Genomic DNA, 72,089 nt, shown 5'->3' with positions numbered 1-72,089 from the left:
GTGCCCTGTGGTGTGCGTGGAGGAATATTTAGCACAAAGGGTGGCATCATGGGGGGGGACCTTGTTGAGACACGCTGACGCCACCCCACTGACGAGGTTTCAGTTTCAGCGGGTGCTTGCGATGTCAATTTCGGCCGCGGGCTTGAACCCCGGCGAGTTTGGGACCCATTCCTTTCGGATAGGGGCTGCTACAGAGGCTACAGCCAGGGGTCTGAATGTTGAACAAGTAAAACGTGTGGGGCGTTGGTCCTCGAACTGTTATAAGAGGTATGTGCGGTTGCACATGTTGTGAAGCTGTAATGATGTACTCACGCTTCTTGTTTTTGTTTGGTTTTCAGTTGCGCAAGCCTACGAGGCGGGGCGGACTGTGCAGTCGACCCGACACCGGGGGGCCAGCGGTCAGACATCACCGGCTGTGAAAAAGGAGGTGTGGGTCGTGGGCCACTCATACGTGAGGCGTGCCGCGGATGTATTCAAAGCAGGTGACATGATTCACGTGGCTGGGGAATACGGGTACAGTGTGTCCTTCTACGGAAAGGGCGGGCTCTGTATTGACCAGTTTCGTTCATTTTTTGAGGGTTTGTTAGGGCGGATGAGGTCACCGCCGTCTGTAGTCATAGTACATCTTGGGGGTAATGATTTGGTGACCACTGGTAGATGACTTCTTCTTGAGGCAATGCTTTCCACGGTAAGTTGGTTGGCAAGAAGAGTTCCAGGGTGCACAATTGCATGGTCCCATATGATCCCACGGAAAGTGTGGCGGGGGGCTATTTCGGTTTCTGCTCTGAATCATTCAGTAAGAAAAATTAATAACAAAGTGAGTAGATTGTTCCGTTCAAGTACACTGCATTCTATTTCGCATGGTTGTATTAAAGGGGACAGTAGGTATTTGGGGGATGGTGTTCATTTGTCCCGGATGGGGAACGAATTACTCATAGGAGACCTGATAGCTTGGCTAAAGACTTTATGACATGACCTTTAGGCAGGAGTGTTGTGGGGGGTCCGGATAGCCGGTCAACTATCCGGCCTGTGGCGGTAAGGTCATGATCGGTGAGCAGTAATTGGAAGATCCCTATGGGTGGGCGTCACCCATTACGGATGGGAGCGCTCGAGGGAGGTGGCCATTGGCCCCTCAACGGGGAGGCGGTCCCTTCTAAGGATGGGCCGCCGAAAGGAAAGGAAAGGCGGTCAAGGCCCCTTCCTGGGTAGGAGGGGCTACAGCCCCCTCCTGGGGAATTTCCCGGGGCCTGGACATCTGCGACGGCAGATGTGGTAAGTTGTGTGGGGTTTGGGAGGGGGTCTACGCTACCTTCTAGATACCTCACTCGATTCCTCGGACGACCTTTAAATGGCGTTGAGTTTATTGGGGCCCCCGTCAAGTCAAGGGAAATTGGTAAATGCACTTGAGGTACACCTCTGTGCGGTCGCCCCTCACAAGTGAGGGGGATATGTCTGGTTTAGGGATCTTGACACCGGTTACGACCTTGCCGTTGGCCCTTAAACGTTAGGATGTACAATTTCAAGTTAAACGTTTTGTAGGATGTTAGTTCGGCTAGGAGAACCTTTGTATTAGAGAATATGTTAAGGTTAGCCAAACATCGCAATGTGGAAATGAAATTGTACATTAATATGAAACTGTTATTTTAATGTTTTAATTTTGTTTCATATTTTAATAAATACGGCCGGGAGGGTTACTCCCTCCCGTCTTCCAAAAGTTCAGAACCGTTTCCGGTTTCCCATTCTTGGGGATTGTGTTGAGAGGGGGTGGCGGGTATCTCAGCCATATGGAAAGGGGCGACCATTCGGTCCCCCCGAACGTATGGCGGAGTACCACGATCCCCCCGGGAAGCCATCTTGGGCGGGAGGCGAGTCTCGGCTGGTATGCCCGAAGCGGCGTAGCCGGGGCGCGCTTTTTCCCGCCCTGGAGTGGGCTGGCCTAGACACTGACGCGGCCGGCCACGCCCTTTGGGGCAGGCAGGGGCGGGTTTACGCCCGCCCTGAAGACGGATAAAAGGAGCAACAAGCCAAGAAAGCATCCTCTTGTTCCTGTGCTCTGAAGCTGCACCTCCTCGCTGCACGTGAGCTCGAGACGGAACGAAGAGCCAATTTTGACCCACCCACCAGCCCCTGAGGACAGCAAGTGGTTTTGAATAAAGTTTGATGTGGTAACACTAATTTTTGCAGGTTGTGATGACTATCGTGATAACTTTGAATATGCAATAAAGAATGGTCGTATTGTAATATGTTTTGCAAATAAAGTAATTATGCACTAGTGTTGACCAGTAATCATGCCTTTTAATAAAGTTGTAATTGTTACTGTCTTTTAGTAATTTAGTCATTTAGTAATTTAGTTAGAATTGTCGTATTTATTTTGGTCGGGCGGTAAGGTCATGATCGGTGAGCAGTAATTGGAAGATCCCTATGGGTGGGCGTCACCCATTACGGATGGGAGCGCTCGAGGGAGGTGGCCATTGGCCCCTCAACGGGGAGGCGGTCCCTTCTAAGGATGGGCCGCCGAAAGGAAAGGAAAGGCGGTCAAGGCCCCTTCCTGGGTAGGAGGGGCTAAAGCCCCCTCCTGGGGAATTTCCCGGGGCCTGGACATCTGCGATGGCAGATGTGGTAAGTTGTGTGGGGTTTGGGAGGGGGTCTACGCTACCTTCTAGATACCTCACACGAGTCCTCGGACGACCTTTAAATGGCGTCGAGTTTATTGGGGCCCCCGTCAAGTCAAGGGAAATTGGTAAATGCACTTGAGGTACACCTCTGTGCGGTCGCCCCTCACAAGTGAGGGGGATATGTCTGGTTTAGGGATCTTGACACCGGTTACGACCTTGCCGTTGGCCCTTAAACGTTAGGATGTACAATTTCAAGTTAAACGTTTTGTAGGATGTTAGTTCGGCTAGGAGAACCTTTGTATTAGAGAATATGTTAAGGTTAGCCAAACATCGCAATGTGGAAATGAAATTGTACATTAATATGAAACTGTTATTTTAATGTTTTAATTTTGTTTCATATTTTAATAAATACGGCCGGGAGGGTCACTCCCTCCCGTCTTCCAAAAGTTCAGAACCGTTTCCGGTTTCCCATTCTTGTGTTGAGAGGGGGTGGCGGGTATCTCAGCCATATCCACGTTATAGTTAGTTGGACTCACTATAACTTGCGCGTGTAATGCACTGCTGATGACGTCACATATTACATCACTCATGACATGGTCAGTGACATCACTCATGACATCAATGATGACACCATCCGTGTGACAGAGTGACCCATGAAACACATATTGAAAAATATAAATTAAAACATTTTAAAAAATGGAGATACCCATACCAGTTACAACAACCAATTCAATAATTCCACCATCTATATACACATTCACTCATTCACCAACAGTTCTATATAGTCACTCATACATATATTCACTCATCAGATGTAGTGATACACCTATACATCCTGTTACACACTGACAGTCATCCAAAAGTTACTCACACACATACTCACACATGCAAATAAACTTTTGAACATCCATTTATTTGCATATACAGCTATACACACACAACCACCTTACTTCTAAGGAAACTTACACATACTTACTCTCTTAAACAATCACTTATAGAAACACAAACTTATTAAAACAGGAACTCTTACAATCTCTCACTCTCACATATACTCACTTATATACATCAATACTCACATATGCTAGATTAAAACATATGTAGTTACTGATAAAGACGAGACAGCCATTCACTCACTAACACACATATATACACACACATCCACCCAAACAGTCCTGCACATATGCTGTCTTCAAAAGACATAGAAACAGTGAGTCAATCATTGATGCACCTATGTGTTAAGTAACACCCCCACCAAATCATACAGACACTTATACTGATACTAAAAAAAATCTAATAACCCATATACACACACATGTAGCTACTCACCAACCCATGCAGCCACTTATACACAAAGTGAAACACTGATACAAACATTTAAATATTTAAACAATACTCGCTAATATATGTATTCACTAAGATACACTTAATAAGCCAGTTAACCAATCAATTTTTTTTAAAAAAAACATCCATTAAGACTCTTATTTAAACATGTATTTTTCAATCGACCTTTACATAAACATATATAAAACATATTTATTTTTCAGAAAGACACACATTCACTGGATGGTGTCATCAGTGATGTCATGAGTGATGTCACTGACCATGTCATGAGTGATGTAATATGTGACGTCATCAGCAGTGTATTACACGCGCAAGTTATAGTGAGTCCAACTAACTATAACGTGGAATTTCAATGGTTTTATGTCAGTAAAATTTCCAGCTAACTATAACTATAACTGGTGTGAAACCTATGGTTTTTTCAGTGAATATACACATATATATATATATATTTACAACACACTCCTAGAAATCGGCTCCAGGATAAAAACGGCCAGCACTCCAGTGTCGGTGTTCTTAGTTTATTTTATTTCCAAACCCCCCAGCACCCTCGACAGACGCGTTTCGCACAGGGCTTCGTCAGTGTCATCTGTGTTCAAACCTACTCGCCATATTTAAACCATCCGCCCTTTTGACAGTCATAGACATCAACAATGGTGTTACACATATATTCTTGGCGGCCATCTTATAGTATGTACATATATACATAGTTATTTACATGGTTTACGCTTGGCGGTTAATAAAAAAGTGCTCAGTGCAAATGAATTAAAGTGAAGTTTAACATTTGACAAAAGTATATATTTTCAGAGACTGTCACCTATATGCATAAATTTAACAATTTAGTGCTGAGAGCAGTGTTTCAGCAGCTCTATCGTAGCTGTTCATAAGGGGGTGTATCCCCTGAGGTGTTCTAATAGCATTATGCAGATTGTGATTTCCCATGTGGTGTGTTGTTAAACCCACAGCCCACCTCGCCTACTGATCTTAGGCCCCAGCCACTGGTGCCTGGAACTGTTGCGGACCCTGGGATTGCGCCGGCCTGGCGCCTCACTGGCCGCCCTCCTCTGGAGTGGAGTCTGCTCCTTTTCGCTGATGCATCTTTTACTACCTGGGAGCCTGGGGCGCACCTGCGAGATTTTGAAGTGTCACTACCCCTGGTCAGCACCTCTGCGCACTGTGATCTCACCTCGGCGACTTTTAGCGACAGCACTTGCCTCTCTTCAATCTACGCTCGGCACTCACGCCAGAGACATTTGTGGCACTGAGGAGCTACCCTGCGCCTCTTCCTGAGTTTGCAGCCATTTGCTCACCAAGCCATAATTGGTTCCACAGGGAGGGTTTCACCACGAACTATCACCTTGCTTCATGGTGGTGTTTGGTGTGCATGCTAGCCTCCATCTGCATCCTCCGATCTGGTAAGGTGCTACGCTGTTGGGGCATTCATTGTTTTGGCTGGTGTTCTACCGCCTAAGATATCAGCTGAACTTCTCCGTCACCATTCGTGTGCCCACTGCTTCCAGAGGCTGGCCGTGGCTGCCCTTACCTTTTGAAACTTTGACTTTCTCTTCTGGTCTGGTCCATACCTATTGTGGGGTGGGGGGGGGTGGCACGCCCCATTGCACGCTCTTCTGCAGCTCCTCTTGGTTGCTTCACCTCTCCCCTGCTTCTTGGTGCGGCCTGCTGTCTGGTTTTCTTTACCATGGGAGGACAGATCCCAAGCAGCCCAAAATTGCATTTGACCAATGCAGATCGACTCGCCAAAACTGAGCCAGTTCGGCTGGTGGTCACCCTGTATCCATCATGGATGTGCCTCTTGCTCACAATGATGACCTAAAGGCAATCATGCTAGATGTGACTCAACTGGACCAACTCTCTGCCCGGCTGGACTCGGTAAAGGCCCGGTTTGACTTCCACGACAATAGTCTCCTCCACGTCGAATCCAGGTTCTCGGACGCCAAGGATGCTGCCACACAAGATCACGAGAAACTATTGCAGATGGACAAAATTCTAGCGGTCATTTATGAGAAAAAAGAGGATTTGGAGGCGCACTCTCGTCGGAGCAATCTCCGCATAACTGGTATTCCAGAATCCACCAATATCTCCCGCATGGAGGACTTTGTGGAGCAACTTGTCAAGGAACTTTTCAGTGACGTTCTTTCCTCAGTTTTTATTGTCGAACGCTCACATTGTTCCCTCTGCCTACGGCCTGGTCCTGGATTGCCCCCTCGCCCCATCATTGCAAAAATCCTAAATTTTAGAGAACGGGATGCTATTCTCCGTGCAGCACGCGACATGGGCAAAATCAATCACCAAAGTAACTCACTCTCGTTCTACCTGGATTACACTCTTACAGTCCACGCTGCCCGGCGTGAATTCCTTTCTGCAAAGCAGATTTTTCAAACGCATGAGGTCTCTTATTCACTGGCCTGTCTGGCAAAGTTGAGAGTCAGACAGGGCGCAAAAAAACGCTTGTATTCCCTGATCTCAGAGACACCCTTGGCTTTGCCAAGAAACTTGACAAATCATCACGCTCTTCTCCATCTAGTTCTCAGCTCGCCACCACTGGTCACCTTAGTGATAATGACTGAAATGCTGTGATATATACACTGTTGTCTCTCCTAAACATTGTCTGTTGAAAATTTAGCTTGGCCTCCCTTCTTTACTGCAGGGGTGTACGCTGAGCCCTGCCATGCCCTCACGGGATAATTCCCTCTCTTAATGTTGTTTCCCCTTTTCCCAGTTGCGAGTTCCTGGGGTGGGTTGGGGTGGTATCTCAGCCTGATCTGGTGGGTTGGAGTGGGTGTGGGGTTGGGGGTCCTTATGAGATTGTTTTTGGGCTGCTGGGGTGGGGTGGTTGGGTGGTTGTTGGGTTACTGGAAATGCTCTTCGTTACTATTTGTACGTCCTTGCTTATTCATAAACAGTGTTTCCTATTGCACAAATTGTGGGTAGAGGGGGTGGTTTGGGGTGGGGGTTTCTTTGGATCTGGTTTGGCGGAAGTGTTATTGGAATTCTGCCACCTGCACTCTATTTGTTCATCATTTGGCTGATCCTGGTTTCAAGATTGTTGACTGTTTGGGGGATTGGGTGGGGCCGGGGAGGGGGGCTCTTTGGGCCTGTTTGTTACTTTATGATGCCTTTGGTGTGGTTCTTTTGTCATTGTGCTATCCCTTCAGTAGGTTTACATCATTTTGTTGCTCCCCAGGCTTTTCGCAGCAAAATGGTGCACTAGGTCTTCCTTTTCCCCTAAGGCACTGTCTCCCCGCTATTCTTGTGCTCTATGTACCCTGGCAGCTCCCCTCATGATTTGATTTTTCAGTGCCACAGGCTGCCTTTTAGTTTCACATCCTGTTATTGGCGTTTGCCCCTCTTTCCATTTGGACTGCTCTTGGTCGCCACTGCGCTCCCTAGGACTCACTCCAATGTTAGGCCTCTTGCTCCATGTCCCATATTACCTAATTACAGTGTAACATGACCGACACGGTTTGCTGGACCTGGAATGTCTGTGGTCTCGATGACCACCGTTAGGCCAGGGTCATTCATGCGCACTTGCAACGGCACAAGGTAGACATTTGTCTCCTGCAGGAGACCCACTTGCTGCCTGGGACCTCATCCAGACTCCAATCGCGCCACTGGGGTGAATCGCATTCCTCTGATTATTCTTCTTATTTTAGGGTGGTGTCCATTTTGATATGCAGGGGGCTCCCCTGGCACACTAGTCAGGTACTTATGGATCCTAACAGACGGTATGTAATCTTGCATGGCTCCCTCTTGTCTCAACCCAGGAAAATTGCTCCAGTGTACAGTCCTAACTCTGACAATTCCGATCTCTTCACTCACATTTGGCACTTAATTTCTTCTCTGGACCTGTGCCCTCCTTTGGGGGGGGGGTGATTTTGATGTTACTCTCTCTTCAGCCTTGGACCGTTCTGGCCCCCACTTATTTCACCCTTGTGCCGCTGCCCGTCTTCAGTCCATATTCTCGGACAACTCCCTACATGATGCTTGGCATCACTTGTGCCCCAAGCCCATAAAGACACTTGCGTCACTGGAGCTTCGGGCTGCTGGTCTCGCATTGATTTATGGATCCCCTCGCCGGACGTTCTTACTTGGCTCACATCCACTATGCACATTTTCGGACCATGACCTAGTCCAAATTTGTATCCGCCTTCCTCATTCCCCTCCGCACTTTCACATGGCGGCTTCCTCTGAACGCCCTCCATGATAACATCTTTTGCAATGAGATCCAAACATCGATCACCAACTATTTTGATTTAAATGTCGGTTCTGTGGATTCTGCGTCCACCTTGCGGGAAGGCTTCAAAACAGTAATATGTGGAGAGTGTATCTCCAGTCAAGCAGAGTTCTTAGGTTCATTGCTTCACTTTGGACGGGTTGGAATCAGAAATTAAGTCTTTGGATGCCCCCCAGGCAGTCCACCCGGGCCCAAGACCCTCACGCGTTTATGGGAAAAGCATACGGATTTTGCTGAAAAGGCTAATAGGGAGCTCGCTTTCTTTGGTAGGAAAACCTGAGCCTGCCGTTATTGCAAAGTCTATTGGCCTGGAAAGACCTTGGCCAACCTCCTATGCCCCCCCATGCTGCTTCGTATATGGTAGCTCTTCGGGATGGTGGCCCCACAAGAACCACCTTTCCTGAATATATCAAGTCTCGCTTTATGGACTATTATTCGCAACCTTATACCGCCGGCACTCCGCCCTCGCACGAGACCTTTGAACAATATTTTGACACCCTCGCATTATTATGGTTTGAGGACTATCATCGCAAATACTTGAATGAGCCCTTCACAAAGTAAGATATACTAGCTGCCATAAACAGTTTGCCTAGTGATAATCCCCCCGGTCTCGACGTCATTAAGCCTCTTTTTATAAGACTTTCGCTACTATCCTGGAGCCACACCTGGCAGCCATGTATAATGATTCCTTTGACAACGGCCTCTTCCTGCAGTCACTCCGTGAGTCGATGATAACGTTACTCCTCAAGCCGGACAAACCAGCCGACTGCTGTGATTCTAATAGGCCCTTTTCTCTTATTAACATTGACAACAACCTTTTTGCAAAGTTATTGGCCTCCCGCCTTCTTCCCCTCATGCCCCTTATTGCTCTTTCTGATCATACTGGTTTTGTCCCTGACCGGGCCACCTCGCACAATCTCAGGACTATTTTTTCAGTTCTTCATCAAATCAATCCTAGGGTTCCCGCTGTGGCCGCTCTGTCAGATGCCACCAAGGCATTCGATACACTGGAGTGGCCTTTTTTATTTTTCATTCTGTCACGTCTTGGATTTAGAAATATGTTCATACGCAAGATATCCCTCCTTCACACTCGCCCCTCTGCTCGGTCTGCGTATCAATGGTCAGATATCGGATCCCATTTTGATCGAGTGTGGCACTCTGCAGGGATGCCCGCTATCCCCTATGTTCTTCGCCATCGCTATGGAGCCTCTTGCGGCCAGGGTCTGGCAACACCACACTCAGAAGGACATAGGCTTCTCGGCCTGCTCCCTCCTTGTCTCTATTTATGCCGACGACATCACATTGTATGTCCACCATCCCCAAGACAATCTCAGCCCACTAGTATGAGAGATAATACAATTGGCGTATTGTCTGGCTTACAGGTGAATTGGAGTAAATCAGTGTTGTTCCCTCTAACTGATGCCACCAAACCACTTGTGCCGGATTTTCCTTTTGTTTGGGCCTCTGGCCCCACCCGCTATTTGGGCATTTGGCTAAGCAGGGACTTGAATGACCTTCGGAGGCTCAACTTAGGACATGCAGTGGACTGGCTCTAGTCTAAAATACCCCATTGGAACAGACTCCCATTGTCCCTTGCTGGCCGCATAGCCATTGTCAGGATGGTGGTCCCCCCAAAATTCCTCTATCATTTTTTTTAAATCTCCATTCTTCTCACTGCCCATTTCTGTTGTAGAATTCGTTCCTTGATCCGCTCTCTAGTCTGGGCTGGCAAACAGCCCAGGATTGCATAACATATCCTCACCCTCTTCATGGCGGTGGGCGTTATGGGGGCCCATAATTTCAAGCTTTAAGCTGTAAGTGCCCAGGCCAGCTTTCTACATTTCTGGATTCACCCCTCTCCTAATCAGCCGCATGTGGGGGTTGAGGCCGACATTGCAACTCCCTGGCCGTTGGCCACCCCTCTGTTCACCCTTGCGAGTCGCCCGCGTGCTGCGGTAAACATGTTCCAGACATTGCGCTGGGCCTGGTCCAGGCTGCGCCGTCTCTCCAATGCTCCGATTTTATCAGCTAATACAATGCTGACAACCTGGCCTCCCTCTTTCCCTCCTCTCCAGCCAACCGGCATGTCTAAACAGGCTACCCGCTTGGAGCTAAAGACATTGGTGTATCTTTATTGGGTGACACGTTCTACTCTCTTCTAGATTCCTCTGGTTCTATGGACACTTTGCTCTTTTATCAGCTGCACCCCATTTGCAAGGAGTTGCATTCAAAATTTCTCCAGCCCCCGCCTTCAATGCCTGCCCTCGATTTTATATATACATCCCCCTCTCCTCTTAAATTGGCGACTAAATTATACGCCCTCACAATATCGTCCACCTCCATCTCCACTGACCGAGCATGCTTGGCTTGGGGTAAGGACTTGGGCATGGATATTGCCCAGGAAGACTGGCTCTATTGTTGCAACCAGATGAATAAACGATCACCTAATTATCCTCTTTGTTTTATACTTGCATTGGCTACAAAGCACTCCTGCTCAGCTCCATCAACTGGGACGCATACCTAACGATAGATGCATGCGCTGCGCTGCCCCTGCCGCAGATTTTGCTCATTTGGCATGGTTGTGCCCAAAGGTGTCGACCCCATTTGAGCCGTGCTGCCTCCCCTGCATACCCCGCCGGCACTTCGTCCACAGCGGCCGCCGGTGCTGGTCAGTGACTGCTCCCCCAACGTCCCTACATCCTCCTAAGGCAGTGCCTGCTGCTATCTTGACAGTGGTGTTGTCGTCTCCTTCAGCATTACGATCTTTGTGGTGCCTTTTCCATGCTGCACAGAAATAGGCTTGTGTACAACTGCATTATCGTTCTGTCTATGATATTCTGTCAATGACCTGCTGAGCACAATGTTCTGATTTAATACTGAAGTGCAATTTCTATATGTAAACTTTGTCAATAAAGGTTTTTGAAAATCAAAAACAAAAAATCGATCTATCTGTCTGTCTCTCTGTCTGTCTACTCAATCCTTTTATCACATATCTTTAACCATGCCCTGAAAAATCAATAATGGAGCTTCTCAGAGAGATGAAGCAGTATCTGATTCAGTTTAATTACAATAGCTTATTCACTATTGGAAAACAAACTGAATGATGATGTTTTCATATTTACACACACCTTCTGAAGTATATACACACCTCAACGTTTAGAAAAGAAAAGTTTTGTTTTAATAAATATGTGTGTTGGTTTGAACTAAAATGAGAATAGTATAAGATAAAAAGCAAAATAAATGCAGCAAACATCTGTTGTCAGATTTTTATAAAAACCTCCAAAATGGGCAATTTGGATTTCTCAGCTGTTTCTTTACTTGTAATTTTATGCTTTGAAGCATGGCAAAATGTTCATAAAATACAGTTATTTGTCTTATAACACTTTTGGAACAACCCTAAACATTTTATGATATCCTCTGCTTATTTTTAGATCAGTGGTTCTTAAATGTCATCTTTCTGAAGGATGTTGAATAATACCCTCTGGGCTATGAACATTGGTTTTCCCGAGTACAAAGGTACAACTAACATTTAAAGTTTGTGAATTTATGTAAAACACCAATAACTATTAGAAAACTTGATATTTGGAAGCTGCTCTTTTTCTTAGAATAATAAAATACTATAAAAACTATAGAAAGAGCAATTTCAAATATTTCGCATACCATGCACTCACAATGAAAGTCCAGTGTTTGTAATGAGGAAATACTTTATTTCAAAAACAAAAAATGATCTCAAAATCATTTTATAATGCTACATTCTCTGTGATGGAGTATCTTGATTGTGTTATTGCTCCTGTTTGGTACTCTGCAGTGATGCCAATACCATTCCTGCATTGAATTAAACTTTAGTGCAACAAATAGTCCCGACATTATGCTGAATATAAGCTGCGTCAATAAAACATTTTGTAATGTTTAGTATAGCTGTTTAAGTTATTTCTGTCATTAAAGAACCACCACTTGCCGCTCAGTGGCGTAATGAAACTTGAGGGGGCCCCCCTGCGAAGTACATGGATGGGGTCCCCCTGGCAGCCTGGCCCACAACCTACCACTTTACCCCACTAACAGAAATCTGGTATATTTTGATTTGAAAACTCCAACATTTAATGAAATCCCTCTATATTGTCTTGTTCAAAGTTCTAATGAGAAAGTGGGAAACACTCTTCACATATAAAACTATGCCATTTTTAACATTGTAAAGAGCAGATTATTTACCAGCGACAGTAATCAGAATAATGCCAAAGAGCGGTCCTGTTGTCCCAGGAACTGCCTATCACTGAACAACAAAGAACAACTCTCTGGGGTCTGAACTAGAATTGGTATTGATGAACAATACCTTGAAACTGTTACAGCATCTCTATGGAAATAAAGGTCATCATTAATGCCAACTGCTGAGAAAAATACCTAGAGTGTATTTAAAATTTAAGAAAGCCAGGCAGAGTTGTGTTCCATCATTACCACCCACCTGACCTCTCGTTTCTAAGACACTTCGCTGGGCTAACTTTATTTACATTCTGTTACTCCCTTTATATTTAAAACATGCATTTGAATATAATTTAGGCCTTGTTACGCTGCTTATCTGGTTGTACTATTCTTGATGACATCAAGTGAGAATATTTGCTATTTTGACATTAGGCAGTCTACGAAAGAGAAAGTTATTGTAATCAATAGTGCGTGATACATCTGAATACTACCAATTTCTCTTATATGTTGTAGTAGTGTGGTACATATTAAAATAAATGCCAGACTGCAGACTGCCCACTCCCCATGTCACACACCCACAAACCTCCAGCTCGCATTTGAAAAAGTAAATTCTGAGCATACAATTAATCATCAGCTCCAAGTAATAAATACAAAATGGACAAAAAGGCCCAAAAAGGCAGCAATGGACTGAAATATTATAAAGCAGTTTTTATTTCATTGCTATATCCAAGTGGTTTATCAACACCTGTAAGGATGCCAACATAATTTTTTACCAAAGGATCACAACAGTATAATCAATATATCCATAAATAGATGTGCCCCCAACTTGGGAACGTGCATAGATAGAAGTGATAAAGTTTGATATAAGTGATCAAAAGAAAAAGGAAGAAGAATCAGAGATGGTGACAAAAATAAATACAATATTTTGAGAACATGTGGGCAGTCAATTACAGATCACTATCCAACACTATATATGATCACCCGGCCTAAATGTAGTTCATATATACAGTCTTTGGTTGAATCTAGGTTCCAAAATATTTAAAATATTTACTAAGAGATGTGTGGATGACGTACATCTGTAGATGTAGGGTTCGTTTCTGCATCATGATGCTCTTTCCATAAGGTAATAATTAACATTGAGAGAATGTGATGTGAGCCTCTCTGTCTGTCTACTCGATCCTTTTATCTCATATCTTCACCCATGTCCTGAAAAATCAATACAGGAGCTTCGCAGAGAGATGAAGCAATATCTGATTCCGTTTAAATACAATAGCTTATTCACTATTTGAAAACAAACTGAATGATGATGTTTTCATATTTTACAAAAACCTTCTGGTGTATATACACACACCTCAACGTTTAGAAAAGAAAAGTTTTGTTTTAATAAATATGTGTGTTTGTATGAACTAAGATGAGTATAGTATGAGTTAAAAAGCAAAATAAATGCAGCAAACATCTGTTGTCAGATTCTTATAAAAACCTCCTAAATGGGCAATTTGGATTTTTCAGCTATTTCTTTACTTGTAATGTTATGCTTTGAAGCATGGCAAATCGTACATAAAATGCAGCCTTTACCATCTTGTTAGATTTGGTGAGCTGCACTTTCTTGTTAGATTTGGTGAGCTGCACGTTATGAATTCAGGCCTCATAACACCCAATAACAACAACTAATACACTTTAAAAGCAAACCAGAGAGTTGTATTGAGAAGAATTTACATTTGGTCATTTCGCATTCTTTAACTTGCCTATTCGCTGTTGCATACGTCAGTTTTGCTTATCTTCTACTATGGAAGTGCGCATGGCTGCCAAGGTTTCAGAATGCTATGCGTGATATTTTCTGAATTTCTGTCTAATTATGAGTGACATTCCAACAACTATGAGTGACATTTTCTTGTGTGCAAAATCAATCAATAAAGATGAGGGGATACAAATAAATATCAGAAATAAAACCCATTTGAGCATCCAAAAACTCTAAGATCATCTTAAAACTGCAGCAAAACAACAGAAATGGAAGAGCTTGACATCAGGGTTTTAAGTGGGAAGAAAAAAGTGGGGGTCTCCAGAAAGGGCATGCATGGCCTATGTAATTAGGCGTATGGCCGAAACACAAACTATATTTCTCCACTGGCAGCACTTTGCTGGAAGGATTTCTTTCAAAACGATTTTATTGGCAGCTTATTTCACACTCCACTACTGGGGCAGACATCTGCATGGTGCAGTCACAACAGAATACCCAGGCTTGTTCCTGTAGTAAAATTATTCCCTCTTAACTACTATGACCTGAAACACTTCCTATAAAATGCGAGAATGAATGAACATGTCAAGTTCACTGGGCTTTAAAGACACTCCTATTTGCCATTTAGCTCAGTTAGGACATGTACGGATTCCACCAGCTGGAAAAGATAGTACCTTATCAAATCCCCTTTGACATAAAAGAATAATTTACTACCAAGATCGAAAAATGAGGGTTGGGAATTGATATGGGAAAAACAGACTTTTTTAAACGTACTCCTTGTAAAAGCTAATAGGATTCAGTCAATAAGAGTACTAGCTCAAAACAAATTACCAATCACAGCGATCAATTGGCATTTATTTCACTTGATGGGAGTGTTCCATAACCCACTTATCAACTTAGATCTGGCCTTAGTTGTAGTTTTAAAATATGTGCAAATGTAGAGGTAACAACATCACCTCAAGTAAACCATGAGAGCTGCATCAGAATGCAGTGCATTATGTTATTTGACACCAACATGACCTACATCCAATTAGTAGAAGTGGAATCATGAATTTATTTAGCTTTTAGTGAAATGTAGCGCTAACCGGGTACATCTAGTCATGCAAGATTGGGTCAAAGACAAAAAATATGGCTAACCATGATAGAGAGTGGATTGGGACAGGTCAGTGCTTACATTCAGACTTAGAAGAAATTCTGGGAAAAAGGGCCTGACAAGGTAAAAGTTCAGTGGGTCAAGACTGAAGGAGGTGTTAGAGCAGGAGACATCATGGCAAGATGGCCTTAGGTCAAAGCCACCGTGAGGATTTCTACATTTGGACTTATTTGTCAAAATACAAGTTGATAATCTCCAGTGAGACAAGGCAGAGGGCTGTAACTAAAGACAGTTTCTTGAGGTCGGATACCCCTTTGGCAAAGGATCGCTGAAAAGGATTTGCTGCTGCAGAGAAGAACATATTGGGAGAAGCCACAAAGCAAATCCGACCGGCGATGCACCTCAGGCAGGTAAGGCAGCAGTTTGGTCTTGTTCTCGTCCTGCTTCTCAAAGCAGTTTTTGGCCGAAATGTTAAGTCCCCAGTTTTGGAAATTAGCCATCTGGGCACCTTTAGCAACACAACCAAGGGTCCAGAAATGGTATGACACTTCTTTGGAGTTTAGGACTTAAGTTCAAGATTGTGGGAGACATTTATGTAACTGTAGCTCTGAACAGAAAGACAACAACTTGCTCTTAAAGTCACTTCTGGTGGCCATGTGTGCAGGTGAAGATGCAAGGCACAACTGCATGGTAAACTCCAGGCAGCGAAGCAGTCCTTCCATGTATAGCAGCAGTCTGCCAGACTACACAGTAGGTCAGAGCAACAGGCAGTCCTCTGAGAGTCCTTTGGCTGGTCTAGTAGTCAACTCAAGAGTTGGTGTATAAAGTCCTCTTTTTATAACCTAGTACCCTGGTTCTGGAGGTGAGAGGAAGCTTCTAGACAGTGGCTTTGAATTCCATGGAATATCCTGACTCCCCTGTCTTGGCTCTAAACTGGCTAAAGTGAAAATACAGGGTTGTTAGGCCCTTTGTGTAAAGGCAGGGGACAAGCTATAATTTATTAGTGGGGCTGTGCTCAGCTCGGCCCCCATTCTTCCAGCAGATATTCTCTTCAGGCAAACCTTTTCCCTCTTTTGAATGACTGTCTGGGAGAAATTCACAAAGATTAACTGTCAGTTACACCCAGTTATGTGAACCAGGCACAAAAGGAATAGGGAGAAAAAAATGCAAACTTTCTAAAACTGGCATTTTTATAATTGTGATGAAAAACCTGACTTTACCATTAAATAGGGCTCTTTACCAAAATTCCAAAGACACCAACCATGAAATATCTATCAGCTCCCAATTGGAAATGACAGGTTATTAAATGTAATAATGATTCCCCAATGATATCCTATATTATTATAGGTATTTATGAGTTTTTCACTACGAGGGCATGTAGAACTTAAAAGTACATGTCCAACCGTTTACTTACACAGCACTCTGATCCATGAGCTGGTTAGGGCCTACTTTATGGGTGACTTCATCTAATAAAAGGGGAGTTTAAGGTGTGGAACGGGGGTTTAAATGGCAATATGACATAGCAGTTTTTACTGCTTTCAGGCTGCAGTGGCAGACCTGGGACATACTTTAAAGTGCTACTTAATTGGGTAACACTGTAAGTGTTGCTGGCCCGCTAGTAGCATTTCATTTTACAGGTGATATGGTATACATAAACATAAAATGAACATTATAGATGTCAATTGGGTATAAGCCAATTTGACCCTGTTTTAGGGAGAATACACAAGCACTTGAGTGAAGGCTAGCATTGGGAAAGTGCACAAAACCCAAAAAAACTGAATTAACATAAAGTGACATGAAAAAGAGCACCATCATGGGAATGGCAAAAATGTTCCAGCATGGTGGTAACTGTAAAGTCCATGCTGTGCTGGAACTTGGGGTGCAAGCAGATATGGGGCACATATAGTGCCCCCCTGAATGGATCCCCAGAGTGGGGGGACTGGTGGCCCTGTAGGGCCCCCTTTGTTTCCTCACCAACTGCCTTTTTCTGGTGGGTTCAACGTCATGAAAAGGCTGGCGGTGGTGGAACTAGAAATAGGCTCAACTGTGCTCCGGTCAGTAAATTGTATTGCCCCTCCACTGCGCCACTGCCATGGAACGGCGGTTCCCTGGCAAAGTCGGCGGTCCACTTCCAAAACGACAAAAAAGTCATAATCTGGCAGTCGGACGACCGCCACCACAGGTCTGGCAGTCCATGGACCCCAGACTTGTATTTAGCCCCTCTGTCTTTCCCTCCAATATGAAACACTTTGAAACATCACAAAATACAACCTACATTTGCATAAATCCCTGGTTTCAACATCAGCAAACATTTTCCCCTATCCCAGAGGTGTCCAACTGAACTATTATCCATGACATTCAAACCAAAGTGGAGTTGGATTGTCATAGTGATGAACATGATCTACAAACCCTTATAGAGCAACTAAGAATAGTATTTTCCATGGAAGTAGAACTGAACTAACTTTGGCATGTTATAGTCATCAGTTATAAAAGATGTTAGAAACTGTATGCTGATTCTAAACATATCAGATTTGATATTTTTCATACAACAGTTGTGACATCATTATATACTCTGTTGTTGACAACCATGGTTACACTCTATCTTTTTTTTCTCTCATAAATAGTATTGTGTTCAGTTTTCACCTTCCCTATTTCAAATAGAATATAAATTATAGGTATTCATATGGAACTCCAAGTTGTTATTCTTGAGTCATTAAGTGCAATTATTTTGTCCCTATAGTGTACACATTTCAAATAATCTGTAAATCAAAGCATGCTTCAAGTACAATTGGTTATGATTGGATGGCGTACATCTAGTGGCCTTTGTGATCTGTGAGTGTGATCTATGAGTACCTTCAAGGCTCTAGCTCCTCTCCAGCACTGTTGACATCTATATTGATCCATTGAGGCTCTGGATAAAAGAGTTAGCAGTCTTCATATATCAATATGCAGAAGATACCCAGAATTTCCCAAGAATAACGCCCCTTCATTTTGGATGTACCTTTAAGTTGCATATAACCTATCCAAATCTTGGTGGCAGAGAATCTCCTGACACATAACATGGAGAAAAATGAGAACAGAACAAAGTTTAAATTGGCATGCATTACATACAAGACCTTAGTTCTCAAGGCCGTACATCTCAATAAATCTGACTTCAAGCTATTTACCATCTACAACTCTGGAGTCAACAAGAATCTATGAAGCTCTCTGAACCCAAGAGAAACCAAAAAGATCCCAGACTCAGAAAGCCACAGGAAACGCATCTTCTCAAGCTACAACATCAGTTTGGAGCGTAGTTGCAGCAGGCATCAGACTCGCATAAACTTTACTGCTGTGAATGTTTTTTTTTAAAGCATTCCTATATTAATTTCATCTTTATTAATATACTCTGAGCTCCTTCCAAGCTAATTTTCTTCACCAATGAACTGACATGCGCCCCTTCTCTGTGCTCATTAATTCCTTAGTATACCCTACTTCCCTTACAATTCACTCTCCCCTTCTTTGTGCAGCGTGACTCAGGTTTAAATTATTGAGACCTAACTACGCCTACTCAGGAATAATGCCAATATTGATTGAAGACGGCTACCGTCTACTTCAACCAATTATCCACATTCTCGCATTTGACATTCAATTTATTCTCTAATTGATTGGTTATAATTCCCTAAAATACAGAAATGTTTCACATATCCTACTCTATAATCAAACCTTCTAACCTTTTGCAAATATTGCTGAACTCATTTTAAACCGGTATGGATATTATTATTTTTCCAGACTCATATCATGAACATTGCCGTATAATTTACCGATTTTGCTGGTATCTCACCGTAAAGCTGTTGGCTTTGTCATTAATTTGATGTTTAACAAAAGTTCTACTGTGGCTGCATTTTTTTTTATATTCCTCATTATTTTCTTGAGTGTCCAATATATGATATAATTGAATTTATCATTGGCCCTGCTAGTTGCTGTAATTTACTATGAAAGTGATATATGTTTGGTTTTCTTTTACACATTAATGACACCTATAGGCCACACTCGTTTTCTATAAAATCTACAAACACATTAAAAAAGATGAAAATTACTAAATATAATAAATAACTATTTTATCATTTTAGTAACCATTCCAGTAGATACATGAACACAATCCTTCTTTGGACTCTGAGATTCAAAAGTTACTGGTGATATAGGTTAAAGCATGCTTATTGCTACAGTAAGTATTATAATTTTGTATTACAGTTATCCGATTAACATGAAAGAGAAGTAGTTCGAGAGCTACTGAACAAAGTATGAGCATTTCCCTTCTCAGGACAAGCTCTTTGCTCAGATCCTTTGGGATGCAATATTTTATTTACTGACAAATGCCTCAAATATTGCTATGCGGCCAATTTATTATCTTTAATATCACATACACCTGAGACTAGGATAGGGATTCTTTGTCATGCTGTTCCATGAGGCTGAAAGCCACAGAGAGTATTTCAAAACGATGGAAGCTCTATCCAGCATAAAATATGCATTTAACCATTGTAGACAATTCTGAGAATGTGTGAGTCTATCTGAAATCCTTAGTGATTGAGGAAATATGGTGTGTCTGCTACACTGCAACTGAACTATTCAAAGAAAAGCCTGCAGGGTGCTAATATCGTTTTTTGTTGTTTTATTTTACTTGAACACAAGGAGCAAGCATACAAAGTAAGGGGGAAATCAAATACACATTCATAAAACCTAAAGTAAAATTATAAAGTGCCTCCAACAATAGCATCAAGTTTCATGTGCAACTAAGTATAACAACTACTACAATAAGTAAGCAACCTTGATTCAAACTGTTACAAAGCAGAAGGGTGAAAAGGTACCGGTGGGTGAATGAATATTGTGTAGTCGAAAGAAAAAGTGAAAATCGCCGTTGGTGGCTTATAAAGCAGCGTTACTAAAAACATAATCTATCAGGAAGCCTTCATTGCACGTAAGTCAAACGTATAAAGTTTCAAGATCGCTAACACGTTCATACTTTTCCCAACACATATACTACCGAGGAAGAGATATTTCCTCTTTCTTTGTGACTAGAAACAAAAGATTTTGAAGCCACAGACTTGCCTTAGCAATAATATAAGATCGGCTTGCCCTTTCAAATTGCACTAATATTTACTTCTTACTGTACTTTAAAAATGTGCTTCTTTCAAGGATTTGTGGCTGCATAGAGCCTACCTTAACCTTATAATCGAAGCAAAAATGGCCGTCAGCTAGTGGCAGCCTTCATAATATTTCTATCACTACTAATATGCTTTTAAAATTAAAAAAATCCCCCAAAAAATAAACGAATGTCAATATTGACATGATAATCTTACAGATGAGACTACATATCACATCCCACTTTGAAAGTGAAGACTATCAAAGTTGATTAGTTACTGGTTTGAGTATATGTTTTTATTAAATTACATTTTCTTTCGATGTTTTGGTATTTAATGGTTTCCTTATTGTAAGGTTATAAACTTTGCAATTGATGTGCAAGTTTAGATTTGCATGGATAATGTGTCTTAGTCCATGCACAGCGTGAGTTGGACTAAAGGCTTTATATTGGCCAGATCTTACGTCCAACACCCAGTACTCTTAAAATGTTTTTGTTTTTTTAAAGGAACTAACCCTCGTGATATGCCAGGCTTTATTCCCATGAAAACCATGACCTTTGTCCAGTTCCTGGTGTTTTAAATGTTTTAAGGGTTTGCTAATCTGAATACGGGGTTCATTGACTCTTGTGAGCTTGTGAGCACAGGGCGCACATCCAACATGGTCCAGTAATCTGCTCCCAGATTCATGGACCCTGAGGCGAATGTGCACACTGCAGCAAAAGCGTTCTTTTTCACTTTTTCACTTTTTATTCACAGAAAGGACCTTTTTCAGCTCCCAAACACGAGCCAGATAATCATGGGGAGGAAGCCCCTCCCACCATGTGTTTCCTTTTCTTATTTTTTACAGGATGGGAAATAGAGCCACATGCATATAATGGCGCAGCCAGATGATCAGAGAGCTTCAGTTCTGCAAACCAGATACTTATGGCCCCATTAGGATGACGAGCGGACTTTGTCCGCCCGCCACCCTATCGGTATTCTGGACCGCCCGCCATAAAGGTGGGGGTCCCATTGGGGGAATTAGGATGTGCCCGCCACAGTGGCGGGCACATCCTTCATTTTTAGCATTGTGGAGGGCGGTGCACTCTGCACCGCCCGCCACAATGTTAAAAATGCATTTTCGCATTTGCATATACAAAGCGGCAGGCACCGCGCAGTGCCTGCCGCTTTGTACATGCAAATGAAGGGGGGTACCATAGGTACCCCCCCTGTGCACCCCCGCCTTGGCCTTCACCAGGGGGGCCTGCAGGGGTCCCCCAAAGCCGCGGCGGAAAGGCACCTATTTGCACGCATCCAAATATGGCTGGCGGTGTCTACCATATTAACCCTTTTTCGCCCCGGTCGCAAGGCGACCGAGGCGGAAAAGTGGCGGGCGGTGTTTGCCTCCGCTGCGGTCCCCCCCGCCATTGTAATGTGGCGGGGGGGAAAGGGTGGCGGGCGGGCATTTCTGTCGGGCGGATCGCCACCACCGCCATGGCGGTGGCGATCCGCCCGACATGGTAATGGACCCCTAGGTTTTCTTTCCTGACCTGGCCAACTGAAGAAAAAGCCTTTTTTGTACACAAGATTTGAATGTTACTAAAATTAAAAAGGCTTTGTGTCTTTTCTAACCCCGCCTGGATATCAGTGTGCAGAACCTAGGCTTATGCAGTCACCACTGAGTAGTTTAGCTCATTCTGATTTTCCATAGGAAGAGCTTTCTTTGTTTTGCTAACAATGTTGGTCCTGTTTGACAATTCTTCATGAAACTTCCCACCAAAAAACATCATTCACTGCAGCTTCTTCCTGGAACATTTTGGGAAGATCCCTCAAGCAAGGTCAGTAAAGGGCAGGTCCCTCTACATTGACTTTCTATGTTAATTCCTATAAAAACAAAATTGGGAATCAACACAAGAATAACAGAATGCAATTACACCAATTTTGGCAGAAAGTTTGAACTTTACTCTGAAAGCATGCTTTTACCAGTGAAAATGCTGATTCTCTGATGAGATTTGATGAACCATATTTGAAAGAAAACTGTTTCCTCTCATGATTTTCTCATAGAGTTATGGAAGGGCACCGTAAGCTAAAATGAGAGCACATTTTCAATACATTAAATCTATATTCTTCAGCCTTGTTAAAATAAAGTCTGATATTCCGGGTAAAACATGTACATCCAACAGGAGTAGCCGCCTGTCAGTTTCTGTTCCAATGACCAGTGATCTAATAAACAACTTGAGTGCTAAAATTCTGCATTTATAAGAGAAGTGTAGTACACCAGAAGTCAGACTGATAGATTCAAAGCTTTAAAACATAAAGCATTTCTTTTAGAAATTAACATTATGAGTGAGATAATGTTGTCATGGAAATTATGGATAGTGCTCTAGCAAGCTAAAATGAGGACACAGTATTTCTCTATTGTATATCTCATCTATATCAGTAAAACATTCTGACATGCAGACTGAACTCCCCAGCGTAAACAACTAGAGCACTAACATTTGTATCTACAACAATAATTTGGCATACCTGAAACCGTCTTGATGGCATCACAATTTTAAAACCTAAAGAATTTCCTTTACAAATAAACAAAAGTGAGGGGTTTTCATTCTGTTATAGAAATATGGTTTGTGCTCTGCAAAGCTAAAATTAAGAAAGCAGGTGGCGTGGCAGTGACCAAACAATGAACAGTATAGGGCAGAAAGGAGGGATTAGGGGCATGCACATGGACAGCAGAGTACATGGAAGAGGGGGACAGGAACAGCAAGGTGACAAAGGAGGGCATGGTGGAGGGGGCAGTGGCAGCACAAAGGACCATGGAGGGAAGGGGTCGGGCATGCATTTGGACAATGGAGGACAGGGAGAGGCAGAGAAGGACAGCAATGTGACTAGGCATGGCAGGTGGCAGAGGGAACAGCAGCACAAAATAATACAGAGAGTGGGAAGGAGCACACACACAACAAAGGGTCGAGCAGAAGCATTCAGGGGTAGCAAGGTAGCTAGGGCTGATGGTGAGGTCAATGGCAGCACAACCGACAGTTTTGTTTCATTTGCTTAGTAGAAAGGGCTTTCAAAATGTATGTTATAGTGGTTGGCTACTTCAGTTGTTTGTACATAGGCCAGCGCTAATAATTATTTTAATTGATAAGTAAAGTTGCTATTGGTGACGTAATCTATAGTTAAAGTAGATTTTTGTAGGTGTCTCCAGATACTTTGGGGCCCATTAGTATGGCGGGCGGATTGCCCCCGCCATCCGCACCAAAATTCCCCCCAGCCATATTAGGATGGCGGGGGGACCGCGGCGGATGGAAAGACCATCCCCCGCTTTTCCGCCCGGTCGCCTTGCGGCCGGGGCGGAACAGGTTTAATATGGTGGCGGAGTCTATTAGACACCACAAGCCATATTAACATGGCCCAAAACAGATGCCTTTCATTGGCGGCGATGCAGCAAAGGAAAGGCAAGCGGTCTTCACTTCGGGGGCCCCCTGCGGGCCCCCGGAGTGAAGGACAGATGGGGGGTGCACACAGGGGGTACCTGTGGTACCCCCCTACATTTGCATTAACAAAGAGGCAGGCACAGCGCGGTGCCTGCAGCTTTGTTAATGCAAATGCATATATGCATTTTTAGCATTGTGGCGGGCGGTGCTCTCAGCTTCGCCGGCCACAATGCTAAAAATGCAGTTTCACCAGTCACAGAGGTGGGCGCATCCTAATCCCCCCCATGGGACCCCCGCCCTTATGGCGGGCAGTCCCAAACACTGATAGGATCCTAATGACCCCCTTTGTTTGCAGTGATAATAGCAACCTTGTATTCCAGTGTGGAGTATATTTTTGTTAATCAACTGAATCATTGCTTGTTAAAAGTCAATGATTGTTTTTTGTTAAAAGTAGTTTTGGTTTTATTATTGTAGGAAGCTATATAAAGGTGGTATTTTGATTATCAGGAAGTAGTGCATATATGAAGGGAATGTTAGTGTCTTCATATTCACCATAGATGCTATATAATAGGTAAAAAGGCTTAGGGCAAACTTTGAATGTTCCATCCATCATCCACGTTTTGCAGTTTTTTAGTTTTTGTATGCTGTTGTTGGTGGCAAAGATGATAATTAGTTTTTATGGCTATTATTGCCATGAAGAATGAATTTCTCATCTTTGTAGGTGACTGTTTATTCCGGTAAGATTTTTAATACTGCAAGTTTGGGGGTGGGGAGTGTTTAAGCAGTAGCTCTTTTATTTCTGGTTATTAATCTTTTTAGAGTAGTGATGGATGGTAGCTGTCCTGTGACATGTTCAGGGACCCTAGTTAATATATTCTTTAGTATTTGGGTACTGGTCTGTTGGGAGCTGGTGCTTGCTTCTCTGATTGTTTCTAGAGCATCTCTGACCTTGATTTCTGCCACATTGGGGAATGGTTGTGTTCAATAACATTAACTACATTTGTTTCTACTGTTGTGGCTCTCCCATAGCAAGAATTGGAGTAGTATTTACTACATTTACAATGTGTTTTGTTTCCAGTGATTTTTTCTTGCGTATAAGTGTAGACCATGTAGCACAGAAGTAGGTTTCCATTTTGTGATGTGATGAACTTTGCTCCTTCTGCCAATTTTTTGGTCTACCTGCTAATATACGTTTATATATATTTATTACTTATAAGGTCTTGAATAGTAAACATATTTGTATAATTGTTATATTTGAAAATAATCTTACATTTGTCTTGCTTTAATTTTCTTGTTGGATATTGTATCGATGGTCATGGTTGATTCACTGGCTTCTTTTTTTTCTGTTGGTTTGAAAGCAAAATGTTGTTTTTATAAAGTGTTACACTTGATTTGATTATTTCATTTATTTTGTTTCTATTTTTATTTATTCGAGAGCAAAAAATACTTACTATATTTAGTTGATGAAGTTTCTTTTCATTGATGTTGTTGTATGTTGACGTTTGTAGAAGCTGTGAAGAGAAAAGTATTTGTAAATTCAATTCAATTCAAAAGACCTTTATTCGAATTTCATAAAATTCATAAAAGCAACATATACAAAAAACAGTTCGATTAATTTAAAAAAAAATCTATTTACAATACACAGAATTCGGATTTATTACAGCTCTCATATATTTAGTTTTCACGGATTTTCCATCATTTTGCGGGCATGCGTTATCAGTTTCAAAAAAGTGCTGGGGCGAAAAACGAATTCATCAGTGTCCAAGGAAAGTAAAATTAGATAAGAGTCTTTTAGTGAAAGTGGTCTTCATTTTCTAAAATACGGTGATAAAAACAATTTGATATATTTGAAGTAAAATTTACAGAAAAATAGGAAATGCAAATTGTTTTGTGTACTTATTCCATCACAAGGGCAGGGTTTAAGATATAATGTCTGATAAAAACCCAAAGGAAAACACAGCAAGAATTTTACAGTGCCAGCCCTTAGGCGAAACAGCAACGATCTTTCCCAGTTGGTCATAGAGAGGGTAAGATATAATGGCAATGGTTGCCTAAACAGTTCATTGCCCATATAAGTCACAACTGATGTCTTAAGACTTTCCTTTTCCATTATTTGTAAATGAATATTTTCCTGTTTTTATTATTTTGCTCTATTTTTTGGTTAATTTATATACTTACTTAGTTTTATATTTTTGTTTTATGTTGATTTTATCCTTGTTTTAGAAGTTAATCCTTGTTTTGAGGTTTTTTAGGTGGAGTTTTAGTGAAATGTAATTTGTGAAACATAAACGAAAACATGCTAGTTTTAGTTAATTTGATTTTTTAGACTCTATTTTTATTTTCCTATAAAAAAATATACGTACTATTTTTAGTTGATCAAGTTTCTTTCATTGATGTTGTTTTTTTGTTGAGTTCTTTATAAACTGTTATGAGAAAATTATTTGTTCAGTATGTTTTGCTTTTTTATTACAGTTATTAGTTTTAGATCCTCTACTTTATTTGCTGGGTAATTCATATACTAACTTTTTTATGTATTTTTTGTAATGTTGATTTTATTGTTGCTGTGGACGTAAATCATTGTATTGAATTTTCTAGGTGGATTTTTAGTGAAGTTTAATCTGGACATGTAGGGGGAGGAGCTTCGGCGTGACCAAGATGGCCGCGTGAGCACAGGGCTCCCGAGACCCTCGTAGCCTCCCACATCTATCCTGTCGTCTATCCTGTCCTTCATTGACATATCCGTGAAGATGAACTACGGGTGAGGCGAGATCTGCTTTCAGATTCCGAATCGGACCCCGGAGACCGGAGTTGTGGTGCTCAGAAGATTACGGCCTACACCTCCGTGATGCCCGGCTGTGGAGTTGGCACAGTGCCCGAGCTGTAGTTGAACAACATCAGCCTGAGGTGGTGGGGTTGACGGGTCTGGTTGACTTTCACTTTCGATTTGGTATTTCCCGGAGGGAGATTCGATGGCAAGCGGCCCCTTAGTGCTGAGGTCGGCTATTCTACGCCACATCCGAGTGTACCTCCTCACCGCTTTGAGACTCTTGATAGGATACCTGGCATGTGCTCTCCTGAGTGAGGTTGGGCAGCGGCCCTGAGGTCCTGGAACCGCCAACTTCCTACCTAGTCTATCTGACTCACGTCGGTCTGTACTCTGCATTGGCGGGGAAACCAGAGGGTGAAAAGCAGAATCTCAAGACAACCCGGCGGGGCGGGTATACCCGACTAATAATATGGACCGTTATGCCCAAACTAAGGGATCTCCTAGCGGACCGGGCAGATCGCTGGAGGACACTAGAGATGTTCTGACTTCGGCAACTGAACCGACCCTAGAAGACGTTATGGCCGCCATAGATGGGATCAAGTCCTCCCTTGGGCAACAAATGGAGACCGTCGCCCACAAACTTGACACTGTGGCGATCAATGTTAATCTGATCTGTACGGACCTGACAAAAACCAACAAGAAAGTCAAGTCGTTGGACAATAAGACCTCCAGTTTGACAAGCGATGTTGCTGATCTGAAGACGGAGGTCCGTAATTTGAGGGCCTCCAATGATCTCTTCGTCCGTCGTCAGGAGGATTTTGAAGGAAGGGCTCGGCGGAACAACGTTCACATTATCGGTGTCCCGGAGAAGGCGGAGTATTCTGCAGCTGACCTCTTCGTTGAAAACTTGGTTGTTAACCATCTTGCACCCAAGGGACTGAGTACATTTTTCATGGTCGAGCGGGCCCAAAGAGTTCCGGGTGGTAAGCCAAAGGTGGGGGCCCCACCGGGCCCTATGATCGCAAGGATTTTCAATTTTCGAGACAAAGATGCTATCCTGCAGGCTTCGCGGATGAGTGGACCGATGAAGTTCGAGAACACTACTATCAACTTCTACCCGGACTTTACAAAATCTGTTCAAAGGCAGAGACTTGGTTTCCTGGGGGTAAAGAGGAGACTGAGTGATATGGGCCTTAAGTGCGCTATGCTTTTTCCGGCCCAGTTGAGGATCGAACACGCTGAGCGCACTTATTTTTTTGATCAGCCTGATGCGGTGTCCGACTGGCTTGACACTCTACCAAACCACCCTGCACCAGAGGAACAATCCGGAGGGACAGAAGGCGGTCCGATGGAACAGGAACAGACACCTTTGCCTGGTTTCTGGGGTCCCCAGTTGGCCTCGAAATGTAGTTCGCTAATCCTGCAATGTGAATGGTTGTGATGTTTTCACACTCGGGGATGGTGGTCTATCGCCCCCCTGGGAGCGATGTGGCGTTTAGAGCTGCCTTTCCCGACGTGGTCAGCTCTCTCGCTGTAGGCTGCCCCAACTTTTCCATCCTGGGAGATCTCAACTTACACTTTGATAATCCCAGCATCTCTACTGTTAGCGGTCTCCTTGCGGACTTGGAGGCCCTACAGCTTGTGCAATTGGTTCAGCAGCCTACTCACACAGGTGGCCATACTCTAGACCCGTTTTTTACAAACTTGGTTGACGCTTCTGTCACGGCCGTCACTCCCCTTGGCTGGTCGGATCACTCTTTGGTTGCCATCTGTACCCCCCTGCCGGGAGTGATTACTACTCCCCCTGCTAATTTGGTCGCGAGCCGGCATTGGATTATATTACGGCTAGAGGACTTACACCGTGTCCTCGCCGCGGAGCCTTTAGAACCTTTGGTCGACGTTGACACAGGCTACGATAGGTTGTGCTCCTGGATCTCCAAGGCGCTTGACGCTCTTATTCCTATCACCGCTCGTAAGATCAGCTCCAGGGATTCAAGTCCGTGGTACGATGGCGCCTTACGTACACTCAAGGGTAGTTGTCGGCGTGCAGAGAGGGATTGGCGGAAGGTGTACGATAACAGTAAAAAAGCTATATATCTCGCCGCCGTCAAAACTTACCATCGGGCTGTTTGTCGAGCGCGGGCAGCCTACTATGCCGCTGAATTCGGCAACAGCTCTAACCCCTCCAAAACAATCTTTAAAGTGATGAAAGATCTTCTAGCTAAGCGAGCCTGTGACCCGACGACTGGCTCGACCACTCACTGTGAGGCTCTTGCTATGTTTTTTCTGGAGAAGGTCCAGAACATCGATAAGACGTTCCCTTACACAGGGCTTCCAGTTGAGTCTCCGATTAACATCTATGGAGGTACCTCGTTGCATGTGCTGCCCCCATTGACATCCGAGGGGTTTGACCTCCTGGCTCAGCGGGTTAAATCAGGGTCCCCCGCTGATCCGCTCAGACCGACTGTTTTCAGAGATCAGGCGTTCGTGGGCCGGACTGCGGTTCATTCCTTGATTAATATCTCGCTGCAGTCAGGCATGGTACCTGCTAGCTGGAAGCGGGCAGTGGTTTCTCCCATCTTAAAGAAACCCTCCCTGGATCCAGAGAAACCCGAAAATTATCGGCCCATCTCCCTGCTCCCGTGGCCGACCAAGGTGTTGGAGGCCCACGTCAACAAAGTTCTTTCAGCCCACCTCATCCATGCTAACATCTTGGATCCCACCCAGAACGGATTCCATGCTGGGCACAGCACGGAGACCGCCTTTCTCTCCATGGCCGAACACCTTCGCATGGTGATGGATGCGGGGCAGACAGCGGCGCTTGTCTTATTAGATCTGAGCGCCGCGTTTGATACTGTCTCGCATCCCATCCTATTGCTTCGCCTGGAGGAGATTGGTCTGAGTGGTTTGGCTCTCCAATGGTTCCGGTCCTTCTTAGACGATCGTTTCTTTAGCGTTGCCATCCCACCGTTCCAGTCCCAATTCCATCCTTTGAAACAGGGGGTGCCGCAAGGCTCCTCGCTGAGTCCCACGTTGTTTAACCTTTACGTGAGACCACTGGCTGAGGTCGTCAAGCAATGGGGCATGACCATGGTCTCATATGCCGACGACACTCAGCTAGCGGTTACGATCAGCGGGGATGCGGACCGGGATGCCCCCAGGTTTCAGAGCAGACTCAGGGCGGTGGCGAGCTGGATGAAGAACAACTGTCTCCAGCTCAACGCAAAGAAAACGGAGATCATGATCGTCGGTAGGAGGCTGGAACTCTGGGGGGACAGATGGTGGCCAGTGGAGCTGGGCCCAGCCCCCATTCCGGTTACAGAACTGAAGAACCTTGGAGTATGGATGGATCCCTCCCTCAGCTTTGTGGCCCATACGAAGAAAACCGCGGCCTGTTGCTTTGGCATACTACGGTCGCTGCGCCCTGTTTTGAAGTTCTTTGACCATCACACTAGGCAGCTGATAGTCCAGGCTACAGTGCTATCTCACCTGGACTATGCCAGCTCGCTCCTGGTAGGGGCTAACGTGGCGGAGGTCACTCGCCTCCAACGCGTTCAGAATGCCGCGGCGAGAGCCATTGTTGGCCTACCTCGAGCCTGTCCCGTCTCCGGCACATTGAGTTCCCTGCACTGGTTGCCCATCAGGGCAAGAATCCAGTTTAAAGTGCTGTGTCTGGCGTTCAAGATTCTGAGGGGTGGGAGCCCTCAAATTCTTGCGAATCTTCTGACTTGGTATGTGCCTACCCGGTCCCTGAGATCCCTGGGTCAAGCTCTTACGGTGATTCCCCGATACAGGCTGTGTCGGGTTGGCGGCTGCTCTTTCAGGGTTAGAGCGGCCGAGCTTTGGAATTCTCTTCCTGTTGAGATGCGGTTGCTCGTTGATCTTTTAGCCTTCCGCAAAGCTTTAAAAACTTTTCTGTTTGAATAATTTGCCTCTGTTCCTTTCCCTGTTATGTTCCCTGTAGGTGTTGCTTTTTTCTTGCCATGCGCCAGGACGCCCCTTAGCTGGGGCAGCTGTGCGCAATACAAAAGCCTATAACATAACATAACATATCCCGGGGGGCGGGGTTGCGGGGCTATTGGTGGGTCTCTTTCCTCCTCTGACTTACTTTTTGTAGCTTAGTTGATGTGGGGACGACAGGCACACTGCAAGTTGGGGTGGTTTTCTAGTCTTACGCAGGGGTGCAGGGACGGGGGGTTTGTAATGGGATGTTGGTGGGGGAATGGGGTTTTTTGTTGGGGTGTGTGTTTGTTTTTCTGCAAGGCAATGTATTGTTAGACTCTCTGATCGAAGTGCTGGATTCTCATTGGGGTTGGAACTTTCACCTTCGGATGGGGGGTAGGGGGCTGTAACTGATGAGTTGGAATGTGAATGGGTTGGGGGATAGGATTAAACGCGGGGTAGTGCTGCAATTGTTGAAACGTCTTTCCCCAGATATAGTCCTTCTTCAGGAGACTCACTTGATGGGTAATACTTGTCATGCCATGAATAGGAAGGGGTATCGTCTGGTCGCCCATGCCGGGTTTTCCTCGGGCTCAAGGGGGTTGGTATCCTGATTAAGGCTTCTCTCCCATTGGAGATCGATGCAACGGTCCTCGATGACAGGGGGCGCTATGTCGCCCTAACGAGTAGGTGGGAGGGCCGAACTCTTTCCCTTGTTTCTGTTTATGTCCCCCCTGGCTTACAGTCAACTACTTTCGCGGACTTGGACGGGTGATCCTCGCTCTCCCCGAGGGGTCATTGCTATTGGGTGGTGATTTTAACGCTGTGGCTTCTGGTATGGCTGGGGGCGAAGAACTGGCTTCATGATTTCATTGATACTCTGGGTTTGGTAGATTGTTGGAGGTTGCTACATCCCGTTCAGGGGCAGTACACCTTTCACTCGGGCGCGCACAGTAGTCTTTCTAGAATTGATTATGCTTTGGTCCCGGGTGCACAGGCGCTTTCTGTTACTGAGGTTAAGCATCTTGCTCGGCGGCAAATCTGATCATTCTCCACTATGGCTTTGTATGGGGTCCAGTCCTGGGACGGAGGGCCAGATAGCCCTGATCAACCCATGGTACCTCCGGAAGCCTAAAACTGCGGATCTTGTGAAATCTCTTGACCAATATTTTCTTGAGAATGAGGGTTCAGTTTCGTCGGCAGTGTCCCTATGGGAGGCTTTCAAGACTGTTCTTAGGGGCCAAGCCCTGTCGGTAATCGCAGGTGTTAAGAAACGGAGAGACGAGCAGGTGGTTAACATTGAAGCGGAGATAGCGGACCTTGAGCTCGGCCTGGAGCGGGAGGTCACGCGTGCTGGGACGCATGTTTTGCGACTCAAGCAGTTGGAATATAGGGCCTTAGTTACTGATGCGGCTAAGGCAATGAGTAGAGAACAGCAGGGACAACTTTATGACGTAGGAGTTAAAGCTGGCAATTTGATAGCGTGGCTGGATAAGAAGGATAGGGCTAGTCGTGTGGTGCCCGTGATCGAGACGGCGAGAGATTGTCGAGTTACTGACCTTGAGGAGATCGTTCAGTGTTTTGCAGATCACTTTCAGTCAGTGTATGCCTCTGTGTCGGATAGGCCGGAGGAAGATTCACGTCTATTTTTGCGTGATATTGCTCTACTGCATCTTTCTGATTTGGATAGGGAGCAAATGGATGCTCCAATAACTGCAGACGAGGTGGCTCTCGCGATTCGCTCCTTGCATTCGGGAAAGGCTATGGGTCCTAACGGCCTGCCTATTGAACTTTACAAATTGCGGCCTGACAAGATAGCGCCCTATGTAAGAGATATGTTTTTGGAGTCCTGTGAGTGCGGTTCTCTACCTGGCGATCAACATCTCGCGACCATTGTGGTGATCCATAAGGAGGGGAAACCGAGGGATAGGTGCACATCGTACAGGCCGATTTCTCTTCTGAACGCCGAACCTAAGATTCTTGCAAAACTGCTGGCTAACCGCTTGATCACAATTATCAGTGAATTGATACATCCGGTTTCATTCCGCATAGGAATACTGCCCTGAATATCAGGCGTCTGCACGGCGTTCTCGCGAGAGCTGCGACGTTGCGTGAGCCGGCATTCTTGGCGTCGTTAGATGCCACGATGGCTTTTTATACCGTGGAATGGCCATACTTGTGGGCCGTGTTGGCTAAGTTCGGGTTTGGACCTGGTTTTATTGGCTGGGTACGACTTCTCTACGAGGAACCCCTTGCGCAAATCGTTGTGAATGGTCGTGTTTCTACTCAGTTTAGTCTTGGAAGAGGCACTCGTCAGGTCTGTCCCTTGTCTCCGTTACTGTTTGCCCTAGCCTTAGAAACCCTTGCTGCATGGATCCGATGGGAACCCTCGATGAAGGGTATTCAATGGTCTCCTGATTTCGAAGATCGCATCTCGCTCTACGCGGATGATATCTTACTGTATTTGACCTCACCCCGGAAGTCATTGATGGTTCTGTGCGATGTCTTGGCCTCCTTTGGTAGTAACTCCGGTTTGATTATCAATTGGGCGATAGCCTACTTATACGTTCTCTCTGGTGATGTCCCTCTTCTCCCATGTGCTTGCCCTATTCAGGTGACTCTGACGGGATTTAAGTATCTTGGTATCTTTATCTCGTTGGATCCGATGGCCCGTTATGAACGGAACCTTCTCCCACCTCTGGCTAGATTGAAACAGGACGTTGCGGGTTGGCATAAAATTCCGCTTTCACCGCTTGGTCGTGTGGCCCTATTTGAAAATGCTGTCTCTGCCTCGTTTTTTGTATGCTCTCCAGAACACTCTTGATATTGTCCCCGCTAGCTATTTTCGTGCTGTCGAAGACCTTCAGAGGAAGTTGATATGGGACGGTAGACCTCGCATTGCTCTGGCCAAATTGACGCTCCCCTGGTATGACGGGGGAATCGCTCTCCCTGACATCAAACGCTATTATTGGGCTGCTCAACTGGGTGCCATCAACCATGGTATGTATGGTCCTGCATTGAATCCTCCTTTCGCTATGGATAGATGGCTGTTGCCCGGGGGTAATTATTATAAGGCGCTCTACTGAAAATCAGTGGTTAAGACTCTGTCAGGGCCTACAAAGACGGCGGTGCGTACTTGGCAGGACGCTAATACTTCCCTGGGGCGGAAAGATCGCTTGACTTTAGCGACCTCGCTCTTCGGTTCGGACAGGCTTGGGAAGTTGTGGAAAACCAAGGGGTTCGATAGATGGGACCTTATCAGTATTAGTAAGGTGGGCGACCTCTGGGTTAAGGGCCAGGTGAAATCATTTCAGATTGTAAAGACGGAGTTTGAATTGGGTGACACAGAGTACTTCCGCTACGTCCAGGTTCACCATGCCTTAATGTCGGTCTTCCCTTTGGGTGAGGTGATTCCGGAATCGTCCCCACTTGAAGATAGGCTGTTGGACGGCCATGTACCCGACAGCACTATCTCCCTTGTTTACAAGAAAATAATTAATAATAGGCCTGATCTCCTGCTACATCTCCGGGACTTGTGGACCCATGATGGCCTTGAATTGGATGACGAGGACTGGCAATCTGCGATCTCCTCTCCCAAGGAGGTTGCGGTTCCAGCTCATTCCGACTGATACAACTTAAGATCCTATACAGGATTTACATCACAGGCCCCCGTTTGGTCCGAATGGGCTGTTCTGAGGAGGGATTATGCAAGCGAAGGTGGGGGCAGGTGCTACTTTTCTTCATATTATTTGGGAATGTCGCGAGATTGCTGCTTTTTGGAGTGGGCTCCTTGAGGTCATGAAGGAAGTGACTGGGGTTGCTCTCTTGCCGGAGGCCAGACGCTGCTTGTTGAACATTTGGGAACTTACGGACTATAATGTGTCTCAGACTCAGTGGGCATCCCTCCCGGAGCCATGATCACCAAGGGAGATATTGCTCAGTTGTGGGGGTCCCAGAGGCCTCCTACAGTAGACTTATGGAAGGAAAACATGGATTGGTGTATGTTCAGGGAAAAGACTGTGTACCTAGCCAGGGTTCGTCCCCGGAAGTGGTGTAGAGTGTGGGGACCTTGGAATAGTTATCGTGGAAACATATGTATACCGCCTGCAGTTGATAACATTGATGTTCCACCTTCCCCCTGACCCATGCACTTTGACCATTCTATTGTATTTTTATTACATCTGACCCTTTGTCCCCCCCTCCCCTTTCTTTATATCGATTACTGCTCATTGTATTTCTTCCTTCCTTGATTGAACTGGCACTTTGTAAAACATGTTCCATGCCTTGCTTGTTTTTATATTTTAATAAAAAGAAACATAAAAAAATATTAATAATAATCTGTACATGTAAAGTAGGACATGTTATAGATTTAGTATAAAACATGTAAGCTAATTTTATTTATTTAGTTACAAAGTTTTATTCTTAACTTTAATGAGATATTTTCAGAATAGTTCTTTGTGCAGTTTTTTTGCTCTGTTTTCTGTCTCATAAAGGTTTTTTCTTCCTCTGTATTTGTCAGTTATACAGTAAATTTAGTGTTAATTAATTGATTTTTTATAGTGTTTATTTATTTAGTTTGAGTTTTCTATTGGTTGTGTTGGTGTAGTTTAAATGTATTGGTCAAGATAGCTTTTTGAATTTTTTTAGCATTTACCTTTTATTAATATTTATTATGTTTATTTTTATTTTGTTTATTATTGCTATTTAAATGTATATGTAAATAAATGTGATATCATTTTTATATTTTTATATACAATATATATATATATATATATATATATATATATATATATATATATATATATATATATGTTAGTTTATTTTTGGTAGTTGTGATATTTTTTATGTTGTATTGTTTGTTTAATTATTTGTTTTGGGATTTTTAGGGCCTGTTTTAATAAATGTTATTGATTTTGTAATTTTTTTGAGTTTATGTTTAAAATGTTTGGAATTTGTTATTTTATTCTATTATTGAAAATAGTTAATTTAACGTTTAAGTCTTATTTTCGGTATAGTTTACATGTATTTTTTCAATGTTTGTGTTGTCGATATTATTTATATTGATGTTTTTGTTGTGTTTATTTTATTTTTATGTTATCAATATTTTTGTGTTCTTTATTTTTTCTGTCGATATTTTTGTTATCAAGATATATTGAAAGAATATTTGTTTATCAATGTTTGTGTTATTTCTGTTTTGTGTATTTGATGATGATATTTTTGTACATAATATTTTTTACTCCATAGTTTTGTAGTTCGTTGTTATAGGAGTCAATGTTGTATCAGTGATCCATTCACAGCAGCTTGTTGTTAATGGGTCTGGTTTGAAGTTATTTCCCTTGTTCAGTATTTAGTTGTTCTAGCTAACTGACTTGCTGATACACCTTGTTGCCATAGCTGCAGCAACACAGGTGGACACTGACACTTCCCACACCCCAGGCGTCGGTACGCATTTGATGGTCTGACAACATTAGGCATCTGATATCATTAAGAATGACACATCCAATGCCCTTCAGCTGCATGCACATACCACACACATGAAAGGTTTTCCTTTCAATAATCACTTTTTACTAGATGGGTTAATGTTTCCCATTCAATACTGTCCTTTCCTTCCTTCTCTGACAAACCTCTAGAGATTTTCTAAATTCAACACTATAAGAATCTCCCATTGTTCTTTCCTCCATGGGTCCTACCATTTACTGACACAGGGGTAGAGTGAGAAGGATGGTTTTCAGTGTCTTAAAAACACAGTGTGGGATTTCTGTGTGTTTCTAGTTACTACCACCATCAAGTAAGTTGCATGTGTTTGCAGTACAAAGGGTTGACCTTCTGCTATGTTCTATTTATCATGGAACAGTGATTTAGCATGGAATAAAATGAAGTCCATTGTATGCATTTGATTCCCTTTATTTTTTGTGACATTACCGGAAGTCTCCAGAGGATCTCACGTAAGACAGAAAGTATAGTGTGCATTACTCATGAATTTGTGTGCTTGATTGTTTTGCATGAGGAACTGCAGTTATTGGATATCCTGATCCTGAGGAAAGCTATGGATCCCCTATGGGGCTATATTCATCAGCTGAAACATGTCAACCAGTGGTATACAGGAAAAATAGTCATCCCCAATATCTCCATCTTCCTTTGTTATCCATATCTTTCTTCAAACCTTTTATTAAAAGAAATTATAGGTTGATCGAAGGAGTTTTTAATCACTTTATTTAGTGTTTCAGGATTTCTTATCACGTAACTAAGTGGAGTTCATCCACTCCCAATAAAGTATTCCTGGATCCCACAGAAACCTATCCACCTCCCTAATCAAATGTTGCGTGGAAGAGACAATCCAATGATGAACCATGCCACGTGGGTTGATTGGTAAGAGTTCATCTTAACTTTTTATAAGAATTCTATTGACAGACAGACTATGGAAAATAGGAATCTACTCACTCGGGTAATTCCAGGATGATAGCCTTCCACTCAGGTAGGCTTTTTGCTTGTTGTACAAAAATATTTTGGGGGTAGCTATCCTAGGCAATTCCATCCTCTCCTTCCCCCTTTCACTGTTCATATTGGTAAGGTGACCTACAGAAAAATAGGTGACAAATGTATACACAAATGTTGTCACCCCCTTACGCTGAGAGTCCCATGCAAGACCTAAGCTTCATGTGGCATTTTCCAAACATAATTAATGCCATGATGCACATCACAGTAAGATAATGAGTGAAGTGACATCGGGTTGTGTGTATAAAAGGTTGAGAGAAGATGTTTCAGGATTTAACTTGACAGGTACACTTTACTTTGTAACCTGCTTATCAATATTAGCAAAACAAGTTTTTTTCAGTCTAGCTTGTCAACAAGAATGGTATACCACTGTCATTTAGAACTGTCCAAACCTTCAATTTTCAGACAGCTGAAGGTACACCTCTTTAAAGAATGTGACATCACAATGTACTATAAATCATTGCCACTCCTAGAATCAAGCTATTCCTTTAGGGTACGCTTAAACAGCATATGCACCTTTGATTTTTTCCGTGCTCTGCTGCTTTTCGGTTAGGCTTACACAATACAAATACCACATATACAGACAAAAAGTGCAAGACAAGAGATCTGAGAAGGACATAGATTATGTACAGATGCTTGGAAATGAAGAAGGACAACCACATTTGCAGTTGATATCTGGCAGGATGGATTGTGGCTTTTGGCTAGTATCTATTTACACTATCAATAGATGTCACTTTTACAGGAGGTGGGTAAAAAACACACGGCCAAGTTGCTGTCACCATCCGTTTACCCTATGGATCTTTATTGTGTAGATAATAATTATATTAATACTCAATGGTCGGCCAAGGCAAGATAGTGAGCATGTTTCACAATCTACACCTCACAGACCATCTACCTGCAAATTAACCTTCTCTATACTTATCTGAACAATCCATAACACTTGTGACTATATACTGTGTTGAATAATCCTGGCTTCTGGCTTGGATTTTCCGTTTTTCTTTGTTTAGTTTCATGTAAAAAAAATCCTGGTTCACATTCTCCACTCAGAATATGAACTTTGTGAGATATCTTCCATATTTGGGCCTGCTATGCCCACCCGCAGGTATTTACTTGAGCGGAACCCCTGCATTAGTGGTTAGTGCAAAGGCAAGGACAGTACACCACTATTACTGATGGAAGGAGTCTCAAATGTTGAAGAGGGTGCATAGGTTAAGCATGGTCAATTTTCCAATAGCAATGCTGATTACAGGACACTGGATTGAAGAACTTGACAAGATAGTTCCAGTATTTACTACAGAGACGACATTGGATCTGAAAATTTTCTTTGAGAATGGGTCAGGTTCAACATTTTTTAGTAGGTAACAGAGTGTTGTGCTTTACCAAGGTTGAGATGAGTAAACAAAAACAGAAAAAGCCTAAATATTAAAGAAAAAAATGAATCTAATAAAAGAGAAATAAAAACACCCACGATAAACTCAACCCTTCTTCTTTAAACCATAAACAAATCATTAACAATATATATCAATTCCCTAGCTGTTGACAACCCACATCACCCATAACAGATCCACCCCTTCCCTAAACCCTACACAAATCTAAAACTATATCCTTCAGTTTCCCGTTTTTTCTCACCCCACCTCCCAAAAAAGACCCACCCCCTCCCTTACCCATGAAACACACTGTTAGAAATGTAGTCTCTAGTTGGCAGAGGTTTATACCCTGTCCAAGTAGGGACCAGAACACTAGTCAGGTTAAGTCAGATAAACACCCTAAATTAACCTGTACTCACCGTTCTATAAAGTATTTGTGCAACACTCCAAGAAAACATCACAAAAAATACTCCACACAAGTTTAGAAAAATAGAGACTATTTATCTGGTTAAAACAAGACCAGAAACGTCAAAAATCCAATAACCGAAAGTAGGGATATGAATTTTGAATACAATGTTTAAAAATCACTAGCGGTCAAAAGGTTACTTGAGGTCATGAAGGACGAATGTAAATTCAAAATTTAGGCCAACCGCGATGACGGGCATGCCGACTACAGGACCCAGAGTGGTCCTGTGGAACAAATACCTTGGATGGAGCTTTTTTGATGTCAACAGCCTACTGCGTCATCATTGAGCCACACAAAGAGGGTCCTGCGTCATTGTAAAACTCCATTGTAGTGAATGCAATATGTCATTGTCACTCCATACAGAGTATTGTCATTGAGACATGCAGGCTGTGAATATGATTTCATTGAGCAGCCTCTGCTAAAGCGTCAAAGGGCAATGCAGTGGATTTTCTCACGCAGTTGAAGCTATGTGTTGGTTTTTGCACAAATCAGCTGCAGAGGCCCAGGACAGGAGGGGGGTCCTCAGGAAAGCGTCGGGCTCACACGTGGAAGAGTCCAGCAGCACCATCAGGGTTGCAGGATGTTTGTGTCCCTGAGACTTCAGAAAACAAGAGGCAAGCCAGCAATCCCTTGGAGTCACTCTGGGTTCAAATGAGATGGGTCCAGTCCTTGTCCTCAGCAGGGCAGCCAGGCAGCTCAGCAAAGCAGAGAAGCAGTTCCTCAGAACAGTCAGTCCAGGCAAAGTGGCAATCCTTCCAGCACAGCAGTCTTTACTCCAGTAGAGTTCTTCCCAGGTGCAGTGGTGTACTGAGAAGGTTGGGTCAGAGCCCTGGTACTTATACCCAAAAGTGCCTTTGATGTAGGGGGTGACCTTGAAGTGCACAAGGATCCCTTTCTACCCAGTCGTGTGTATCAGGCTATCTGTGTGATGAACTCAGCCCTTTATGTGAGGACAGGACACAGCCTATTCAGATTTAAGGGTGAGTCACCTCTCCCTGTCCGTGCCCAGGAAGTCTATCAGAATGCAGATCAGTCCTCTGTCACACCCAGTCCTTCCTGTGTTTGTGGCTGTCTAGCGGGATTGCACATAATGTAGCTGTCACCCAGGCCAGAAGAGTATTGAAAGTAAATGTCCACTTTCTCAAAGTGGCATTTCTAAAATGGTAATGTCAAATCAAACTTTACCACTAAAGAGAATTCACACCGCCATTCCAATTATATTAAACATGACCTCACTACTCCTTTCTGGTCAGGAATTATAGCTTAGTACCTTTTGTAAGGAATCCCTGATGCAAGCCTCTGAGAGGAGAAGACCTCACAGCAGTGAAAAATGGATTTAGCTGTTTGTCTCTTGCAGGACATGTACAACTTAAAAGTACATGGCCAGCCTTTTTGTTAAACAGCACCATGCCATTAGGGTCACGTAGGGCCTGCCTTAGGGGCGACATATGAGGTAATAAAAGTGGAGTTTAAGGCTTGGCAAGTGGTTTTAAATGCCAAGTCAACGTGGCAGTAAACTGCACACACAGGCCCTGCAATGGCACTGCTGAGAAAGGTTTGAAAGGTTACTTGTGTGGAGGGCATAACCAGTGTTACAGGCCCACTAGTAGCATTTAGATTGCAGGCCCTGGGTACACCAATGTTACCATGTTTAGGGAAGAAGCACATGCACTTCAGCACTAGTCATCATTGGTAAAGTGGTCAGAGTCCTAAGAACAACAGAAAGATGCAGCAGAAAGAGGGGGAGGAAGGAAAAAGGTTTTAGGTAACCCTCCAAAAAGGGCCATTTCCAATATGATCAGCCCAGCCTAAAGCCAGGGTAGCCTAATCAATATCATGATGCACTCCTCTGCTTAGGGCGATAGAACATGGACAAAGGCCCACTGCTGCAGGCAATCTTGCCAGTTTTACGCCATTCTGAACAAAGTTGAAGCTCTCTTACATAGGAACCCCATCTGTGCAGCAAATACCCTTAATTTGCTCACAGATGCATCTCAGCAGGCAGACAGTACCACCAAGGCCAAGAAAGTGATGTGGTCCATTCCACTCCTTGGGTCTGACTTCTGTTTTCAACCCAAGGGAATATCTGTCCTAAGGCCAACAAAAAGATACAGCAGAAAGTGGTGGAGGAAGGCAGAATATTTGGGGTAACCCTGCAAAAAAGGCCATTTCCAACAGACACCACCTAAAACCATACCTGCCCTTTCTCCAACTGTTCCCAGACACGGCACTAAGAACAAATGGGACCCACTCCGTTCCTTTAAAAAAAATATGCCTCTAGCTTGCACAGTACTCCATTAATTGACTTTGTCCCTGGACCAATGTCTCAATTACATCCAATGCCTGCTGGAAGAGAATATCTGTGGTTGAAGAGGAAAGCAGGTTTGGATGCTGTTCGGGTGCAGATGCTTGGCTAATAGTTGTCACCATTGGTGCCTCCAGCTGGGAACTGTAGGGAGCTGCCACCTCTGTCTCCTGCTACTAATCCAAAATCAACAGCTGAAAGAAGGCCAATGCAATGGCCCTCATTTTCTTTTCCTGCTGTAGCCGAGTGGTTGTCATCTATAGGCACTAGGTCTTGCTTTGGGACACACGGTCTTTCCAGTGATCCCCCTCTGACTCTCTAAACAAACATTAGATTGGTCTGAGGAAATAGGAAAAAGAATATGAATTGTTTTTTCCCACTGAAAATATATGTTTGTATGGTAAGGCAGTCACACAGTGCTTCAAGTTATCAAGGACCACTTAAAACGTATGATTCTGTGCCCTGGGCTTCTTTTTTGAATATAATTACAATTGGCAATATGTGGCAGTAATAAATTGATTACCATCTGCAATAATTATTTGTTTTTAAAGTGATGGAGAGTTAACAGTCATTAATTCAGAAGACGGCACTTTTCCTAGATACAATGGGGTCTATTACGATGGCGGGCAGACAAACTCTGCCTGCCATTGTAACAGCAAATGGGACCGCACGCTATATGTGTGGCGGTCCGGCGATTTGAATTAGGATGCGCCCGCCACACTGGCGGGTGCATCCTGTAAGCAGCACCCGCCGCAAAGTGAAAAATGCATGCTGTGCGTTTGCATGCACGAGGTGGCAGGCACTGCATGGTGCCTGCCACCTTGTGCATGCAACTGCAGGGGGGTACTATAGGTTCCCAACCATGTGCCCCACCCACCCCAACATCCTACAGACCCGCAACGGGCCCCCAACTGTGAACACTGCATGCCTTTCTGAGGCTGCTCTCCGCCTGCATTGTAATATGGATGGTGGTGTCTTGCAGACACCACCACCATTAAGGGTGGGCGTAAAATCCGTTTCGCGGGCGAATTTGCGGATTTTTCGCAATTTCGCAATCTGCGAATCTCGCAAAATTGCGGTAAAATCCGCGAATCAGCGGGGACGAATTTTCAGCCAAGCAAGGGTTACAGCAGCAGGTTCAAAAGTTGAACCTAATTTCTTTGTAACCTTTTACAAAAGGATTCTTTGGGTTCAGGAATTTGGTCTACCTGTGGGCTGCAGGGGACTAGTATCTCCAGCCCAAGGGGGAGTTGCCCTTGGCTCTCAGAGGGCTTCCTCTTTCCTTCGAAACCAGTCTCTGCTCCAGGATGAGTCGTAGTCTTGTGACTTTGCCACTCAAGGTGCGGTAAAGTTGTGTTTATGCAGTTTACACTGATCATACAGCCAGCAATGACAGGACAGCTGTCATCTGTGTAAGTGGCAAGAAATCAAGAAAGACTAGCTAGGTTTATACAGGTTAGACTCAGTGGAGTACGTATGTCCAGGGAAACCAGTGGGTTTCTTTAAAAAGCCCTCACCCACCAACCTAGTTGGTGGCATGCTTCATCATCGGGCCCACCACAGTGGCACCTAGCGTGCCCCGGGTGTGCTACGACGCCAGATTACTGCGGAGCTGGTATAATTGCTGAGAGTGCAATGTGGTGAGTGTGAAGGTGAAAGTTAAAAGACCATACAGAAATCCCAGCACCCGAGGGTAAAAATATTTTAATAAAACTGGGTATCTGTTGGTGCGTTAAAAAGGCAAATAGACACGTTGGAGTATGGATTATGACCTCCAGTGTCCTGTAGACCACACAGGACACTGGAGGTCATAATCCATACTCCAACGTGTCTATTTGCCTTTTTAACGCACCAACAGATACCCAGTTTTATTAAAATATTTTTACCCTCGGGTGCTGGGATTTCTGTATGGTCTTTTAACTTTCACCTTCACACTCACCACATTGCACTCTCAGCAATTATACCAGCTCCGCAGTAATCTGGCGTCGTAGCACACCCGGGGCACGCTAGGTGCCACTGTGGTGGGCCCGATGATGAAGCATGCCACCAACTAGGTTGGTGGGTGAGGGCTTTTTAAAGAAACCCACTGGTTTCCCTGGACATACGTACTCCACTGAGTCTAACCTGTATAAACCTAGCTAGTCTTTCTTGATTTCTTGACATATAAAAGCGGGGATTCAGACTAGCTTACCTAGTCCTCCCTCTCTCTTTTGATTTAGTGAGGTGGTGATCTGTGTAAGTGGGTCACTGAGGGTGGCACCACGAGTACTTCAGGCCCTGGTGACTGCTTTAACTCCCATGCCCTGGGTATCACTGGCACCACTTACCATGGACTTATAAGGGGGTAAAGTCCTTGCCTGTTGGGGTTACCAATTCACATGCATCCTTTAGGGAAAGAGCACTGGCACTGGGGCCCAGTTAGCATGCTCCAGTGCACTTTCAGAGTCATAACCATCAGCATTAGGGAAATAATGTGGGGGTGACCACAGAAAACTAGCAATTTTTCTACACTCTTCCACAACCTTCATACATTATTGCTATTGTTACATTCAAGTTATCTGCAAAGTTGCAAAGCCTGCACCTCATAGAGATAGACAATGTAAGAAAAACCAGCGATTGAATGACGTAACCAGTGAGAGAAAGCATATAGGAAGCACAACAACTAATTAAAAAGTACAAAATTGAATTTATTCATGGATGTACATAATCATAATAAAAACATGTTAATTCCAGAACAATGAAGAGAGCACTCTAAGATACCTCCGGACTTACAACCTTGTCAATCAATCTACGGGGTCTTAGTGCAAAACATGAAACAATGTTGAATTGTACGCCTAGGACAACGAAGAAGTATCTGTCAATCTTCGGTACGAGTGTACGCCTACGGAGAAGTGCTGATAAAATAGGAGAAGGGCGCCGAGTGCAGGAAATTCAATGACGTCCCTTGGCTTCGAACGAGTGTATGCCCACGTGGGCATACACTCGTTCGAAGCCAAGGGACGTCAGGTATCTTAGAGTGCTCTCTTCATTGAATATCAAGAATACATCAAGCGTCCTGATTTTAATGTGGCTCCTGAAGAAGGCGTTTTGTAAATAACGCCGAAACGCGCGTCAATGACTATTTCTGCCCCCCACTTTTTATGAATTTTGGTCAATTGTGTTAGAGATAAAACTTTTTAATTTTGCATTAAATCAACTGTTTTCTTGAATATCTGATGTTTATGTTCTGGAATTAACATGTTTTTATTATGATTATGTACATCCATGAATAAATTCAATTTTGTACTTTTTAATTAGTTGTTGTGCTTCCTATATGCTTTCTCTCACTGGTTACGTCATTCAATCGCTGGTTTTTCTTACATTGTCTATTTTCCCTGTATAACATATTCAGTTGCCTAAACAGGGGGTCCTTGTTATTTACCTCATAGAGATAGAGACAGTGCAGCAACGCTGCAGTCATGGAAATCCTCAACATCCATTAGATCTTCCCTCTTTCCTACTCAGTTCCTTCACCTCAACCTAAGCCTAAGCATACCTGGCTCCAACACTGACTGCTGGCTGCCTAGGTAACCTATTTTCACGGTCAAACAGATTTATAAACTCCCCATACTAGGCAACATACATTGATATCCACTTGCAGCCCTGACATCCGGTCTTGTAGGCCTTACTAGTCTCCTTGAAACATAAACACTTCCCACCGCCAAAGTATAAAAAAAACCTTTATTTCCTTATAGTTGAAGAAGTACATGAAAATATATTTTCATTTATATGTACATAAAATATATCCATATTTCTTTACTGTTTGTATAATAAATGAATGTATTATCTTGGGGACAGCAGTACTCATTAGTAATGTGAACTATATTGCTCAAATGAGTGACATCATCAATTATGTCATCTAACATGTCATGATTGATGTACTATGTGAAGTCATAAGCAATAGATGATTGGGGAGCAAGTTATACTTAACTGACAAAACTGTAAACAGCGTATTTCAGTGTTTATTGGTTTAGCGCTTATCTCATCAACACCTAAACATAATGTTACTTTAACCTTTTTCAAGGGATTTCTGTTTTTATATCTGTTTTTCCGTACCCTACCATGTTGTTCAAAGCCTTAGGCCATGCACAACGACGGATGGTCACAGTGCTTGGCCTGGACTTAGCCCAACCGTCAGTAGGTGGCCAAACCCTGTTACAATAAGCCTCTGGCCATCTGCATTGGGGTTGGCCACTCAGCCTGTGCCGGGTCCTCCATGGGAAGTCCCCTTGTATGCTTCCAACCACCTATTGCGGACAATGTTTCTCTACCAAACAATTTTCTATTTTTGAATTAGGCAGGTATTAAGCAACTGAGAAGCTAGATTAGATGAGTACACAGATTTGGAAAGAAGATGCTGTACTTATGCAGTTGTCTCCCTCGTTTTTATTAGGTGTCGGCTAAGCGCGCGGAAGCGCATTCTCGCCGAGAACCTATTGTTAGTGTGTGTGCTTCCCAGGAGACAGTCCTGGCCGCGCGCATCGCCTTGGAGGCGATTTGAAACTGGCACGCGCCGCGCTCGCTGTGGCTGTCTCCTGGGAAGCACAAACATACACAGGCACACCTCCCCCTGCACGCATGCGCACACACACACACGAGCGCACATACACGCACGCACGCACACAGAGACATCCCCCCCCAACGTCGCACACAGAAACTCACACACAGGAGCGCACATACACGCACACATACAGACACCCCCACCGTCGCACACATACACACATGCGCACACACACACACACGAGCGCCTCCCAAGGTCCACTTACCGCCAATCCGGTGTTCTGTCGCCTCCGCCTGGCTCTCCCTCAGGCATGGGAGCCCCGCGTCACCACTGCTCCTCGGACCAGGAACTCCGTGGGCGCGGGCTTCGCGCACAAGACGGAAGTCCCGCCCCCACACTAGGTTTCGTTTTTGAGTGCGCGCGCACATATTACTGTTATTGGCAATTTTAAGAAGATAAATGCCTTTGGAAAAGTTGTATTTTCTTATGGCAACTTGTTCTAAACAGTGTGCACGCTCATCCAAATATGACGCGTACTGTTTCTTAATGGGGAATTATTCACTGGCCGGGCTAGATTGCTTTAGTTACTATGGAACAAAATTGTATTCTTTGTTGGTAAACTTCCAGCTCGTGAAACGTCCCTCGCTACATAAGCTCTTTCGCCTCAATGGGGATTGTCAGAAGAAAGAAACGATATTGCCAAGGAGGTGCCCTTGCTGCTCTGCATGGAGCTAATGCGTTCATGTGAAAGAAAACCATTTGCAAATGCACAAAATCATGGAAAACATAGCGTTCTACTGCTTTTGACTCCTCTACATTGGAGCAAAGATGAGCTGAAATAATGCTTTCTACTGAAGAGGGGGTGGTGATGCCTGGTGGAAAAGAAGATTATAGGAGGATGTGCAAAATTCTGGGATTCTTACCAGGCGGGTTTTTCATAACCGGCCAGAAGACGCATATTCAAAAAGTTCTCTGCTAAAAAATAGGGGACAAATTTGCAGTTAACTTGGAAATAGAGTTTGCCACAATATAACTGGATCGTCTTATCCCGTTTGTTGAATATACGTGCGCCGGTACTGTTGCAAAGACTGGGAGCCTGTGGGGCTCAGGAGATACATCCTGTTAGATTTTATTTGAGGTGGTAAATTCATAATTGTGCCTTGGCCTCCTAGTAATGGGGAACATGCTCAGGCTATCTGTGGGTACAGAATCCGTTGAGCCTTCTTCATCTAATCACACTGACATCAGTGTACCGAGTCTAGCTTGAACCCATGATCCCTTTCACGCCTCTGGGACATGAGATGCTGATTTGAATGGGAATTCTCAAGATGTGTTACGGATAGAAATGTAGACAGCATCTGGTGGTGCACGTTTCAGTAAAACAGTCTCTCAGTACGTGTTCTTCACAGGGAAACAAACAACTGGATAGATTTCATTAGTAAACACCTTAAGCAGCAGAAAATATAAATGGCAAAAACTCAGATCCTCATTTGTAACCATTGGCCAATTTATTATATTTTAGCAGATTGTGGTACAACATGTACCGCTATAGGGATACTTGAGGACAGAACAATGTCATTTAAAGCGCAGCAGTTAAGTTCCACCAACCCTATAGTGCGAGCTTAGAAAACACCTAACACTAATCTCCATAATATAGGTGTTAAAAGTTGCTGAACTGTGAATATCCATAGGTTTGTTTTCTGCTGAGTGAAATATTATACGCGTTTACAGATTGGTGGTAAATAACATTTTGATTAGAATCTCCTGAATGTGTGTGCCTGTTTCTCCTTTTTAAGAAACCACTGTATTTCTTTGTTGTGTTGTGTATTTATAACACACATTATCACCCCTAAGGGTATTGTGTGTGCGCACACTTAGACCTCCTTGGGTTAGGTTGGTTAATTGTCAAGTCCTCAGATTCTTGTGACCGAGAGGATGAGGTTCTGATGTGGGGAGGGAGGTCGTTCCATGTGGATACAAGAGAAATCCCATCCTGATCTGGTTCTGTGTGCGAGTAGGAGCCCTGCAGAGGTGTCTGGGTGGCTGTTGGAAAAAGATCTGACTATTCTCGTAGGTAGGGCTCGAGTTGTGTAGTGCCTTAATTGTGTGTGTATTTGATTGAAGGGATTGAAAGGAGCTTGTTTGTGTATCTGGCGTCAGTAGAGCTCACTGAGGTGTGATGAGTTCTGTGTGAGAGGGTTAGGATGAGTATGGCTGCTGAGTTCTGGATTGTGTGCAGTCTTCTGGCTAGAGTTGCCTGGTGATTTTAGCATTGGGGATGGTGCAATAGTCCAACTTACTGGTAAGTGATTTTTTTTATGATGTTGTTTGGTAGCCCTTTAAAGGTCTTCCTTCAGCATCTTAAGGGTGTGGAAGGAGGAATCTCATTGGTATATCTTTTTTATCAATAACTGTGTTTAACAAAATAATGGTGCAGCAGAATGAGTTGCTTTATATGATAAACAGAGCGTGTCAAATGCATGGAAAAGTCAATTAAAGGTTTTCAAAAGAAGTGAAAGAGGATATGTTACACAACCGCAACACTTTCATTCCTCTAGCCCAGTGAATAAAGCCTACATGTTTGATAGACTCGATCGGTATACACCCGTTACAACGCATCTTTTACTCCGCACTACCATTACAACGCGACTTTTACAACGCATACCATTACAACGCATTGCGCTGGGGGGCGCTCTAGGATAGGGAATAAGTATAATTTACTATCCAAAACCTTCCCTAGGGTCCACGGGGACTGGAGTTAGAATAGTAAATTATACTTACCACTATCCAGCACCTCAAAGCGCTATGCGTTGTAATGGTATGCGTTGTAATGGTCGCGTTGTAATGGTAGGTAGTTGTAACGGTATGCGTTGTAACATGGTACATCCAATATCACTGTACATTTAGAGGTTATTTTGCCTGATTAAGGACTCTTTCCCTGTGATTGAAGAATGTCAGATTTGGGCACTCTTTTAGCTGAAGAGCAGTATTTACACACAACTCTGGAGGAGCCAGTTAGGTAGGCTGTAAGATATTTATTTCATGTTAAGCTCTTAGGTTACTGCCACAGCCTGATAGGTTATGTTAGTGCAGCATTCTTCCAGCACACAGACACCAACATTCCATGCATCCATACTTTCCATTTTACAGCATGCCCACAAGGCATTCTAGAGGATGCCCTTTCAGCCCATGCATCATAGATGCACTGGGCTACGGCAGGCCTCTTCCATTATGCTGGTCTAGGATGGTCAATACAAACTTTGATTGCTCTTCCTCGCCTTTAAATTCTGTATTTCCAAACAGTTTGAAGTTACTGAATGATTTGTGTTACAGCTTAATTTGTAAAAACTCAAGTGCTGGGGCCCTCAGATTTCGTAGGCGCCTCCTGCCAGTGCTAACAAAGATCTGGGTTTGCCGAACACCAAAGCTTGCTAAGTTTGATTCCATATCTGGCTCTTTCTTCACTTACAACGTATCTGCTTCAATATTTAAATTCAGGTACCTCCTCAATACAGCATTCTTTCCCTTTGTGCCCAGAGTTAATACGTTTGACGATTTACCGACCTGGTTTTCATAGAGCCTCTTCTCGGGCCTTGGGTGATACCTTGATCGGCTACAGGTGAAGGGTTCGTGGAGACGAGGTTTTACAGATTTCAAACGTCGGCGTCGCCCATGTGGTGTAATGAATATATCTGCCTTTTATTTTCATCCATATGTTAGTCAAACTGTGAAGAAATGTGCATCGAGCCTGAGCAGCTTTACGTTTCCTCACTCCTGCCAGTGAGTACTTTATTAGGTCTCCGCCTGCGTAGGTTGCGTTTGCGCAGTCTCGCTGTGCTTGCTCCCCTGCCCCCTCGCTGTGCTTGCTCCCCAGCCCCCTCGCTGTGCTTGCTCCCCTGCCTCCTCGCTGTGCTTGCTCTCCTGCCCCCTCGCTGTGCTTGCTCTCCTGCCCCCTCGCTGTGCTTGCTCTCCTGCCCCCTCGCTGTGCTTGCTCTCCTGCCCCCTCGCTGTGCTTGCCCTCCTGCCCCCTCGCTGTGCTTGCTCTCCTGCCCCCTGTTCCCTGTGTGTGTCTGTGTGTGTGTGTGTCTCTGTTTGCGTGTCTCTGTGTGTGTGTGTCTCTGTGTGTGTGTGCGTCTCTCTTGTAAATGACAATGCCATATATTTATGTTTTAAAAACAAAAACCTAAATACAAATAATGTCATGAGCAATGCCAATAGCTCTAACTTTAACAATGCCGAGACCATTGCATTGTAAATGCTTGTTTTTATACCATTTAGAAATGCACATTGCCTCAAATTATTTTAAAGAAATGATACCTCCGCTCACATATTTAATCCATTGGTTTCATATCTACATTAACACCTCGATGCCTTCATCTTGCTCATAATGTAAGCCTTCAAATTCAACAACTCCTATATTGAAAGAAATGGTGTTAAAGAGGGCCTCCCTTTAGCCTTAAATAAAAAATGCATGCACTCTATGGTTTCAGGTCTGTGAGTCCGCTTTCATAAGTAAGCATTTTAGTGCTCTGATTGTTCATCCAAACACTCTGGGAGGATGCAGCAGAACACAGGGGAAACTACTGACAGCCTGCTGCTTCTGTTGGACGTATTTATTTTACTCAGTATGTCAGACTTTATTCTCACAAGGCTGACAAAAATAGTGTGAATTTACAGAAAAATATGCTACCATTTTAGATTCTGCAGCATCTTCTAATCTCTATAATAAAATTGTGAGAGAAAACAGTTTTCTCTCAAACATTGACCATGAAATACAAGCAGAGGATCAGCATTCTACGGAGAGAAAAATCACCTTAGAATAAACTATAATTCCTAAAATTAGAACGTACTACCAGCAAATGACTTACAATAGAAGGGAAATCGGTTATCATACTCCTTTTTAGTGACTCCCAAAACCTGTTGTTCACTATAACGTATTTCAATAGAGACCATGTCCCAGAGTCCTGTAATGGACGCTACAAGCTATGGGCCATTTTGTAGCTAGTTGATTCGATTCAAAAAGTCTTTATTTAGACAATGAAGACTGTCGAAGTGCATTAATTTCAGATGAAATAGGAATAGTAACTATTGTCATAATTTTTCTTAAGTTTCCATAATGTAACAGGTGATTCGCAATTCATCCTCAGGTTTCCTTACTGGTAAACATTAATAAAATACAATTCATAAAAAGAGTGCCTTTGGTTAAAAAGAAAAGCAGTACTGTCTGTCTATTTGAGGCAAAAAAATGTTTACTTAAAAAAAAAAAAATAGGCTACTAAGGTTCAGGCTTCCTCCCCTTCTTCATTTTGTGGTCTGAAATTATTTTTAGTTGCTACTCCATACGCCCCAAAAGTTTTACCAGTTTTGTGATCACTAGTGGCTGCTCAATCAAGGAAGGGGGTCCCTTTGGGAATTCCTACATGTCTTTTGGGTAAGGCTGTGCTCCCTCTGACCCCTTACATCTTTTTTTGGTTCATTTTTGATGACACAGGGAGCATATTCCAAACCCGCTAATGGCTGTCACAACCTATTGTTGAAGTTGTAACCAGCGGGTCAGGATTGAATAGTCCCTTTTGAAGTGGCCAATGAGAGCATATATGGACATCATCAAAGCAGATATCTATAAGCTTTGAACCTGTTGAAGTTGCAGCTGCCAATCAGCTGTAATCTTTTTATCTGTCAGGCAGTGGATCATCTTCGGCCTGAAATGTTTTATACATTTTAAACCTTTATTTCCCAAAACTATTGAACTGATTTTACTGCAAGTCACAAGAAGCACATTTTCTTTTTTTTTTTTTTTTCCAGTTTGAAAGCTTTATTTAAAGTAAATAATCAGTACAGTAAGGTGACAACAGCATAAATAAATGGGGAGGAGGAAATATAAAATGAATACTCATAATAAAGCCGATGGCACAAATGAGGAACAAAGCATTTTGAATTTAAAAGAGAGGGGGGGAGGCGGGAGGGGGGATGATAAAAACCTATTAATATATCAGAAATGGAAGAAAAAAATAAAAATAAAAAAATAAAAAAAATAAGAAATTGCAATAATCATAAAACATCAATCAGAATAAAGTACAGTAAATGCACAAATAACAGCAAATATATGACCTAAGGGCATGAGAGAAAATATGACCGAAGTTAATAAAAACAGTAAATGTGAAAGGGTAAGGAATGTACTTATAAGCAGGAGTACAAACATTCAAGGGGGTTTTAAATTGGCACAGGAGAACGTAGAGGGTTTCTTTTTGGCGGATTGATCCAAATGGAGAGTAAGGGGTAACCAGTACAAATCAACATTACGAGAGGGTTTGCAAGAGGCTGCAAAGGCAACGTCGAGCCTATGGGAGTGACAAAGTAAGTTCCACCAACATATTATGGAGAGTTTGTTTAGAGACTTCCAATTAGAAGAAATGTGTTGGAGTGCAAGGGCTAACATGAGGTCTAGGAGGCCGTGTGAGTGTGGAGGGAGGTCAAGAGATTCTGAAAGACTCCCCAGAAATACCAAAGAGGTTGAGAAGGGGATAGAGAGGTGAAAGATATGAGAAATACGAGTCCACACCTGTGTCCAAAAAAGACGGACAGAAGGGCAGAGAAAGAAAAGATGAAAAGAATCCGCATTGGGAGCATTGCAGGTCCAGCAAGTAGCACTAGAAGAGGAGAGAAAGCGAGACAGGGAGAGGGGAGAAAGATAGAGCCTATGATAGAAGAAAAAGAGAGATTGGGTAAGAGAGGCATTGTGGGAAGTTTTCAGAGATTTAGCCCAGAGTTTATCCCAAAGGCAAATCGGCCATGTGGAATCTAGATCTTTTTCCCAAGAGAGTTCCAGTTTTGATTTGGGGCGATCAGGGTCAGGAGCAGAGAAATATCTGTAGATAAGAGAGGCCTTAGGAACATTGGATAAAAGTGTAAGTAGGGGAGAGGGTGATGAGGGTGAGTTGTCTGATACAAGAGAGTAGTACCGGTCAAGAACAGTTTCCATAAGAATGAAGTATTTCCTAGCAAAAGAGGAAGGACAGTGGAAGAAGGACTGAAATTGAGGAAAGGAACGAGGAGATAAACCATCGAAAAGATGGTGGACCCAGATAATACCCCTCGACCTCCACGTAGGCCAGGCAATGGGTCTGTTTCGTATGAGAATGAGTGGATTATACCAGATGGGTAATAATAGAAAGGACTCACGAGAAATAGGGGCAGTTGATACCAAGGGTCGTAAAAGAGAGGAAGTGTGCTTAAATAAAGGGGGGACAAGACATGGAGCTTTAGCGTTAAAATGAAGAATTTCCTGAAATGAATACGGGAGTAGCAGGTCGCGCTCAACAGAAAGCCAAAGAGGTGAAAAAAGAGAAATGTCCTGTGACTACCAACGAGATGCCTGACGGAGGGAAAAGGATTTGTGGTAAAGACGGAAATCCGGGAAGTTAGTTCCACCATTAACTTTGGGTTTACGAAGGGATGAAAGTGATATTCGTGCTTTTTTCTGTTTCCAGAGGAACTTGGACAAGACAGAGTCAATACGACGAAAGTAAAGAACTGGGATATGAATAGGAAGCATGGAGAGTAAATAAATTAAGATTGGGGCAACCATCATCTTGATGGAATCCAGACGACCCCACCAAGAAAGGAAAAGGGGATTCCAGGAGGAAAGTAGAGCGTCTATCCTAGATATAACGGCGGTCATATTAAGCTGGACAGAAGATGAAATAGAGTTGGAAAAAAGGACACCAAGATATTTTATTTTCTTACTATTCCAAGCGAAACCAGTGGAAGAAAAGAAGTGTGGAAGGCAGAATTTATTTAAGGGAAGAATCTCCGTCTTATCCGAATTTATTTTATAACCGGAAACCAAAGAAAAGTTCTCAAATTCAATTAATAAGGAAGGGACCGAGGTAATAGGATCAGAAATAAATAAAAGAATGTCATCGGCATATGCAGATAATTTGAGCTGGTGGGGTCCATACGGAAAGCCAGAAATGGAAGGATTATTTCGAATGGAGGTCAGAAAGGGTTCAAGAGGGGGGAAAGAGGACAACCCTGGCGGACACCGCGTTTAAGTGTAAAGGGTGAAGTAAGTTTACCATTGACTAAGACAGATGCTTTGGGCATAGAATAGATTAGGGAAATATAGGAAATGAATTTCGGGCCAAAACCATGCCACTTCAATGAAGCTATCAAAAAGGACCAATCAACTCAGTCAAATGCCTTTTCAGCATCAACTGAGATGGCTGCAAGAGGAATAGATAAGGAGGGGGCCTTGCTAAGGACATTAAGAAGTAGTCTGGAGTTGTCCGAAGTGAGGCGACCTTTAACAAAGCCACATTGCTCCTTCCCTATGAGGTGTGGCATAAGGGGGTCAAGGCGAAGAGCTAGAAGTTTAGCAAACAGTTTATAATCTACGTTGACTAAAGATATTGGCCGATAATTTTTACAAAATTTAGGATCCCGTCCTTCTTTAGGGATGAGGCATATAGTAGCATCTTGGAAGGAGCCTTGAGCCAGTCCGTCGGAACAAAAAGACTGAAAAAGAAGGAGAAGATGAGGCAAAAGAATGTCGGAAAAATGGAGATAAAATTCAACCGGGAAACCATCGGGCCGGGAGTCTTTCCCTTGGTGAGAGACGTCAACGCAGTGGATAATTCAGAAAGACTAAGGTCAGAGTCTAGAGTAGAAAAGTTGAGCTGGGAGGTATCAGGCGCTGGTAGACGATCAAAGTATGATTGAAGAAGATCTGGAGTAGGAGGATTTTCAGGGGAATATAAAGATTCATAAAAAGATTGAAATTGATCCAGAATGTCCTTGTCTGTGTGTAAAAGAGTGTTAGAAGGGGAGTAAATAGAATCAATAATAGTTCGTTCTTTCCGTGATTTTAGATAGTTAGCAAGCAGTTTACCTGACTTATTCCGACCGCCATAATAACGAGCACTACTTCGGAGGAGATAGGAAGATGCTGAATCTGTAGTCAGTTTGTTAAAGGCAATTTTAGAGCGAAGGAGTTCAGGAGACATTTGGTTTGGAGAGGAGGTATAAAATTGGTGTTCTAGGGACTTAATATGTGATAGAACGACCTTGCGTTTTTGAAGGAATGCCTTCTTCTTTTTAGAGACAAAGTCGATAATGAAGCCGCGGGCCGTGGCTTTAAAGGAATCCCAAAGGATATGCAGAGGGGTATCAGGGGTAGAATTAATTTGGAAAAATTCTGAGGTGAAAGAGCGAAAGGAGGAAGAGAAAAGAGGATCAGTGAGAAGAGAGGAGTTAAAACGCCAACGAGAAGACTTAGGAGCAGGAGGAAGAAGATCAAAGATAGTAATAATAGGAGCATGATCAGAAATGACAATAGGTTCAATGGAAGAGGAGAGAAGGTTTTGAGATAGGGAGGAAGAGAGGAAGATGTAATCCAAGCGGGAAAAAGAAGCATGTGGGGGAGAGAAAAAGGAGAAATCTATGGTTTCTGGATGTGTGATCCTCCATGAGTCAACAAGATGGACCTGAGAAATAGTATCAAGGAACTGCTTGTGGGGTTTGTGAGGGGAGAAACGAACAGAAGATTTACGATCTAAAAAGGGGTCAACAATCTGGTTACAGTCTCCGCCTAGTAAAAAAGAGTCATCTTTGTATTGGATACATTTTGCTGTGATGGAGGGCCAAAAGGAGGAATCAAAGCATGTGGGACCATAAACATTCAATAAAGTAATCGGGATAGCATTGATAAGTAATTTAACTAAAACCCAACGACCCTCTTCATCTCTCTCCTCAAGGAGTACCTTACATTGGAGGCGTTTATGAACTAGGATAGCAACACCATTCTTTTTATGAGAGGCAGGTGAAAAGAAAACATTCCCCACCCAAAGTCTTTTTAGTTTCAAAGATTCAGCATCAGAAAGATGGGTTTCTTGAATGAGGACAATATCAGGGTTGTAAGAGGAGAGGTGGGAAAGTACTCTCTGTCGCTTAATAGGATGATTAAATCCTTTCACATTCCATGAAATAACTTTAAATATGAAAACGTATAAAACTGTTCAAAAGCCATAGGTGCAAAAATATACTGTACATGCAACAAGTCAAAATAGATAGTGTAAGAACTTTTACAACCATTAGAGGAGTAGAATGATCAAAATTGAAAAATGCAAAAAGATACCGTACAAGTAGTAATGCAAACTTTAAGGAGGTAAAAAATGTGAAAATCATTAAAAGGGTAGACGGAAGGATAGGAGGAGGGAGAGAAAGGGAAAGGGAGAGGAAAAAGATGAGGGAAAAGGAGAGAAGGTCAGCAGAGGAAGAAGAAGAAAGAAAAGAGAGAAGGCATAGAAGACAGTACAAATCCAAAAGGAGGACTGTAATGAACATACCTGAAGGGGGAAACATACAAAGGGAAGGTGGGGAGGTGGTGATGCGTTACAAGACGGGTGGGCCAGGAACAGGAGCAGAACCACACCGGGACCTCACAAAAAGGAATAAAGGATGGAACAAGATGGTGAAGGGAGCATCCAATATATATCTGCAGGGGGGAAAAACGAGACAATTGTTAACATACGTAACATTTGACACACCGTATATAGCCATAGATTAGAAATAAGAGTTATGAAGAACATACGCAAAGAGACACAGGAAAAAAGAAGATAAACAAGATAAGAAGAATGAGAAGACTAAGAAAAAGGAGTAAGAAGAGTATATGAAGTCAGAATAACACTACTAGAGAACAATACATGGAGACAACAGAAAACATTTCAGCCACTAGTCGAAGGAGCGGAAGAGGCGTCCATCCCCTCCTCACTCTGCAAAAAGATGAAGTTGCGTAGCTCTCCAGGATCTTGAAATGACCAGGTCTTATTCCGATAGGTGACTCTGAAGGTACAAGGGTGAAACAAGCCATATCTTGCTCCCAGTGATCGCAAAGAAGGGCGTAGTGCTAAAAATTCCTTACGTCTGGAGGCAGTGGCATTAGAGACATCTTGAGAAAGGTAAACTCGTTGACCTTGCCAAGTCAATTGTTTTTTGCTCCTTGCTGCTGAGAGAATGGAGAGAAGATCCGTGAATTTCAAAAATAGGATAATGACTCCACGAGGCTTAGAAGATGAATCTGTTCTAGCGCCAAGTCTATGAGCTCTTTGAATATTGATGGACGTAGAGGGGGGCATGTCCAAAAGTTTCGGTAAAAAGGTGGTAAAAAAAGCCACTGGATTGTCTCCCTCAAGATTTTCTGGCAAATTGTAAATACGAAGGTTATTTCGTCTGTTACGATTTTCCAAATCCTCCGTATGCTTTTGTAAAGAGAGGACAGTCTTTTCTAATGTGTCAATGCGTTGCGTGTTGGATTGAACCTCAGGAAGCTGTAGCTCCACAGAAGAAAGGCGAGCATCCATGGATTCCCATTTGTCCTTCAAAAGCTGCATATCTTTGCTTGTCTCTTCAACAAAAGGACGCATTGCACGAAGTTCTTCCAAAATTTGGTCAATAGGAGATGAGGAAGAAGTATCTTCCGGTGTTGGAGAATTCTGTTTAAGACGCTTGCCAGACGGAGCAGGTGGAGAGGTTCTACTGGAGGCTGAATGAGCCGAGAGGGCTTTCTGAGAAGAAGAATTCGACATTTTTGCAGAGTGAGTCGATTTAGATGCGCCAGTTGAAGAACTCACCGAAGTATTCACAGAGGGAGCAAAGACAAATTGAGGTTTGCGTAATTTCACCATAGAAATTCGTATTGTAGCCAATAACTTGTCGCAATGCCCTGAGAGGTATAGAGGGTGCGTTGGTAATTTCTCAGAAGAACATCGTAGTAGAAAGCAAGCCAGGCGCTCAAATCACACAAGCTGCTTCAAAAACACAGCACTGCGAGTAATGCCAAGAAGAGAGAAGTAGTAGCGTTGAAAAACTTAGTTGAACATGACAGGGTATACCAAAACACCTTTATCTGGTCCCAAGCTTATACTTGAAAAAGCATTATATATATAACACAGGACAGAAAGGCAGCCTGCCATGAAGAGGAGAAAATGAAATTACCTCTCTGAGAAGGCGCTTGTAAATTGCGCAAGAAAACGCCAGTGAGTTGAATGGAGCATATGCTGGCAATTCAAAGAGAAAGGGCGCTGAGAATGGCAGTTAGGGAAAGCACGTCATGAGGCAACTGAGGTGGAAAGGAATGCCCATAAAGTCAAAAAGTCAGCAGAAAGCCATGAGAAACAGTAGTGGCGCACTTGTAGTAAATAGCGCTGAGATGACAAAGCGTCGGAAGGAAGCAGGTGTCACAGATGAAATGCCATGTCGAAGTGCCTGAGTGAAGATTCCTCAGAGAGACAGCAAGGTAAAAAGTATCCAAAAAACACCTTATTTGCTCACCCCCAAGGTCGTTGCTGCCGAGTGACACATGGCAGTCGAGGTCGTCCTGGTGTGTTGAGGAGGCGGAGGTCCGGTAGTCGAGGGACGCCTAAAATGGCGGCAGCGTGAGGAGAAAAAGAAACCTCGTCTCAGCAGACGAAAAACGGCATTTCAAGAGCCGCAAAGCCGCTCCGCGTGGTTTCCCGAGGTTCCGACAGGAGAATCCGGTGATTAGTGGTGAATGCAGTCCCCTTCACATCGGGAAAACTGCAAGGAGGCTGCTCGGTGCGGCGGAGCTCCGCAACTAGCCGGCCATCCTGCGCGGCAGTCAAGCCACGCCCCCCAGAAGCACATTTTCTGAGTAAACATCTAGGTTTCTGACAAAATTGCTATAAATCTGATCAGCTGGTTGGGAAGTAGCTGTGTCTAATTTTCCTAGGGTATATTGTATGGAGTATATGCAACTTGGGACCCCAATTTTTATTGGCCCCCACTTCACTGAGACATTTTTGGGAAACTTTTGTGAAGATTTAGCAAACAGCAGCAAAGTTATTAGCAACCCAAAAAAATCAATTTCCAATAGAAGCTTGCTTCTACCTACGAAACACCCAGTGGCAGTGGAAGTGGAAGAGAGAGAACCACAGTCAGCACACAGGAACATCCGTGCAGTCCAAGGAACATCGCAACATCCGTGTGGATCCCAGTAATCCCGACAACTCGCACCTGAGGAGACCAACCACTGAAGAACCGAATGGGTGCCCCGTGAACCTGAAGCTTGCTGAAGCAGAGCATACCCGAGCACTAGACAATCCACCCTTGTGGACTCGACTGTGGCCCTGTCCGAAGTTCCGCAGCGACCCGCACAGCCCACACGGTCACGTGGCAGTCCAGGGGACGAGGGCCTCGGCCGCATGTCCTTTGAGAGAGGAATCCGGATGGGAGAGGTGTAGCAGCGGCAGCTCCAAGACAGGCAACAGGAAGCACGAAGGCCCCAGGTAAACACCTGGCAATGAGAAACGGTCTGGTGAAGACACTGAACCCATGTCCTAATGGCAAGACCATCCTGGCGGATGACATCAACACCCCCGAGGACATCATGAGAGACTTGGCAGTTCCTCAGCAATGCTTTTGCGCGGCTCATGCGAAGCCCCGCATGGTCCACCCGGTCCCATCGTGTCCGGCAAGAGGGTCCTCCCAGCGTCTCTAGTGAGAGAAGAGTCCAAGCAGGAGAGGCCAGTCTTCAAGGCTCCAGTGAGAGAGGAGTCCGGCAAGAAAGGAAAGTCGGAAGTTACTTGGCCGGACGGAGGTGTGAAGGCATTAAGATCAGCAAATCCAAAGAAAGACCTATCGTGCCGCAGGCGTCTCCAACAACCAACAAGTGTTGTCATCCACTGGACTAGGAACACCTGCGAGACCCCTCAAGGGTCACACCCATTCTGCTCCCGATGCTCCAAGTGATGAACACTGTATATACGCGTCAACACAGCAAGACAAGGATGATCTGAAGTACACCGCTGAGGTGAAGCTCATCTGATTGACTTTGCAGCCCAGAACTTTTGACATCTGCCAGCTGGCCGCCTGAAGAGAATCCGTTGGGGGCTGTAAATTTCTGGCATTCTGTTTTCTTGCATGTTGGACATTCGCTTTTCCTTTCATTAAATTTTGGGAGGGATGTAGTGTCCTGACAGGACACAGTCTAGTTGTTTCTAAGTGTAACCCTACACTGAACACCCACCCACCACAGACGTCACTGGGTCAGGTGACGCTGTTAATAAAAGTGGCCGAGCACACGTGCTCAAGGCCAGAGTTACCATCCCCAACTGGTGTCCCGTGTCACACTTATTTCTATCATGTGGGCCTAGGGCCCCATCTTTACACCGAGACCCTTCTCATCTGACCAATATGTTATTCAAACGAACAGTGTTTTCAGTTTTGCAGCTCACAATAATTGTCGTAAATGATTTCTAAGTATTATAGTAGTTATAGTTACAGCACACATCAAATCATAGGTAAGAAAAATCGAAAGGTTTGAGAGAGTTAGAAAACCGATCATTCAACGATTAAAGTGGTTTAGTTTGGAAATCTGTGTAAATTACAGATGCACCATGACCATCAGTGAATATTGACCAGCCCCTTTGACTGAATTACGTGTCTAAAAGAGCAATGGCCTTCTACAGTATTTTTCACTTCTTCTCTGCCCAAACACGAAGCCTTGAGTCAGCATTATTAGATTCTTAAGTGCGAATTTAGAGAAACATGGATTGATTCCCTCATCTTCCTCTATTGTTTTCTTCCAGTAGCAAAAATGGTACCTTGAAAAAAAATAGCTTCTTCTGGGACAGGTGTTGGGAAGCAGAACTGGGCTCGTTTCACAGGCAATTGCGCAATCTATTGATTTCTTTTCGGGGTAAAATGTTTCAACGTGCTCAAAACATTTAGATGCCAGTAACCAACATATGTATATTACAAACTCACACTGACATCCATCTACTCATAAGGATCCACCAGATCATCCCATATAGGTGAGAGAAGGGCATCCTAGAGATGTTCGCATTGCCTTCAGATAAAGCCACATACAACAAATGTGTAATATCATAAACGCATATGGTAAATTAGGAGATATTATTTTAAAATGTTAAAGTGTCACACTTCTTAGATGTAGTATATGTGGACTGTAGATGACGCAATAACTTGATTGCTTTCAAAATCATACAAACTAATTTCATTTGCTACGTGTCTCAAACTAATTTACTAATTTAAATTGACACATGTTTGTAGGTTAAAAATAGATGTTTTCTGAGTATGTTAATTGAAGTGATATAAATGTAAAGTCTGATTAATCTTAGCCTATTTAATTCTGCGTTTGTGGATGGAGGCAGTGTCTGTTAAGCAGAGATGGGTGCTTTGTTCTTGTTTTATTCGATGTTAATACTAACTTTAATTAAGATGAATATCCTTCATTTAAGAGAATAAATAAGGTCAAATCAACCTATTTTCCATTAGAACCATATCACTCTGCTGCTTTTCAATTTCTCTGCAGAAAAATCAGAGCACTTATTAAACTAAGGTGGAAGAACACAACATAAGTAGGTTAATTTTGAAAAGAAGTCTCCTTCTATTCGAAGATATTTCTCCCTGTAACCAGGGAGACAACATTTTCTATCACGATCAAAGCTCTTTTGTGAGTCTCAGCTTGTCTCAGATCTCAATACATTCAGAAAAGCCCACCAGTGAAATAAGATTGAGAATGTTTATGGTAACACAAGTAATGATCAAAAATTGTAAAATCTGGTAAATGATGATTGCCTGGGAGCACTGTTTAACTGGCCTCCCCTGGAAACTGAATAATTACATTTGGCAAAAGGGATTACTGTACCGAATTTCGATGGATACGTTTTTCCTCATGCTTTGTCTTGGTAAATTTCGACAGGCTCGATCAGCTGAAATATGTCACTGGAAAAGAGCGAAGGTGAAGATTTTCCTACATGAAGAGTTTGTGCAGCAATATGAATTTCCCACCCATCTTAGAAACGGCCGTGGTGTCTTATAGCCAAGGCCAAACGAAATATGTAGCAATAAAAGACCGAAGAATGTATCAGGAATGACGAATTATGCATCAACTAAAGCAAAACTATGCAGCATATGTGCCCTCATTATAGCCGCCCCGAGGAGAGTTAGGAATTGATGTATGATTGTAGCTGGTCAGCAGTATATCAAATGGAGGTTCTAGCCAGGCATTCGTTAACATGTTCTGTGTGTATAGTTAGGGATCAACATACCTCTAAGGAAAGTCTGATCAAACATGCTGTAGATATGACACACGCCCCAGACAATCCCTTCAGAAAAATCTGTGTTAAGTTCCAGCAGTCAAGAAAACAGCACAATAAAATTCACAAACTAATTTATAAAAGATAGAGAACAATATAATGACCGAGAAAACAGTAACACGAATACCATCTAATAAGGGAAACAGGGGAGAGGACTTTTTGATAGCACAAATACCATCTAATAAGGGAAACAGGGGAGAGGACTTTTTGATAGCACAAATACCATCTAATAAGGGAAACAGGGGAGAGGACTTTTGTTATCATTTTAAGGCAAAGAGCACCAAGAAAACATAAAGCATGATTGAAAAATATCTGTTCACAATTAACCAGGATCAAGGTGGGATTTCAGATTGGCCTCAGTGTGGCAGAGGTCATCTAAACCAGGTGAGTCGAGCCTTAACTAGAGTTTGAAGCACCTAAGTCACTTTACCACTGGAGTAGATTTCCCAACATTCCCTGCTTCAATGTACTACATTTGGGGCTAGTCTCGTTTTCGCTCTCAAAGTTCTCCATTCGATGAAGGTTGGATGCTATAGTCAGGCAGCTATTCAAAATGCTGGATACCTTTACTGCAAGGTCCAGCTGAAACAGTTACAGTACAGCAAAACCTCTGGGCAAGGTCTCCCTGGTTTTCTTGCCCATACTGAGGGATCGATCCCTGAGAAAGTTTCAGCCCCATGCCTTGATCCTCCAGAGTTGAAAAGTTGAACAAATGACTAAGCCCCATCAAGTAACCCTAGTATTTTAGGTTTAGTCTTAGCAAAAGATAACTGTATGGTTGGTTTGATTAATGTTTATAATTCTATCAACATATGCACAGCTCCAAACAATCTAAAAACCTTAAATGACTATGTAAGCTATTCTATGAAGGACTGTTCACATAACCTAATGATCATGGGAGATTTTAATGTTCACCCCTGTGGGGACCCTCTAATGAAAACTCTTCAGGAAATGCGTTGTGCCAGAAATGAGGGCCTGCATTTGGAACATACACTGGAGGGGGACTCTTTTAATGATTTGCTAAACGACCATGATCTTACATTAACCATGGCACTGTGTGACCCCTTGAGGCGATTTGACACTCCGACTTTTATAGGGCACGGGAAAGGGACAATTATAGATTATATGTTAGTTACTTTGCCCATGCAGGTCTTTACAGATTCATTTACCATCGAAAATAATGAATTCAGTGATCACAACCCTTTGACTATCCACCTTATTGGCCCTTGGGTGGTTAACACAAGTCGCAGTCAGTCCATAGGTAGGGTAAAGACAACGGATGGAAGACGACGCCTAAAATGGGCTATATGCACTCCTGACCTTATATATGAAATTATCAAAGATACCTGCAGTGAGGAAATTAACAGCTGCACTCAGGTTGACTCTAACCCTATGCAGGTATTGTCTGCATTTCAATGTCTAACAGACAAAGTCTCTATTTTAATGACAGAGCCAGCTAAGAAATCTGGGAAAGAGGGACCGCGCTGGTTTAATCAGGAATGCTCTAAAGCTGCACGCAACCTGAGATCTGCCCTGGCAGCAAACCCACGAAACAAGGAGACAGTCAAAGGGTGTCGTAAAGAGTTCAAACTAGCTACTGCCCTTCGCAAAGAATCTTTGAGGAACGAGGCGTGGAATGAGATCTTGGATCCACAAACCCTGAAAAATAGTTCCAGATTCTGGGCGGCAGTTAAGAAACCATTTCTGGTGCAAGATCCAGGAGATGGTTTAGAAAGTGTCATAACTAAGGAGGAGTGGGTTGCACACTTTAAGCAACTATATGGAGGATTGGTGGACAATACTATGTAAATTGACCCCGATAATGGGATAACACCATTTAGAGTAAGTAGAGGTGAGGTAATGGAAGGGATAGAGGGGCTTTCAGCCGGCAAAGCGCCAGGACCGGATGGGTTACCCCCAGATCTCTTTAAGTCTGACCCCAAGTTTTGGGCACCGATTGTTGAGGCTGTTATCAATGCAGCCGCCAGAGTCGGGTGCCCATTTTCCTGGGGAGTTTCTACCATTGTCCCGATTTTTAAAAAAGGGGACAGGGACAGGGACAGCACACTCTGTTACAGGCCTATCTCCCTAATTAATTCCATGGTTAAAATAGTGGGGAGAATAGTACTGCAGAGACTTTCTGACTGGGTGACGGACAATAACATCATGTCTATCTCCCAGTATGGCTTCTGCAGTGGTCGATCAACCATAACACAATGTATAAACCTTTTCTCAATACTCAGTAATTACTGTATTGCCCAAAAAGGCACTGTCCACCTAGCCTTCATGGACCTATCCTCAGCCTTCAACTGTGTGAACAGGGGAAAGCTCTGGGGGTCCATGGGGGAGAAGGGAGTGGAAGGTGGGATTGTCAATTTTCTAGTAGACCTACATAGTAATACAAATGCGAACGTTAGGTATTCACAAGAGTTGAGCATAACTGAGAATTTTTAAACTGGGAAGGGTGTGCGTCAAGGTTGTATATTAGCCCCTTTCCTTTTTAAGTTTTATATAAACAATCTTGATGGTGTTTTGCAGGAGGTGAAAGCCGACTGTCCGAGGGTGGGGAGAAGGAGTATCCCCGTTCTTTTATACGCAGATGATGCGGTTTTAATATCTAGAACTGAAAATGGCCTTCAATTGTTACTCAATGTTGTTAAACAGTTTATGGAAGAAAGAGATTTGCTGGTTAATAACTCCAAATCATTTATTATGCAAGTTGGCAACCGACCAAGAAGACATTATACATTTAAACTAGATAATGAAGTAATTCCTTTTTCTAATACATTCTCTTATCTAGGAGTTCTTTTTGATTCTAAATTGTCATGGGGCCCACAACTTGTAAAGAAAAAAGGTGATGTGGTAAGGGTTAACGCATCCATCTTTAATTTTGCTTCAAAATTGGGGAAATGATGAAACTATATGAAGCAAAATCAGTAGCAACTGCATCCTACGGCAGTGAACTTTGGGGGTACATGGCTTGTGAACAATTACAGATAGCAGAAAATGCATTTTTAAAACGTCTTTTGTGTGTCCCGGCCGCCACTTCTAACTTTGCAGCCCATGAGGAATTGGGAGTAGAATATTTGAGCGATATTCTCTCCTTACGCCCATTGACCTGCTGGTTGAAATTATGGCTAAGCCGAGACATCCCCCTAACACACCTAATTCTAAGTGATTTTATCTCTCATGATAAGGCACTGGGTACCCCATGGCTGAAGTACTTAAAAACTAGTTTCTGTGAGCTGGGCAGACCTGAACTATTTGACCGCCCGATTGAAATCGTAAAAGGGGATGTTGAAGCAATTAAGCAGTCTTTTCTCCTGAGACCGAAGGCCGTGAGGGAGGGTGCAGAGTTACAGAAAACAAGTGTAAGGAAATACATCATGGTTAAAACTTGTATGACAATGGAGCCTTACCTACTCGCTACATTTAGCACCCATGAAAAGTTCTTGATAACAAGATTTAGAATGAATTTGTTCCATCATCTGCTTATAAGACCAGAAAATGTTGCTTATAGTAAACTTCTTGTACCCTGTGGCTGCAACGGAAAGTCTCCACAGGATATGTTGCATTTTATGTTTTTATGTAGATTTTATGATTATCCACGTAAACGCTATTTGCTTGATCTTTTAAAGAAACTTAATTTTAATCAGATACTACCAGCCTTTTTATACTTACAGTTGTTGTACAGTGATAGTATCCTCCAAGTCATTGAATTTTTAAAACTCTCTCTTAGAATGAGAATCTGTCTGGATAAATGAATGTTAACATACCAATGAATTACAGCCTTGTGGAATAGGGATATTTATTTATTTTTGTAATTATGTCTCACCAATGTTTTATGTCTGTACAGTATGAAATGTGTACTTTTATGGTTGAATCAAACCGAAATAAAGTCTCTTTGATTGATTGACTAAGCCCCACTTTTACCAACAACTAGGAATGTTCCTCCTGGTCGTTCGTTCTTGCAACCCTATGTTTTCAAGGGCAAACCTGTAAGCTTGTAATTACACGGTCTCTCTTCAGCAAGGGCTTTTAAATGGTCCAGTTCTCAGTGATCAACTGGGCCTTCTTGAAGTTATGGGCATTTCTTCTTTTTGTGTCATAAGAGCAAGCAAACAGTAGATATGTGACTGAACCCTTCAAGAATAGTTTCAGGCTGCAGGTGCCAGCAAAGGTCCTTGAGTCTTATTTTTTTCCATCAGCTCCTTCTTCAGATGTAATCATCCCTGATCCAGACTAATGAGGTAGTAGAAAGTTACATCCAAGTCATTAGCCAGAAATGTGATGATATTTTCTACCAGGTGCTGTCTACTTTTTTGCCCTATTAGTAAACTCTTTTTGTAGCGCTTTCTCTTCACTGTACTGCAAAACGTTCTAGAAAGCCTAAATTGAAACCCTTTCCATTTCTTCTATCAAGAAGAACACTGGTGCTCCTTAAACAATTCTGCTAAATAGATTGTCTTCTCCTATAGCTAGGGCACAGAGCTATTCTTAGCATTGCTAGAACTGAAGCTAGAGGGTCTAAAAAGGTCCTGGGAATGAATGAGAGGAGATACAGCTAGCCCCTTTTGGCATTTCCAATAAAAAGTGGTAGTGTGAAGGTTGTCCCTTATTTTGCCAATGCTGTCCCCTCTCGAAATGTCTATAATGTCTAAATCGCAAAATATATGTAAGCAGCCCATGTTCCTTATAAGAACCAATGCTGCCTAAAAAAAGGTGTTGATTGCTTGGGAAAACAACTGGGAAATATGTAGTCACCCCTGGACCACTGCCTACTAACCATAATATCCCTCAAAACAATTCTCCAAGTGGATACAGTCCAACAGGTACAGTTGTCCATTTGCAAATGTGTTACAGCTCCTTTGAGAGGACAGTAACTGTTCAATGGTTTGCAACTGCAATGGCGATTCAGAAATACTTTTACAAATCACAGAAGTGTTTTGGAACAAAAAGTAGTCCAAGATGTACAAAGGTATTTTGCAGTTGCAAATCCTGTGATCCACACAAACACAGGGTTTAAAAACTCAAAACCCCTCTTTCTCATTTACTAAACCCATTTAACAAGTCAGTACATTTTTACTGATTTGTAAAATAGATTTATAAATGGTGACTTATTTGCACATGTAAGTAAGTAATCTTTATTGTACAGTTAATTAAAGCTTCCAATTTAAAACTTTAAAACATTAAAATACATAAATCAGCCTTTTCTCTGTATATACATTAGTGGTTAAGATTCGTCCTTCCAGGTTAGCTTGTTGATGTTGTACTATGAACGAGATGTTGTATGGCGTTTTAGGATCCACGCGAATTTTCCCGATTCATGCCCTTATATAGGTACAATTCACATTGCCCTAAGATAGGCATAGAAATCACTCCCTTATTTAGACATAGCCCATGCAGTCCAAATACAAGCATGGCTACTTCCACCCGTACCAAAACGTCACAACGATTTCTTGGAAAATCAGCTTAAGCAGTCAGGAACCTCTCCTTGCTTGAATATTGATTTTTCCAAGAACTACTATTCCCTTGGGGTTCTTTACTGATGTTAGTATGCCTGACGTTACGTCACACTAGACACCTTCAAGGTATAAATATGCCTTCACTTGCTATAGCAAGACACAGTGGTTTGGAGCAGCTCGACTATCTACTTGTCCGACGCAGCTCGCTACAGCAAGTGCCGAAGGAAGCCGACTCTCCTGCTGACGCACTGATCGAAAAGCTGTCCTTTATCTCGCTGAGAATCCAACACTAGTGTTTCCAAGCTCCCCTTGTGGGGTGTTGGGAAATTGAGTCCCCAGGCAGAGATACCAGACCTCCTTCATTCTAAACTAAGGTATGGAGCTGATTAGAACCCAGGAGAAATCTTGGATAGATTCTTGGCAAAGAAAACCAAACCTATGCTACACAATACTTACTCCCTCCCTCGTACTAGACTTAGGTTAGGTACACTGGGGTAGGCGTATTTGAGAAGCACCAGTTGAGTATTTTTAGGCATTGTTATTTCTATATGTATTTTTATATGGATTAGAAACCATTCAATGCTCTTACAGTATTATTTTATAATATTGTTCTCGCTGTACGCATTCTACTTTGCAGCCTGCTTTACGATTGTAGCAGTTCACTTTACTTGCATGAGAAAGAAGACTGTTCAATAAAACCTTTTATTGAAAATGCCCGTCTCTCTATTTCTCTGCACCTCTGTAGAAATGAAGCATGCACGATTGACTGAGTGAAATACTTATCTATTGTTTCTGCGACTCTAGAGATACATTTCTTATTCTTGGGAAACAAAGTTGTCATGTTTAAGCGGTTGTCAGAAACTAATCCCTTCTTGTGAATTCGAGAAAGTTTCTAGTTACCTCTGAGCTAGCTGGCACTCACTATTAAGTTTAATACATTCGATAGAGACCTAGTCGATCTTGGTCCTACGTCTAAACTATAGGATATATTATTCCAATGCACAGAGCCTATTAGGAATATAGGAACTACACTACAAGGCGCCCAATGTTTGGTAAGGCACTAATTTAATGCAAGATACTAAAGTAACTCAGTTGTGTTTTTCTCAGAGACCCCTTTTTCCTTAAAATACTCCAATAAACGTCTGGAGTGGGTAAAAGGATAAAATATCCGCCATAACTGAGTAGGACGAAAATCCTATGTATTCGTTTTTGGTTTGTTCAACATTGAAGGATACAGTGTTTCAAAATATTGTGCACCTTATCTTTGTTTCCTTGAAACTTGCTCTGCAAACTTTCATTAAACAATGTCGCTTAATGGCGACAACAATGCAACTGGTGGAGCTGCAGCAGCTACAGCCCAACCAGGCTTAGACGTTACAGGCTTTAATGAAGATGACCCGGATGCTATAATCATCCTGGAAAATTTAAGGAAAACCATCACTATAAAACTTATAACAAATAGCCTATCATCAAGAGGTGGTAGGGTGATTTTTTTCAGAGAGGCACCTGAATATCGGCAGCCAGAGGTATTCTATTCATGGATTACCCTCTCTGAAGCAAATCCAGTAACACATGTGTTTCACTTCTACAAAGAAGATGAACCTCCAACGGAATACACTCCTTTCGAGGATGTTAAAATTCCACCAACATTCCAAGAACATGCTCTCTAGTTTAAAAGCTCTGTACAACATCAAAATCACATTACCAGGCTCGGTCCACTAGGTAGACCAGGAGCAACATGGCCGGTATTAACCAGCTATATACCACATCCTGCCATTGAAGAAATGTCAGGTACGGAACTGTTAGTTCAACTAAAACAACTAATTAAAATCCATAGACAATTGGTTCAATATGTCATGCCGACTCTAACAGTCCAACCTCCTATAAGGATTCTACAACACATCCCTTACCAGGGGAACACAAATAAAACCACAGACTATACAATCAGTCATTGGTAAATTGCCCGCAAAACGGGAGCAAATTCCATTCTGGATAGCTAAAAAAATTACTCAAATCGAGCCAGTATTTCCTGACACTACCCCTCATGAGAAACACAGGATTCTAACAATCTGTTTGCCAATGGGGTATCGCACCACACCTGGAGGACAGTGACACCTGGTGTACAGTCTTTGCTGCAATCTACACAAAAACACAGGGTGTTCCGTCTATGGCGGTAATACCAGATGTCCTGAAACAGATTCCAAATGAATACGGGGCAGAGCCTGCTTTAAATCTGGGTATGAAACTACTGAAATATTTCAAACAGGGCTCATCAATAATATTTGCTAATATTAAAGGTGAGGCAGCATCTGTGGCGATCCGACAAAAGTTACGAGAATTTGATGTAACTGAGCAACCATATGAACTGGCCAGAATAATCGAAATATACTATGAAGAACTAGGGAGAGATAGTTTGGGTGGGAAACCAGTTAAACTCCAACTAACTGAAAGTCCTGAAAAGGTATTTATTAAAAACACTCTCACTGTTTCTATAAAGAAGTGGGAGAACACTAAACAAACTTCAAAAGAGAAGCGTTCTCAATCCGGAGGTAGGTCTCCTCAAAGGAGCCCTCTGAAAAGAGGTATAACCTCAGGAACAGGGATAATTTGAGAAAACCTGATAGATATCAAGATACTGATACACGTTCCTCTCGTACCTTTCAGACTTCCTTACAGAAATCGGAAAGAAGAGAACGGTCAGAACAAAAAGAAGAACACATGAAGTCCAAAGACGATCAACAGGTTCCAAAAAATAAGAAAACCCAATTCAACAAAAAGAAGGTAGCAGGTCTAAAAATCAGACATGGTATAAAAAACTTTTTAGGAGACACCCTTATTGTCGAAAAGGGAATGGGTATAAGGTCAGTGCAAAAAAGAAAAGTTTCCCTTTTCCTGGTTGTAGAGGATAGAAAGGACTGTAAATGACAGTCCTACTACTGAATACCCTACTTAAGGTATGGTTTAATATGAGGCACCCCACATGGTAACAAATTTACAATTGAGACTAATATTCTGAATTATTGATACAGGTATCACAGTATTTTCCACAGAATTACCATAAAAGTAACTGACAGTTATAGTGCTTTCTTTTAAACAAATGAATTACTTTTTCAAGTTTTAATAAATGGAATACAATGATGTGTTTTTATCAAATGTTAATGAATGTATGATTTTTTGTGAATACAGCTACAATAAATGTGACAATTTTAAGCAATAGTTATTCTAGTATATGAAATTTTTTTTGACCTCTTATTTTCTCTGCACAAAACTTTTATGGTAATTCTGTGGAAAATACTGTGATACCTGTATCAATATTTCAGAATATTAGTCTCAATTGTAAATTTGTTACCATGTGGGGTGCCTCATATTAAACCATACCTTAAGTAGGGTATTCGGTAGTAGGACTGTCATTTACAGTCCTTTCTATCCTCTACAACCAGGAAAAGGGAAACTTTTCTTTTTTGCACTAAAATTCAGACATGCCAAGGATCTTGAGGACACAACTCAAAAACGGGGAGTGGGCTCAGACAATGCTGGACAGCACGGCAGAAGTAACCGTAGCTCGTAAGATCTTGAAGGATTATCTGGAGGCAGTGGACTTTAATGAGTACATCGAAGTTGAAACTGCTGATACTAGGGTTGTTGTACCCCATAAGTTATATGAAGTAACACTCCGGATGGAGGGGGATATAACTAGAAAAATAAGAGCACTCTTTTGGGAGAAGCTCTCTAAGAGTTATGCCATTCTTCTAGCTGAAAAAGACTGGCCACTTGAATTTGTCAGGGAGTGCTCACATGGTGAAGACATCATTATGCCAACCTTCTCCAATCATATTCCAATTCATTTAAAATACACCTATACCAGAAAATGGGCTGTAACCCAGGCTCCAGCATTATATAAAAATCATGTAGGATGGAATGAGGATTCCCCTCACCATAAAATCCAGTTAAAAACTCAACCAACTGCACAACGGCAGTACCCAGTTAAGCAAGAAGCTAAAAAACAAGTCAGGAAGATATTAGATCAACTTGAATACCAAAGGGTGATTGAAACATGCACCTCGTCAATGAACAATCCTTTGTTTCATGTCTCCAAACCAGACAATACATATCGTCTAGTTTTGGACTACAGACATTTAAACTCGTGTTGCAAAACCTTTGCAGTACAACATGAAAACCACTTTAGATATTTCTAATGGTTTCTTCTGTCATAATTGAGAAAGTAGGTACTTGACCGCTTTCTCAATTATGGGGACACAGCGTCACTGCTGTCGTCTCCCCCAGGGATTCAAGAATAGTTCGGGATTATTTTCAGCTAGTGTAACAGAGTTACTGCAAACCTATGATGATGAGGCATTATCTTATGTCGATGACATCTATCTAACAGACAATGACTTGGACAGGCACTTGAACAGAGTGAATACCATTATACTTGGATTTGCCTCTAAAGGGTATAAATACAATTTTAAGAAATCGAAAATTGCCCACCTCAACGTCCTTTTTCTGGGATATGAGTTATCAAGTGAAGGCAAAAGCCTGACAGCCAACTTTTTAGAAAAGTGTGCGCTGCTGCAACCTCAAAAAATGCTGAAAAACTTAGTCAATTCTAGGTTTCCTAGATTTCAGAAGAACATACATTCTAAATTAAGCAGAAAGGGTTAAACCTCCCTACAATTAATCAAACCTGATTTCAAAACAGTTAATTGGACTTAAAAATACACAGAATGTTTGCGTTCAGTGCAAACAGACATGTTAGCAACAACACATTTACAGACTCGCGTAATCGTACGCAACCTTGTAATCCAAATCATTCCAGGAAGATGCAGATTCAGGTTCTTAA

Source organism: Lissotriton vulgaris, chromosome 8 (genome assembly GCF_964263255.1).
Source record: "Lissotriton vulgaris chromosome 8, aLisVul1.2, whole genome shotgun sequence".
NCBI lineage: Eukaryota > Metazoa > Chordata > Amphibia > Caudata > Salamandridae > Lissotriton > Lissotriton vulgaris.
This window is presented reverse-complemented; position numbering follows the sequence as displayed.